Source organism: Phocoena phocoena, chromosome 1, assembly GCF_963924675.1.
Source record: "Phocoena phocoena chromosome 1, mPhoPho1.1, whole genome shotgun sequence".
Classification (NCBI taxonomy): Eukaryota; Metazoa; Chordata; class Mammalia; order Artiodactyla; family Phocoenidae; genus Phocoena; species Phocoena phocoena.
Genome location: NC_089219.1, coordinates 153,678,667 through 153,748,941, shown reverse-complemented (window position 1 = coordinate 153,748,941; position 70,275 = coordinate 153,678,667). Strand labels below are relative to the sequence as shown.

The 70,275-nt window shown below is 51.3% G+C and overlaps 2 protein-coding genes and 1 non-coding gene across 3 annotated transcripts; all 3 read left to right on the top strand.

Moving 5' to 3' along the window:
* The first annotated feature begins 35,611 nt into the window (after positions 1 to 35,611).
* Positions 35,612 to 39,299, top strand: PRELP (proline and arginine rich end leucine rich repeat protein). The gene is made up of 2 exons (XM_065892433.1): positions 35,612 to 36,586; positions 39,116 to 39,299. Exons 1-2 carry the CDS (start codon positions 35,617 to 35,619, stop codon positions 39,289 to 39,291), a joined length of 1,146 nt encoding a protein of 381 aa, XP_065748505.1. The 5' UTR covers positions 35,612 to 35,616; the 3' UTR covers positions 39,292 to 39,299.
* Positions 39,300 to 45,477: 6,178 nt separating this feature from the next.
* LOC136140390 (U6 spliceosomal RNA) lies at positions 45,478 to 45,584 on the top strand. The gene has a single exon (XR_010657604.1). It is a non-coding gene; the product is annotated as a U6 spliceosomal RNA (small nuclear RNA).
* Positions 45,585 to 47,079: 1,495 nt separating this feature from the next.
* On the top strand, positions 47,080 to 52,591 carry OPTC (opticin). The gene is made up of 6 exons (XM_065893898.1): positions 47,080 to 47,313; positions 48,057 to 48,192; positions 49,722 to 49,880; positions 50,582 to 50,784; positions 51,835 to 51,930; positions 52,421 to 52,591. Exons 1-6 carry the CDS (start codon positions 47,080 to 47,082, stop codon positions 52,589 to 52,591), a joined length of 999 nt encoding a protein of 332 aa, XP_065749970.1.
* Positions 52,592 to 70,275: the final 17,684 nt, after the last annotated feature.

Below are 70,275 nucleotides of genomic sequence, written 5' to 3'. Positions count from 1 at the left end.
GATCTCTCTTTCACAAGGGAATAATCTGAATGCTATACAAGGTCAAATGGCAATTAAGTAGCAGAATCAGGATTTGAACTTGAGTCTGGCACAAATGCCCATGATCTTTCCACCAGGGTACTTCTTGGGAAAAGGCAGTAGGAGGAGGCTTAGTGGGAGTCGAGGAAGAGAGCCTTCTATAGTGGAAAGAATGCTGAACCTCAAAGACCAAGGTCAAATATCTGGATCTGACGTGCAAGAGATGTCTTATGACCTTGGACAAATAATTTCCATCTCCTAGTCTCAGTTTCGCATCTTATAAAGTGAGAGCTTGGGCTAGGTGCTCTCTAAAGCCTTTACTGTCTCTAAGCACATAATGTTTAGTTGGGAACCTGCTTCCATTTACCGCAGTAGCCTTCTTTTTCCTACTTCTGGTATTATGTTCTATTCTGGGCATGTGAACTAGGGGTGGGTACCCCTTCCTGCAGCCCATTCAAGATTGAGGGCAGAGACTAGAAATTATGATGACACTTTCTAACGTGGTGTGATCAACTAATTAACCAAATAAATAAACAAATAGGTATTAAACCTACCATGTGCTTGCCATGGTGCTTAGTTGGTGATACAAAGGAGAATGAGACTTGACCTCCAGGTCCAAGGAGCTTACGGGCTAATGGGAAACCCACATCCACAAAGGATAGTTGCCAAATGTGATCAGAAATCGCTGACGCTTTATGGAAAAGCTTGGTAAGCCATGCCCATTTCAGCCCAGGCTCCTCCACTCAGAGACGTATGTGAGCCAAGGTCAAGGGTGTTTGGGACCACACCTTCTTTATTTTGTCAGCTGTACCTTTGGCCTCTTGGATGCTGGCCACCTCTGACATTGGCACCCACGTTGAAATTGTAGTCAATTGTCTCTGACTGTGGTTGGCAGTCTCTGGGGGAACCTGGGACAACTTGTTCATGGCCAGTGGACGGTGATAAGGGGCAAGCATGGAGTGGTGTGGCCACACTCAGGAGGGCTTGAGACAGGCTGGGACCCAGGAAGGACCCTTTGCTGCAGTGCTTGTACCTGGACACACGTCTCCTCGAGCAACAGAACACAAAGAAACCATAAGGGACTAAAAATAAACGTGTGCATGCACAACTGGGGCAAATTCTGGACAACAAGATATAAAGAGACCAAAAAGCCCAACTGCCACTTCCAAGGAGCAGGGAGCAAAATCAAGGGGTTGGGAGAAAAGCCCGGTATTGCGCGTGACCCCTGCACACACCACCGCCTAAGGGGTGGGCAAACCGCTTAAGCCACCCCTCAGGCCTGACTCCTGGACACACCCCTACCCTCACCGCTTATTAGGAAACAGCTTGCCCCGCCCCCACCCCAGCCAGCGAGCGGGCAATCAAGGGAACCTGCTGTTTGTTCTTGTTACCCCTGCTGCAGGAGGGGCCCCAATAGAGCCTTGCCTGAATTTCTTATCTGGCCTCTGATCAATTTCTATTGATTAAGGAGGCCAAGAACCCTGGTCGGCAAAAGGCTGAACAACCTGACTGTGGAAGGGAAGACCTTGGGAGGACGAGACCACTGATGCAGAGGTAGAGGTGGAGGGCCTTCCTGCCAGAGGGGATGAGAATGTTTACAGGCCTGGAGGAGAGAAAGCAAGAGTCTTGTTCCAAGGATTGCAAATAAATACTGGAGTTGGCTGGAGGTTAGAGATAGTACTGAAGCGGAAGGCAAAACCAGCGGCACAGGGGCTCAGAGGTGATGCTGGGGATCTGCGCTTTATCCTGAGAGTAACAGGGGAGCTGTCCCTCCTGCTCTTGTCCACAACAGCCCTTCTGTGGCCATTTCCCTTTCCTGCCTTTCTTTACAAGGCTCCCAGGTGCCTAGGATAAACTCCCTTTAAGCTTGGCCTGGTTAAATCTTGCCCATCAGGCCCTGTTCAGATTCCCTTTCCTCCAGGAAGCCTTCTTGGACTACCTCATTTCATTTATTCATTCATTCAACAAAGGTGCATTAAGGTCCTCCAGTGGGCCAGGCACTGTGCTAGGCACTGGCCATGAGCAAGCAGATATGGTTCCCATCCTTGCACAGTCTGTGGAGCACAATATTTTGGAAACCTCAGTGATATCTCCTCTAGGTGCCCTGCCAATGAGGCTGTCAAGGACCCTTCCATGAGAAATCCCCTCCCTCCTAGACAGACAGCAACTCGGGGCAGAGACCAGGCCTCCTCATCTCTGTATTCTGGAGGTGGTTGGCACAGTGCCGGGCACTTGAGACGCTCAGCCCGCGTTGTAGAAATATCTGGCTTTCCAACAGCTTTAAGCAAAGTGGAAAGTTCCCCTGGCTGACACCCACCCTTTCCCTATCCTCCCCAATTCCAGCACAGCTCCTCTGCAGAGAAAAGAGATGGAAGCTCCAGCTGAACCTTTAGCCCCAGGATGCAGAAAGAGAACAGAGAAAGGAGGAAACGCCTGGCCTGGATGCCAGCCCGGATGCCTTGGGCCAAGCTGGGGGTTCTTGGTCCTCTGTGCTCTGGAATGTGGCAAGGGCTTGCCAGGGTGGCTTGGAGCAGCTCCTCCCCTGAACAGAGCCACGCTGGCAGCTCCTCCTGGGCCCTCCTCACAGTGCACTGGTGCCCCATGCTGGACAGAAAGCAGGCCCTGATCTCGTTCCCTCCTGAGGGTTTGTGTATCACTGATGCAGAGGCCTCAGAAGGCCTTGCATGGGGCTGAGCCTTGGGCATGGCCCCTGAGCTTTCTCCACTCTGACCTCTGACCACTCACCTGGACTCGCTGGGGTTTTTCCTGACAGTGTGGCAAACTCATTGTCAGGATAGGCTGACCCCCACCCCAGTATTGTCTTCCTTTGAATCAGGCACAGACCCACCACCTGCTGGAGGGCATATCCCAATGCAATCTTAAATTAAACAGGCTCCTCGGAGGTCAGTCCAAATGCCCACAGCAGGGCTGGGGCACCCTGTGTAAGCCTCCCACCTTCAAGGGTGGGGGAGATGAGAGTGATCATGCCGACAAGAAACCAAGGCCAGCCTGCAGCTTGCCACCTCCATCTGGGCAGAGGATGGAGGGCAGAGTCGGGGGGATGGCGACTGAGGTGAGGCGGAAGGCTGGAGGAGGATGGGGTTCTCCTGGGGCTGAGACAGAGCCCTGGAATGCTGTGGAATGTAGGAGCATCCGTTTTTTAATTTTAATTTAATTTCCCCCCTAATAACAGGCTGTGTGCAGCTGCTGGAAAGAGAAGGGCGTTAACCTTCCAGAGCCATGGAGTGGACAGTCCTATCTCTGCGACTCTGTGCTGGCCCCTCACCTCCCAGGGCATGAGCCTCCCGGAGGGACACCGCCACAGGCCTACCAAAGAGACCAAGCAGGGCTAGCGAGAGAAATGCTGCAGGGAAACAGGGTCAGGGAGCAGTGACCAAGACTGGAAGACGTCAAGAGGAAGCAAGGTCAGAGATAAGGAAGAAAGTGCAGGAGGGCAGCTTGAAGAGATAAAGTACAAGGAACGGTCAGATCAGTCGGTGAACAGGACTGAGTTTATCCACCAGAGAAAGGAAGAGCTGAGTGTTCTGAGACCCGTGTGCTAGGGGTTGTGTCAGGGCCTTTTAGACACATATCATTTAACCCTCATTTCAGCCAGGACCTGACCTCTTTTACAGCAGACTGAAACTTTTGTAAGGAATTTCAGTAACTTGCTTGTGGCTCCATGGCTGAAGTGGTGGAGTGGGGATTGAATGCAGGTCTATCAGATTGCAGATGGCTTCCCCATCACTCTATCTTCACTGTGAGAGGAGGCGTGGCTGGATCAGAGCAGACAAAAGGAACTCCAGAACTCTGGAAAATTAGGACTGACATCGAGGTCTTCTACAACAACTCCGCCTCCAGGGGAAATTAGATTTCAGTGAGAACAGTGTCATGTCTTAATTAGGTAGCCAATTAATTTTGAAGGGAGGTCACAGAATCAACCAACCTTCCTTCCTTCCCTTCCTGCCTCTAACATTATTTATAGAGCAGTTACAACCTGTCGGGCATGGTGTTAAGTCTGAGGAACAAACAGGACTAAGAACCAGCCCTTCCCTTGGGGAACTCACAATCCTTTGAGAAATTCCAGGAAATTGAGGCAGCTCTTTACACACACACCCTTACTCTCAGGACAATTTTTCCCCGTCTTTACTTCTGAGCTCCTAACTGGGGGCCCAGCAAAGCTCCTCCTTCTCCCCCCAGCCCAGCTCCCTCTGTTTTGAGAGACAGACAGTCAAGCTCTGGCCAAGCCTCTCCTGACAGGTCTCTAAAAGCCCCGAGAGTCTTTGAGCTCCTTTCACATATCTGGACACAGCTGGGCCTGGGGCAGCCTAAATTCCCCAGGCCATAAGTCACACAGACTTCTAAGCCTGGAACAGATGAACATTTCTTTGGCTTTGAGCCTCTTCCCCTCACAGTCACTGACCCAACCGTCTCCTACACATAGAAACACTCACCACACCCCATTCCTGCTCTGCTGTGAAATCACAGCGCAGCTCCCAGAGAGTTGTCACCCACATGGTCCATGCTCAAAGCGGTTGCCATCAATAAACTCAGCCTGACAACCAAAAAGTGTTTCAAAATAACTCAAGTTATTTGTAGTATTCTCAAAACAATACTTCTCAAAATCCTGTTTCCCCTCTCCCATTTATTTCTCTATATACCAAATCTGATCCTGTAGCTCTCCTTTCCAAAATTCCTACCTCCCAAACTCCTTTTCCAGCTCTTCGTCTTATCTCCACTCTCCTCTTGATTCTGTAACACAAAAGCCCCAAACACAGAGACCACCCCTGGAGAGAGGGGAGGGGAAGAAGATGACTGGGTAAAGCCCTCTCTCCTGGGCAGGGGAAAGGGTGAAGGTTGGAAATATTCATGCGGTCATCACTTTTTCCCCATCACAGTAGCTGTCACTACAGATAGCCCTTACAGATCACACCGAGCCACAGCTGGGCAGGACAATTGCTGGACAAAGGGACCATACCAACCTGACTATTCTGGTCAGCCCCGATCTAAATATTCTGTTCCAATTCTAAGCTACAATGGGTTACCGTTAGTCAATTGTCCCAATTCTGAGTTGGAAAAATATGGTCACCATATCTCTGACCCACATTTTCTCTTGGCGACCCTAATATATCCTGACTGTATTAAATACTTTGTATGTTGCTATAGACTGAAATTTTGTGCCCCCTGCCCCAAGTCATATGTTGAAATCGTAATTGCCAATGTGATGGTATTTAGAGGTGGGGCATTTGGGAGGTGATTAGGTCACAAAGGTAGAGCCTTCATGAATAGATTAGTGTCTCTATAAAAGAGACCCCAGAGGGCTCCCTTGCCCCTTCTGCCATGTGAGGACACAGTGAGAAGACAGCTGTGTGTGAGTCAGGAAGTGGGCTTTTATCAGATACCAGATCTGCTGGTAACTTGACGTTGGACTTCCCAGCCTCCAGAAAGATGAGAGATAAATTCTTATTTATGAGCCACCCAGTCTATAGTGCTCTGTTATAGCAGTCCAAATGGACTAAGACATATACATTGTTGATTCCATTAGTGTCTGCTTGGTCACCTGGAGACTGTAGGTTCCTTAAGGTCTCAGACCATGTTTATTCTCATTCTGTCCTAAGCCTCATGAACATGTCTGTAGTGGTTAGCTAATGCTGCATAACAAATCATCTCAAATATTAGTGACTTAAAACAACAACGATCGTTTATTACCTTTCATTGTTTCTACAGATCAGGAATCTGAGAGTGGCTTGGCTGGGTAGTTCTGACTCAGCTCTCATGAGGTTGTGGTCACAATGTCAGCCAAGGCTGCAGTTCCTAAAGGTGTGATTGGGTCTGGAGGATCCCCTTCCAAGGTTGCCTATTCACATGGCTGGCCAATTGGTGCTGGCTGTTGGGGGAAGGCCTTAGTTCCTCTTCAAGGGGACATCTTCATGTAGCCTGGGCTTCCTTACAACATGGCTACTGGGTTCCAAAGGCAAACATCTTGAGGCAGAGTGAACCAGGCAGAAGCTGAAGCTTTTTGTGACCTAATCTTTAGAAGTCACACGGCATCACTTCTGCTGTGTTCTGTGGTTCAGGGCAATCCCAAGACCCTGCTGATTCAAGTGGGGAGGGAACATAAAACCTGCCTCTCACTGGGTTCTAGTCAGCTGGTAAGGAGAGCTCATGGGATGGGATAAATAAACAGATGTAGCCACGTTGGGATAATAGAGTGCGACCACGTCTCTGGCCCTTGTGAGCCCAAAACAAATGCTCATGTGTGGACTTTGTATTCAGTGGCACTTGGAACTGAAACAACCATGTCACTGGGGAGGGAAATTAATTCAGAGTCCAAATTGTTCACTGCTCTCTGTGTCCACATCCTTTGCCGTGAAATCTTTGGTGTCCTCCCTACCCTGACCCTGGCCCCAACCACATGGCTTGCCTTGACTAACAGGTTGTCAGCAGACGTGAATCCAACAGAGGCTTTATAAGGCACTTGCATGTTTCTCCTGGGGCTCTTGCACTTCTGCCCTTGCCGTGAACATAAGTCTGAGCTAGCCCACGGAGGATACGAGACATGCAGAAAGGAACCGATTTGTCTCAGCTGTCCCAGCCGAGGAGGGCTGACCTACGAACATGTTAGCAGGGCCAGGGAAGATGAGAACCACTCAGAACCCCACAAGCTTGTGAGTTAAATGAACACGTCTAGTTTGAAGGCCTGAGTTTTGGGGTTGGTCAGCTATGCTGCATTTTTGAGGCAATAAGTAACTGACATAGCCCTCTCCTACTATCACAGAAAGCACCTCATGAGCTGGGAGCCTGTGTTCTAGGTCAGGCTCAGTATCTGTTGTAGACAGAATTAATGGCCCCCCGATGTCCACATCCTAATTCTCAGAGCCTGTGAATATGTTACCTTACATGGAAAACGGGACCTTGCAGATGGAATTAAGTTAAGGATCTTGAGATGGAGAGATCATCTTTCGTTATCTGGGTGGGCCCAACTTAATCACAAAGGTGCTTATGAAAGGGAGGCAAGATGGTCAAAGTCAGAGAGAAGGTGTGATGACAGCAGAGGTTGAGTGTGTGTTCCCGCTGTGGAGGTCGGAGCCACAGCCAAGGAACGCAGGCAGCCTCTAGAAACTGCAAAAGGCAAGGAAAAAATTCTCCCCTAGAGCCCCCAGAAGAAACACCATTCTGTTGAAACCTTGATTTTCACCTATAAGACACATTTCAGCCTTCCGGCCTCCAGAAATATAAGAGAATAAGTTAGTTGTTTTAAGCCACTATGCTTATGGTAATTTGTTACAGCAGCACTAGGAAACTAATGTAGTGTCTAACAGCTATATGCCCTAGAAGCAGTCAGGTGCCACACTATGACCTCACCTGCTCTTCTGGCAAATGAGGACGCGTGGTAGATTAAAGATGGCCACAGACCTTGACTACTCCTCCTTTTGAGAACTGGGTTGGCCTTAGTGGCTTGCTTGACCAATAGAATGTGGCAGAAGTGACGTTCTGGAACTTTCAAGGCTTGTAACAAGAAAACTTACCTCCTCTCAGGTCTCTCAAAACACGCTCTAGGAGCCTAGCGGCCAGCCCCTGTCTTAAGGCAGGCCTGTCTCCTAGGCAGCTGGCTACCTGGCTCAATTTTTAACAAAATGTCTACGGACGCCCTCTCCTCCAGTCCCTTCAGACCCTGCAGGGGGGTCCCAGATCAAATCTTTGGACAAGTGCCCACTGATTAACTGGACAGAGAGTCCAGCTTCCCACCCGAGTAACAGCTTGGCTCTCCTACTGTCTATATCATTCTTTCCATTGGCTTCTGGAGACAGGGCGGCACTGACTGCTTCCCTTGGAGCTGTCATCCCAGGCTCTGCCCCAGCCTGCCATTTTCCTGGCAGCCAGTGGGTTAGGCCTAGAGTTTGCTGGGGTTGGACAGGGTGGGGAGTATTGTTCAACAGAAGGTCTGGGAATTAGAGGGCCTAGAATTGGAGCTGGACTGGGACAAGGGAGAAGGGAACAAGCTCCTGCCTTTACTCAGAGGAAGCGTTGGTGCATTCCAAACCTTCCAACTCATTTACTCCAACTTCCCTTTTCTACAAGCTCTTTACAGCCAGGACCTCCATGTCTATATTTGCCAAATGTAGGAACAGCTTCACCATTTTCAACAATGAAATTTTCAACCTTTCCCAAAAGATGCTATCTATAATTTAAAAATAGGTTTTCCACCTCCCCTCTTTTCATGCACTAGTCTAGCTATTTCCCAGCTATTTCCCATATATATATGTTATGCGTCACTCTGCATTCCTCTAGGAAACGGCAGAGTCTAGGAGTTAAGGCTGTGGGCTCTGGAGTCAGATAGACCTGGGTTTAAATCCCAGCTTGCCTCTTAACAGCTATGCAGGTGAGTTACTTATCCTCTGTAAGCCTTGGCTTCCTTTTCTGAAGAATGGAGTGAATTATTTTCCTTACCTCATAGGGCTATTTGAGGAATTAAATAAGACAGACCACATCAAGGACATATAATAAGTGCTGTAGCAATTGTTATTTAGACTCTCATTGCTTGGTTAGCTCTGAATAAGTTATTACACAACTGACTTCTTCCCTGGTTCTTTATCTAGAAGACAAGAATCTGGGGAGATGGGGAGATAGGCACGAAGGACCTCGACCCAAGGCATTTCTGTTCTCCATTTCCACTGTGGGTAAGGTCAGAGGGGTGGGCTAATGAGTTCAGAAATATGCCTGAATTTGACAAGAGACCCTGGGGCTTGGGGTAGGCTGTCATCCTCTCTGTTCTGTTCATTTCTCTGCTTTAGTGACAAGCCTTCCAGCCTCAGTCTCATACTCCACAGGGTAGGAGAAAATTTCCCAAGGGAAGGCTTAGAGAGAGCTGGCTTTGGAGGACTGAGCACCATTTAGAGAACCGGGAGAATAAAACTATATGCCCATGTCCGTATCTGTGAGTGTATTTGAAAGTGGAAGACACTTGAAAAAATGCAGAACTGAATGATGGTATTAACTGAGTCACCCCCTGCTTGCAGGCACTCTGACCTGACTCCCGACAAATAGGTAAATCCCCAGTTTCCCTTGGGACATGAGCCAGATGATGTGGAAATGCTCCCCGATGTTTAATGTAAATCCCTCCTCCTGCAGCCAGCCTAAGCCCTATTCTTCCTTCCAAGAGGTCAAGACAGGGAGCAGGCAGTCAGAGGGCCCCCTCTTCCTCAGCAAGAACATTTTCCAAGTCCATGGCTGCAGCTCATCCCAGTGGGAAGCCGCTGAAGGCAGGAGGTTCCATGGCTCCACCTCACGAAGTGTTGGGGGAGGGGTGGGTACAGGACTCGCCAGGCCGCCCTTCAGAGGAGCGGGTGAGGCAGCTGTCCCAGACATCAAGGCTGCTAGGGCGTTAAACGCATAAAGGTCAACGGAGCCTGTGTCTGGAGCCTCCTCTGGGCTCCCCTGAGCAGCAGACACCAAGACACACTGTGTTCATGACCCATTTCACCACCCAAGGTGGCGACAGCTATGGAATTGCAAAGCACTTTCCATCCTCAGCCCTGTTCTGGTAACTTCACTCTTCGTGGCTAATACTTCTAGTTCCTCCATATTTGCCTGAGACGAATGAATGACTAAATTCAGGAGTTTTGCTTGGTTTTGTTTGTTTGGTATTTTTTTTTTTGGTGAAATGTTTGGAAAATGACTGCTAACACTACAATGATCCTCTTTCTCCCGTTTATTTATTTATTTTCTAAGGGAGTGGGGTTGGAATAATTTTTTCTTCTTCTTCTAAAAGGTACTAGAGATTTAGATTTGTAGTACAGTGACCACCTGTCTTATATTTTCTCAGAAAGCCCCAGTTTTTAAAATGTAATTTGTGTCATCTTTACATAAATATGATTTAAATTTTATGAATCATTATTCACAAACTCATGTGTGTGAGAAGCGTGACTCATTTCCTTCCATTTCTGTTTTGACTTTTTATTCAGTTGGGTTGGCAGAATCTTCAAGAACCACCTCCCTTCCCCAGGGTGGCGTCTAATGTGCCTGGATCTGATTCTCAACATGGCCTGTTTGCAGAAGAAACCTCCTCTGAGACCTCAGCCACCCTACCTGGTCTTGGTGGATAGGACCCTCAGATAGTGAGTAGATGTCCTTTGTTCTGCCCCATGGTCCCTTCAGGCTGATGGCTCTCTCCGTTGTTCTCTGCCACTCTCCAGTGATTCTGGAGCTCCAACCATGTGCTGGAAGAAACAGGAGCTTCTATAAGGCCTTTACCTCCCTAGGCGGTCCAGGCAGCATTTCTCTACACGCTTGTTGCTGCCTGGAGCTGTCCCACTCGATGAGGCCCATACCCCCTGTTCTTGGATTCCTCTTATCTCCCTGGTATTTTCCCCTCTCTGGGGTCATTGAGTGAAGAAATGTGTGCAGGGTCAGCTTTTCCAAAACTCATCAATGTCTGTGCTCTCTTGTCCCCCTCCCCCAACCCCATACTTCTGAATTTTAGGAGCTGTCCCGCTGAGCAGGGTGAGGAGAGTCTTATATTTCTTACATAAAAATATATAATATTATTAATATATTTCTCTCCCAAGTCTTGTATCTAATCTATATTCTAGTCAAGGGGACAAAACTGGGCAGAGGGTGATTTTTGCTCTGCTGGTACAACACTGCCCGAGGTAATTAAAAGCCCTAGCTTTGGAGAGGAAGGGCAAAGAGGAGATGGAAACAAGGGGGATCAGGGGGAGACATGTTAATAGTTCTGAAAGTTTTCCTGCTCAGCATAAAGACTCACAGCTCTTTAATATGTTGACCATATGTCCAGTATTTCCTATGACAGTCCCCAGTTTGAGTAATTTTATTCTTTAAAAGGAGACTCATTGTTAAATCTGTAGCTAAGTTTGTTTTAAATTGCATCCTTTGGGAGGGCTTTCCATATAGATACATTAAAGATGGGAGAGGGTGGGAGGACCCTGAGGTCTGCCTCACTTTCTTCTGCAGGTGGAATGCATCATGGCCAAGGGGAGGTGTCGAGAGTCCCCTTGTGCCGTCTGGATTGGAATAAGACACTGCTCAGAAACCCTTCCAAAGAACTGGGGAGTGTCCCTGAGCACCTCCCACTCCCAAAGGACAGTGCATGTGTTCCCTGGTTCCCCAAGCCTAGCAGGGCAGCCCGCCCGTCATCCAGAGAACTGTGGGATCCTATCTGCTTCAAGGACTCTTTCCAAAATGATCTCCCAAGAAGCTCATGCCTGAACTTGGAGTAGTGACAACTACATCTCTCACACCCCACTCATCTTGTTCTCTTCTTGTCCCTTCCCCCCAAGTATAGCATCCTGTACTAGCATTTCCTAGTATGTAAATAGCTTATAATCAGGGCTTGGTTTACCTAATATGTTCTTAGAGTAATAAAGGTAAGTGTCATGTGTATAAGAGTCACACCCAAGCCCCCCCTGCTTTTCTCTCCCCCCACACCGCCCCAGGGTCATCCCAGCCACTCCCATGACTTCAGCTACCACCTATCTGCAGATGACCCAGTCTCTGTGTCCAGCCTACACTTCTCACTAAACCCCACACCTAACCACCCATCTGCCTAAGTACCCCACCTTCCACTTGGAGGTCAAATTTGAAACAACTCAAATTCAAGTTCTCCAAAAGTGGACTCCTTAATTTCTTCCATAAACCTGAGGCTCCTTTGTGTTCCATATTCTGATGCGTCACATTTGACAGTGGTTTTCGGTCCGTGTATGTCAGTGGACGGATGGGTGGGGGGGAAAGGGCGTGTCTATGAACCTCTTGAAATTTTAGGCAAGATTTTGTGTGTACGTGTGTTTTCTTCCTGCAGAAAGAGATGGCAGGTTTTTCAGAACCTGACTGTGATCCCTGAACTAGAGAGTCAAGCCCCTGTCTGTTTCTCTGGCTTCATCTCTTGGCAGTCCCACTTTGAGCCCCAAGCCCCACATCTCCTGAACCTACGCTCGCGGGCAGTGACTGACTCTTGGAGTTCCTGGAAAATGCCATCAGTTTAACGTATGCTGGTTCTTCTACTGAAGTGTGTTCCCATCCTCTTTGTCTGCAACCTTCAGGCAGCACCTCCTCTGGGAAGCCTCCCTTGCCTGACCCAGGCAGAGCTGATCAGCCCTTCCCTAGTGCCCCGCCTCCATATGGCATCCATCATACTGTAGGACAGCCTCTCGCGCCCTGCGTGTGCCTCAGGATCTCCTGCGCATCTTTTAATAAAATGCGGATGCTCCAGCCTTGCTTCCTCCCCAGTGAATCAAAACTGTGAAGGAGAGAGGCCCCCCAGGGGACTCTGAGGCACACGCTGCATGCTAAACCACAGTTGTAGGGCCTTTTTCTGGGTCCATATGACTTGGATGCACCGGACTATGAACTCCTTGAGAGCAGGGATCTTGTCTCAGCCACTTCCCCAATCCCCGTGGCACTTAGAACAGTGACAGAACACAGTAGAATGAGCCAATCTCAACACTGGCCTACCGGGTGCCAGGTACCATTCTAGGGATCTCCATGTACTGCCATTCAGCACCTACAATTTTCCCATGAGTTACATCAGTGATCCCCTTTAGAGATGAAGAAATATTTGTGAATGAGTGAACAAGTGAATCATACTTTCTAGAAAGCTGATTGGTTTAGAGAAATCTGAATATGATTTATTTCATAAACATGACTTTTTACAGGGGCAAGAAACGTCTCACTCTGTTCTGATCATGTCCAGGGAGGGGAGAAAGAGAGAATCCGGGAAGGGATGTGATGATTTTCTGGAAAAGAGAACTACTCAGGTGGTGGTAGAACCAGACCAGGGCTGCCAAAAACTCACCCAAGAAGCCCCAACACAGCCCAGGCTGAGTCTGCCTCTTCCCAAACATGAGGGGCTTGGCACAGGGCAGACTAAGACGGCCACCAGGGGAGGGAGGGCAGCATTCCTGTCTCCTGCCTCCTCCTTTTCATGGCCGTTAGCCCCAAGGCCCAGTCTCTAGCTGCCATTTGCTCCCTTGGGAGTATAGTTTAAATCATGAAGTTTAAATCAGAGGCAGGCCTCTGTGTCCATTCACAGCCACCTGCAAGCTGAACAAGGCCTTTGAGATCACAGAATTCTGCTCCTTACCACAGAAGTGATGGGAGGACCACTCCCAGCCAGAAAGGGCAAGTAGGATTCAGAAAACAACGCAGAAGGGTGGCTGGCAGGACCTCAGTCACACCACAACCATGGCACTGGGGTGACCCAACCCTGTTCTCATCCCGTTTTTCAAGGTCCTGCTCTTCAGGGACCACCTTAACCCTAACCCTCCAGAAGCCTTCCCAGAAATTGCACACTGTGTCCTCTCTCAGGCATCCGCTCCCAACTCAACCCCAGAGCTTTCCCTCATAACACTTCTCTCTTCCCAGGCTGCTAGTCCCAGTTTCCCCAGGGAGCCATGAGCCCCTCAGACATCACAGACCTCCCATAGGAGCTAGCACCCCACTGGGAGCTCAAGAGTAAACAGCTTGACTATTCTGCTTACCAACAAGTCTTAAAAAATTAAAACCCTCCCAGTAAAATAACATCCAGTTATTTGAGTGAACAATTTGCCCTTACATTTTAACGTAGATTTTAGAGTTGTCCCAGCACAGTTTTTTAGAGATGTAACACAACAAGAGTTTAAAATGGTCTTGAATTCCAGACCTAGACCCCTTGGGTTCAAATTCCAGCTTTGCAACTTATTAGCTGTAAATTCACAGGCAATGTCCTTAACCTTGCTGTACCTCAGTTTCCTCATCCCTAAAATGGGTATAAAAATAGCACCTAGTCATAGGGCTGGTGTGAGGAGTGGATGAGTTAGTGTAAAGCACTTAGGACAGTGTCTGCCACACAAGCGGGAGCTCATAATGTGATCCTCTCATTAATTAAATCGATGTGATTCTCCCATGACCTCCTGTGATTCTCACAACACTAGAAAGTAGGTAAAGATCTCTCCTCTTCACAGAAGAGGAGACCAGTCTCAGAGAAGTTATGTTACTTGCCTCCGACAACACAGCTAATACATGAGCACCTGGTTACTCAAAGCCAGGATTCTGAGCTCCACAGACATGGCATAAAAAAGCCCTCAACTCTGGCGTCCCTACCGTCCCTCCAACTTCCCCTCCCCTGGCATTCCTGTGGCCTTCCCACACATTCTTGAAGCTTCCCAATAGCAGTTGGCTTTTCCACCCCAAACCCACTGTGGGCTGGGGGAATGGTGTCCCCCTCGCCCACCACACTCCTCCCTTTCTGATCATGGGCAGAGAGACATTCACGAACCACTCTGGACTCAGCTGACAGTGCTGGTGGGTGCTGTGAGCAGGCAGGAACCACGGTCCTCATTTGGCTCTCCCAGGACCCAACCTACACAGGATCCTATAGATTATCTCCTGGTGTCATCCTGCCAGGCTTTGCTGACGCAGCTGCCCAGGGCCCAGTGCAGTGGAGCCTGTCAGAGGGGGACGTCCTAGAACACAGGACTCTGCCCCTGAGGCAGCTTGGTAGAGCTGCTGTGCCAGGAGGGTGGCTGGGTAGGTGTCCTTGGACAGGCTGAGGACAGAGAGGAGGTTGAGGACCTTGCTCTGCACGGGAGCCAGATGCTATCTGAAAAGGCAGAATGATGTCACATAGAAGCTTTGGGTGGGATCCTCAGACAGGAGAGACCTGGACAGAGACCCATCAGCTGTAGCATGAGTGCTGATCCCTTCAGGGCGTCCTGGGCTTTGCAGCTCACCCAGTCTCTTCAACACAGATGTTGCCTCACTAAGTCTCGTAACTGTCCTTTCAGGTAGATATTGTTATTATCTCCATTTACAAGTGAAGAACTGAAACTCAGAGTCCCTGTCTCCAATCTAGGGGTCTTGCTACTAACCTCACCGTTGAACAGACACAAACCTAATCCAGGAGACCAGGCAGGTTCCAGACGCATATGTGAGCAGGTGACGCTGGTGGGGAGTGGCGTAGAGACTGCAGAGCAGGCTCTGCTCCGTGCCTGCTGATCGTTGCCAGGTGGGAATGCAGCCTCAGGATTACAGGATCTTTGGTTTTTTCCGGAGAAGCTGGAAATCTGGATGTTTAAAATGTGAAATTTCCCATTTTTTTATGTTGGCAGCTAATCTTATTTAGTTTAAAATGTCTAGCAGGCTTCTCTGCTGGCGCAGTGGTTAAGAATCCACCTACCAATGCAGGGGACATGGGTTCGAGCCCTGGTCCGGGAAGATCCCACATGCCGTGGAGCAGCTAAGCCCGTGCACAACAACTACTGAGCCTGCGCTCTAGAGCCCGCAAGCCACAACTACTGAGCCCACGTGCCTAGAGCCCGTGCTCCGCAACAAGAGAAGCCACCACAATGAGAAGCCCACAACAAAGAGCAGCCCCCACTCGCCACAACTAGAGAAAGCCTGCGAGCAGCAACAAAGACCCAACGTAGCCAAAAACAAATAAATTATTTTTTAAAAAGTCTAGTGGGCTAAACAAAACACATTCTTGGGCTGGATTCGACTCAGGCTGCCAATTTGCAGGCTTGGGCCAGCACACTGCCTTTAAGATGCCAGTAAGGCTGGGATAAGCCCTATCCTCCTCAATCGAATTAAAATGTTCAAATGCCCCAGTAGGTCATACCCATGTAAGTCAACACAAACCAGTGAGTGAGGAATTATTTACTGAATGCCTGTATGTCAGACTTAGTTTTAGGGATACAGGATGTATCTCAACAAAAACAGAAAAAAACACCAAACTCATGGAGTTATATTCTAATTGGGAGACATATGATAAAGATAAATTTGTAAAATTTATAATGTGTTAATAACAACTGCTAAGGGGAAGAAGAAAGCAGAAAAGGGACTTACGAAGTTTTGTGCAGGTATTTCAATTTCAGACAGGGTGGCCAGAGACAGCCACTGAGAAGATGAAATGTGATAAAGACTTGAAGTTGAGGGGTGAGGGAGTTATGTAGATATCTGCAGGGAGAACAGGCAGAAAGAGGGAATAACACGTACAAAGGCCCTGAGGCCCAAGGAGAGTACCAGAGTGGCTGAGAAACAGGAAGGGGGCAAGAGTGGCTGGGAGAGGTGTGGATAGTAGTATTAGAGGTGAGAGAGGTAACAGGTAAGAGGAGTGAGGAGGAGAAAGCCAAAGTACCTAGGCCTTTGGGTCTCACTTGGAGTGAGACTGGAAACCATTGGAGTGACAGGGTCATTCTTGCTGCAGTGTTGAGGATCAGTTGAAGAGAAGCAAGGAATGAAGCAGAAAGAGCTTTTAAAACACCAGTGTGATAATCTGGGTAAGGAGATCGTGGTGGCTGGGGCCACAGTGCTGGCTGTCAGGGTAGTGAGAAGCGATCAGATTCTGGACATATTTTGTGGGCAAGCCCAGTGGTGTGCTAGTAAAGGCTGAACAACCAGCTCTTGCAGGGTGGTAGCTGATTTCCACTCCTAACAGGTACAGAGAGATGTGTGAGAGCACCAGGCCTGGAGCCCTCCAAGGGGCAGGAAGGGTTCCAACCCCACTCTTGCTGGATTCAGCAGGGGCCCGGAGGCAGAGTTACGCTTCCAGGTCCGTTCTTCCCCACCAGCTTGGTTACCCAACTCCTTTTGTGGGATCTTGTGTACCCCTGCCTATGGGGCAATGAAGAAGTGTAAGACGCAGATCTATGGCTGGTAGCTGTGTGGCTTTTGACAGGTTATTTAATCTGAGTCTCCGTTTTTTTTGTATTTAAAGTGGGGATAAAAATGACAATGAGGCAATACATGAAGGTTCTTAACATATTGCCCGGCACATAGTAGCCATTTAATGTGTGAAAAATATTATTATTAATATGATAAGACAAAAACAAGGGGAAAAAGTGAAAGATTAATTTAGGATATAATTAAGGATATTTTTAGGTGGTATAGACCAGATCAGCCTTCATTCTTGGAAGCAAGTAGGGCCAAGAAAAGGGGGAATAAAAAATTGGAGTTAATGCATCATTCATGCATTACATAAATATGTATAAGGGGCCTACTCTGTATCTTTTTCTCCCCTTCATAGTACAACCACCATTTATGATATACTTAGATTTATTTATGTGTTTGTTTATTTTTTTTCCAGCTCTATTGAGGTATGATTGACAAATAAAAGTTATATGTATTTGGGTTACACAATGTGATTTTTTTGAGGTTATTTTCTGTGTCTCCTGCTAGACTGAGCTCTCCAGGAGGGCAGGGACCATGTCTGTTTTGTTCACAGCTGTGTTCTCAGAGACTAATATAGTGCCAACCGCATAGTTGGAACTCAATAAGCATTTGTGGGATGAATGCCAGGCCTGGGCAGGGTGCTGGGATACGCTGTAAGACTTCATAGAGCATTTCATCTCAAGGGGAAGCTGGAATAACTTAAATAATTCTCTGAAGGCAGTTCTGAGACCCTTTGTGAGAGCTGAAGGTATCAGGCAAGGGGCCTGAGATGAGGAGAGAGGGACAAGGCAGTGGAGGAAGATGACAGGCACACGAGCACTGATAGGGAGGCAGCAGGGGCACCAGAGATGGGCTGGGGCGGGGGGAGCAGGAGAAGGGGCCCATCGCTGGGCTTAGAAGCCAGGACTGGGGCCGAGAGGGTGAGGGTGAAGCTTGCAAGAGGGAGGCTGAAAAGGGAGTGACCTGGAGCCACCTCCGCCCCAACCCACCAGGGACTTGGGTTGAAGGAAGGAGCCCAGCTCTGGGTCACAGGGACCGGGTGGAGTGGAGGCAGCCTGGAGCTGCACTGAAGGGTTGGGAGAGTCCTGGCGGAGCTGCAGGGCTCGGAGGCGCCTGGGGCTCAGTGAGGGCCTGGTGGACAGGAGAGTGCTGCGGGAGCGGAGCAGCACAACAGGGCCAGGATGATTTAATCCCACGGCAATGTGACGGCTAATGAATTTCGTAGCCCCTCCCTGAGCTCAGCCACAAGCGGAGCCCAAGGCTGGGGGAGAGAGGAAGAAGCTGGGAGCAGGATGGGAGAATGAAGTGAGCAGCCTGAGGAGGAAAAGGAGGGATGGGTGAAGGGGAGAGAGGACCAGAGGAGAAAGGAGGGGGAGAGAAGGGTGGGAGGGAGGAGTAGGGTCTCCTGACCACAAGAATCAGTGTGACAGCCTCACGGACCAAATGGCCCATATCACACCCTTGTACCTCCACGGGTGGTGACCATCAAAAATCAGGTTCATAAATGCCAGTCTGATGGGGTGACACAGCCTCTTTCTGGGGGAACATGTAGTCTAAGGGCAGAGCCACGTTATAAGAAGAGCATAGGGCTTCCCTGGTGGCGCAGTGGTTGAGGGTCCGCCTAACGATGCAGGGGACGCGGGTTCGCGCCCCGGTCCGGGAGGATCCCACGTGCTGCGGGGCGGCTGGGCCCGTGAGCCACGGCCACTGGGCCTGCGTGTCCGGAGCCTGTGCTCCGCAACGGGAGAGGCCGCAGCGGTGAGAGGCCCGGGTACCGCCAAAAAAAAAAAAAAGAAGAGCATAGCTGGCTCCCCTCTGAGCCTGTCCTTGCCTTCCTCCTTCTGCCCCCTCCTCACCTCACCTCCCCACCTCCCCTCTTTCTTCCGCTCCGCAGAACAAACGGGAAGGAGGGTGGCTGCCTGCCCAGAGAGCTACTGCATTCAGAATGAGCAGACAGATGAGTAATGTTCATGATATAATAGCCCTTATGACGACGACGCGGTTTACCCAGCACATGTCTCCAGAACCCAAGGCTCTCTTTCAAATCCACGTTCCGCTTAAGGCGGAAGGGGGCTTCTCTGTCCTCCAAGAAGGATCTGAATATAAAAAAGGGGGCTTCCCTGGTGGCGCAGTGGTTGAGAGTCCGCCTGCCGATGCAGGGGACATGGGTTCGTGCCCCAGTCCGGGAAGATCCCACATGCGGCGGAGCGGCTGGGCCCGTGAGCCATGGCCGCTGAGCCTGCGCGTCTGGAGCCTGTGCTCCGCAGCGGGAGAGGCCACAGTAGTGAGAGGCCCGTGTACCGCAAAAAAAAAAAAAAGGGAACCTGAATTCCAGCATGAGAGAGGCAAGGTAGACTGAAGGAAGAACTTCCTCACAAGGTCATTTAAGCTTAAAGTGCTAGGCTAATGAAGGCTCGGTGTATGAAGCCAAGGTGGGGTGGAAAGCCTTCATTTCTGGGGGTATCTAGTGAAAGCAGAGCCACCACTATCCCAGACTGCCTCCTCCCAGCTCACCACAACACTTTGCTAACTCCAGAGCCTCTCATTGAGCCCTGGCCAATGGAGCAGACAGTGGGGGCTGCCAGCCACCTTCCAAAACATGTTTTGCCTTTTTGCCTTCATTCTGTGGCTTGGCTCAACTGGGCCTGAAAATTCCCCACACCTGGGGTAGGCCAAGATGGGATGCTCCACCATTAACATCACTGTTTCCAGCTTGAACGCCCTGCTCTGTCCTCAGAACAGCCTTATGGGGTGGGACAGCAGGTCTTCAGTCCCCAAAAGCAGCGAGGGGCAGCTTCCAGGGCCACAAGGGGGGAGGGGCATCAAGAGGCCATGGTTCAGAGTCTCTGGGGTCTTGCTGCACAGCCCCTAGTGCCACCCCCAGAGTGCCTCCCAAGAAAGAGCATCTACAGTGGGCTTCTAAGACCTGGCTGGAGTGGCCCCATCAGCTCACTGCCAAGAGGTGACTGGATCGAAGGGGCATCATTTGTGCCCAGTAAATTTCTTCCCAGCTTGCAGGCCTCGGCCCAGAGCTCCCTTGGCTAAATCCTCTGTCTATGGCCGCCAAGGCCAGTGTAAACACTACAAAGGAAACACAGTGTCTCTTGGCAAGGACACTTCATAACAAAGCTCGGGATTCTTCCATGATGCTGTTTCATGAGCTACGGCCATGAAAAGTATTTCTCAAAAAATAAAATAAAATAAAAAATAAAGAGTATTTATCCTTTACTGTGAATCTTTGGGTTCAGACAGTCGTTATGGGTCTTGTTGCCCCGATTGTCCTGTCTGTGTGTGTATTGCCCATTTTAGACTGAGAGTCAATGGAACACTTCAAATAAGCCCTAAGTTCCCCTGCTACCCTCCCTGGGCACGGACTGGGGAGGGAGAACAAGGATGAAGCCAATCATGGCTCCTCTTTCCCACACCATCAGCTGGGAGAATCCCTCCTCACACTGCTCTTGGGAAATGCCAATGCCAGGCTGATGGGGAGAAGCAGCCTCTGTCAGGGGCAGAACCACACCATGTGAAGAAAAGAGAAAGGAGATCCAGGAACAAACCACAGGCACGCAAGTGTGAACAGAAGGCAGGGTGAATGTAGGAACAGAGGGGTTCCAGGAATCTGCTCGGGTGGGCCGCCCTCCCTTCCGGAAGGGTGCTTTGACACAATTTCCAGGGCAGGATGGTGGCTCCACTCTGGAGAACCAAGCTGGGGCCCACAGACAGCTACCAAAGGGCGTTCTCTCTCTCCCTCTGCTTCAGCCTACAGAGGGAGAGCCCCTGGAGGCAACAGAAGTCTCAGGCAGTGGGTGGGAGTGCACATGTACAGCGCTGTGACATCCTACAGTAGCACTTCTGAACGCTGCAGGCTGAGAAAGGAGAAAACTGGAGCTGAGAACATTGGCTTCCATCTTTGCCTCTGTCTGGATCCTTTCCCTCTGGTGGGGCCGGAATCAGGAGGGAGCTACGGGTGGGCAGCCACGTGGCTCAGCCCCTGAGCCCTGTGATCTGGCTCCGAGTGAGGCCAGGGGTGTGCACAGGAGGTAGGCGGAGGAGGGCCAGGAGGCAAGAGGGAGATGGGGCACCGTTCCCTGAGCTGCAGGCCAACCAGTCATTTTTCCAGACTGGGCAAGCAGAGCAGAACACAAGAAAAATAAAAGAAAGGAGGCTGATGTTTATGGGGATAATGAGAGGAGTGGGCAAGCATTGTGTCAGCTCCTGGAAAAGAGATGACAGCTCTGTTATCTCAGTAAAAGCCACAGACCAGGTTTCGGGAGACCAGGGTTCCAGTGCAGCCTGACACCAGGAGTAGTGTGGGTAGGAGTCGGGTCATATCATGTTTTATTAACTAACACCGCCCCCCACACTCCCACACACACATAACTCACTGTGGATTACCATTCGTTCAGCAAGCATTATCAGTATAGTGTAGCATGGACCCTGGAGCCAGGCTGCCTGGATCTGACACTTAGAGACTGTATAACACTCTGTAAAATGGGGATAATAATAATAGTACCTAGTCCTGTGGTTGTTATGAGGATTAAATGAGCTAATGCACTGTAAAGTAGATGCATGGTACATAGTAGGCTCTTGGAAATGTTAGCTATTCTGACCATTATTATTCCTCTGCCAGGTCCTTTGCCAGGAGCTGGGTTTCTGCCTTGGAGACCCTCCGATCATACAAAGGAGGTACAAGCAGTAACTGCACCATGCGGTAAGTGCAGTAAGAGAGCTGTGGCCCAGGGGAGCACGGACAAGAGCAAGCTCACTCTGCCTGTGGAAATCAGGGAGAGCTTCATACAGGAGATAATATTTGATTTGGGTCCTGCAGGGTGAATAGGAGTTCCCCAAATGACGAATAAGGAAAGAAGGACATCTGAACCTAGATTGGGCAAAAGCTTAGAGACATGAAAACCTGGGATACATGACCCCGTGAATCTGGCTCTCAAGTTCTGTAGGAATTATAGAAGGAAATGAGAATGGCAGGAAAACCAGGTCAGACTGCAGGGCCTCGTGTCATGCTAAGGCATTTGAATTTTGTTCTGTAAAAAACTGAGACTAACTATGGAATTTTAAGCAAGGGGATCGCATGATCAAGTTTGTGTTTTGGGAAATAACACACTTGTGGGTCATGAAAAATAGATTAGAAAGTGAGAAGCCTGCAGAAAAACACACACAGGAGAATTTTGCAATGGCTCGGGCAAACACAAAGGAGGAGAAAGTATTCTAGTGCTCCTGGACTGGCTGGCAGATTACACTGAGGCCAGGGTGCAGGGTACTGACACCTACTGTGTGTCAGAACTGTGCCAGGTCCCAGGGCTCCAAGTAAGAATCAGATTTGACACAGGCCACTGGGGAGTTTGTAGAGCAGGCAGAGAGGAGAACAGAGGAGGGCAGGGAAGAGGCACAGGTCCTGGGCTGGACACACACTAGGGGGATGCTGGAACACATGGACAGAGTGCGTATGGCTACCCATGGGGTTGGAGAGGAAAGTGCTGTCAGGAGATCATCCTAGAGGATGCAACAGCTGGAGGACGGAAGGGTCAGAGAGCAAAGATGTGGAGATGTGAAATAGCCTGGAGGATTCTGGTTGCTGTGAGACAGTCACATGGTTAGGGTCTAGAGTTTGAGAAACGAGGCTGGAGAAGTAAGGAGGAGTCAGAGCTCAGCCAAAGGTGTGGATCCCAATCTCTCACGGTGGCAGCCTTTAAAAATACAGATCTAGGACTTCCCTGGTGGCGCAGTGGTTGAGAGTCCACCTGCCGATACAGGGGATATAGGTTCGTGCCCCGGTCCGGGAAGATCCCACATGCCGCGGAGCGGCTGGGCCCGTGAGCCATGGCCGCTGAGCCTGCGCGTCTGGAGCCTGTGTTCCACAACGGGAAAGGCCACAACAGTGAGAGGCCCGTGTACTGCAAAAAAGAAAAAAAATACAGATCTATTTGAATCAGCATCTCTAAGGCGGGGTGTGGGGGGGGGGGGCTCAGACATTTTTAAGAGCTCTCTGGTGAATCTGACCTGCACCATAGGCTAAGAACCACGGTTATGGGAACAGGAAGTCACTGAAAGGTGACCTGGTCAGATCCATGCCTTAGGAAGATCCAGGTGGAAGGTGGAGGCCAGAGGGAGGGTGAGGCAGGGACACTCGTTCGGGAGCCCCAGTAGTGGTGTAGTGCCATGGAAGGTGAGGGGGGAGGCTGCCAAAGCCACTAAGGAAATACAACTGACAGAACTTAGGGAGTCCATACGGTTGGGGGGAGGGGAGAAAGAGAGGAGTTGAGAGTAAATCTGTATTTTAGGAATGAGAAACTGAGGCCTGGATCAGTGGTTCTCAACAGTTTTGAGTGTGAGGATTTCTCTTCAACATAAAAAAAAATGTGATGATAGTTAAACTTGCATTAATAGAAAATACCTAAGGACACCAGCTACATAGATTTCTAAAATGATCTCTAGATCATTCTAAAGAACTTGCATTTTATTCATCACAACAGCATAGATATCTACATGAACAAGAACATCGGAAGCAGAACAACCTGGATTCCAGTCTTATGTCTACCATTACTGGACATGTGACCTTGGGCACCGGAACTATCTGTGCCTCCGCCCCTCACCCGTCAGATGGGTGTTTCAGCAGTACCGCATCATGGAGGTGTACTAGGATTGAAGAGTTGTTCGTGTAGAGGGCTGAGAAGAAGGCTTGAGGTATGGTCGACTTCAATGAGCTTAACTATTACTATAACTTTTATTCAGGTTAAAGATGATGCTTGGTGCACATGCGGATGTGAGGACGCCCAAGGTCATGTGTGGTGGCCCCAGGTCGGCCTGAGCTGCTCCTGCCCTCCTGAACTTTGCAACATGGGGCATAATTAACTACATATGTCCACGTGTCATCACCACATGGCGGCAGTGTGACTGTGCCTATGTAAGGCAGTGTCATTACCCAATATTCCATTGCATGGAGCAGGGTGCCATCGGTGATTTATCAGAATTATATCTGGAACTTGGATATTAGATCTAGGTGTTGTGACTTGCAAAAGGCAATTTTTACAACATAAATATTAAGTTAGACTGGAGTTCCAGGATGATGTAATTGGAGGGTGGAAGAGGCATCCCAGAACCTTGGAGGACCTCACCTTGGAAGGCAAAATGCCATTACCACTCCCCTGAGCCTGGCTTCTCGAGGACCTGAGGAGCTCTGGAAGCAATGCTGACCAAGCAGCCCCCTGACCAGCGTTGTCTGGTCGTGCCAGCTGATGGTGTAGCAGGACCGCACAGCTGGCTCACAAACTGACAACCTCTGGACAGGATCATGAACAATGAGCAGAAAGGGATTTCAGGGTCCCCCAGTACAACTGCACTCCCTGTGTGGCTGCAGACATGGTTCATTTCTCTCCTCCCTGTCTTTGTCCCTCCCTTTGGTTGACAACCAGAGCCCTTGGGGTTTCCGAGTATACATGCAATGTCTTGGCCAGAAGTAAAGAGGATAAGGAAGCTTCCTCCCCGAGAAGAAATGGTCCCTGGTTGGGGCCAGGCCAGGGTAGAATGTGGGGTCTTGGGGGGGGGGGGCGCTGAGCCCCTGGCAGAGTGCCAGGAGCCAGCATGTCTGCAGTAAGGAAATGACAGATTTGCAGAAGGTTTCTGTCCTCAGTACACAGCCTTAGAAAGCGTCAGAGGGCTGCCAGGCCAGAGGGGCCTCCCAGGATGAAGGACGTGTCCTATAGCACGGGAGGTAAAATGTTAACTGCCTCAGCAGCTGGACAACCCCAAGGGGAGGGACACCTAGGACTGAGGTGGAGTTTTCCACTGTCCCAGTGACAAGAGTGCTCAGATTCAGAAACTAAGTTAAATTATAGAAGAAAGTTTAAATTGTAAAATAATTTAACTACTTAGTCAGTAGACTGCAATTGATACCTGCCACACACACATGAGAAAACTGAGGCTCAGAGAGGGCAAATGAGTAGCCCAAGGCCACCTAGTTAGCATGGAAAGGAGGCAGAGCCAGAACTGGACCCAAGTTTGTGGGACTCCAAGCCCATCACGGCTTACCTTAAAAATGGGTCAGGAGGTGGCAACAAGCCCAAATGGCCATCAGGAGGGGCTGCTCAGACAAATACGGGGCAGAGAGGGAGAGAGAGCCTTATGCACCAATATGGAGTGATCATCAAGATATCCTACTGAGTAAAAATAAAAGTGCATAGTTGCTTGAACCTATCGCTGGTATGTGCATTAAGTTAAATCTGGCAGCACGCAAGAAACTGGTATGCTGGTTGTGCCCTGAAGGAAACTGGGTTACGGGGAAACAGGCAGGGGGAGAAGACTTTTCCCCGGTGCAATCTTTCGTACCTTTTGGATTTTGAATCAAGAGAAGGCACTAGCTTTTCATATTTTTACAGTAATAACATTTTTTAAAAAGAGATCGAGGGGCTTCCCTGGTGGCGCAGTGGTTAAGAATCTGTCTGCCAATGCAGGGGACACGGGTTCGAGCCATGGTCTGGGAAGATCCCACATATGCCACGGAGCAACTAGGCCTGTGAACCACAACTACTGAACCTGCGTGTCTGGAGCCTGTGCTCCGCAACAAGAGAGGCCGCGACAGTGAGAGGCCCCCGCACCGTGATTAAGAGTGTCCCCCGCTCGCCACAACTAGAGAAAGCCCACGCACAGAAACGAAGACCCAACACAGCCATAAATTAATTAATTAATTAAAAAAAAAAAAAAGGGCTTCCCTGGTGGCGCAGTGGTTGAGAGTCCGCCTGCCAATGCAGAGGACGCGGTTTCGCGCCCCGGTCCGGGAAGATCCCACATGCCGTGGAGCAGCTGGGCCCGTGAGCCATGGCCGCTGAGCCTGCACGTCCGGAGCCTGTGCTCCGCAACGGGAGAGGCCACAACGGTGAGAGACCCACGTACGGCAAAAAAAAAAAAAAAAAAGAGATCGACAGAGAATTTCCTTGTTCAACCCTCTTAAATGTGATGAAACAGACTCCTACTGAGCACCCAGGCTGTGCCAAGCCTCAGGTGGGTGCTGCGGGTTATGCCATGATGGGCAGGATGCTGCCTCTACCCACCAGGAGCCACTCACCCCAGGCGACCCAGACCCCCAGGCTGGCTGAGGGGTACGCCACCACAAGACTCCCACAGCTCCTCCCTATTGCATATTTGCCCGGACCCCCAGCCACCCGAGGCTGTGAGCCTCAGTTTGTGAGGGGTGAGGGTCTGACCCAGATCCAGCCCCTGTGGGCCTGATGACCACAGGGCAGTTGAGCCCGAACTGCTCAGGGCCACGCCTCTCCTTCCTGGCAGAGTCTCCAGACAGGGCAGTGGGGAGGTGGGGAGCCTGAGCTGCCTCCCTGTGGAAAGGATCATAGACAATCGTGCCCTTTCTTCTCTTGCTTTAAGCACTTACTGTGCAGATCAAATAAGCAGTGAGCCCCCAAGATGGGATTTCAGCCTGGGTGGGAAGTGTGAGCAGGTCCTGACTCTCTGGAAAGGCAGCTGTATTCCACCACATTGGAGAGCCACCTCCCCACTGCCTCACCTTCCCTGCACTTTTCTGTCCCCACATTCCGCCTCCTAGCTCCCCATCCTAGGAGTCGGCAACTGCAGCAGCAACCCAGGTATCTTAACTTCCCACCACTTTTTCCAGCCTTCACCTCGTATTGTCCTTGACACACCAAAAAGAGATAGATACCTCCCTTAGGGTGAAGCTTCGCCAATTGGTGTCCCCGAGACTCCAAGAAGGGAAGCTCTTTCTGGAGGAGCCACCTCTTTCTGGAGGAGGCTAAGGGTCTGGCTATGTGAAGCCAGTGAATCGCAAAATGCTCTCCCAGCCAATGCTGCCAATGAAGCAGCTCTCCAGGGACCTGATGATAGAAAAAGTAAACATCATCAAGTTTTCTAAGTAATCAGCTGAAGTGGCAGGCAGTTTCGACGGGCTGTTACTTAACACTTAGCTACAAGTGTGTTGCAGTTTTTTAACTGACGAGAATTGTTAGAGGTGATGGTCTTACTTGAGTGGGTCTTCTGGGGTGACATGGACAGGGGACGTTTGGGTTTCCTCATGTACTTTGTGTGATGACCATACAGCCTTCAACTCTCTCCTGAGTGTGATATACATGGAGAAGCTGAAAAAAGACACTGACGTTGTTCACACGGACAGTGACTTTAGGTCTTACATAAAATCTTTATTCTGCCTTACCTTTGCAGTGTGATCCCAGGCCAGACTTTTCCCTCTCTGGTCCTCAGAGCATCCTGGCAGCCAAACCAAGGCTGTCTCTTGTGCTAACTCACACGCAGCAAGACTCCATTCCCTTAGCAACCTCCTAGACAAGATGACCCAGGGAAGGATTGTCACTGCTCAGAGGACACATCCCACACCCCTCACATTTGGGAATGTAACAGCAGGGGAGTGAGGGGCATTAGAAGAAAGGCAATTGTTAGAAGGAGGAATGAGAGAGTCTGACGCTTTTCATTCCTTTTCCTCTGTTAATTTGGCCTGTTTTCCAAACATGGGTCAAACAATCTCCCTCCCAGAAGCAGCAGCAGCAGAAGGAAATGTTATTAAAAACGGGTCCGTTAGTGGGCATGGTGTGTGGATGAAGTCTTTGGGAGTCTTGGCTGCTAAATAAAGACTTTATTGTTGTCATTCCTCCTTTCCCAAGCTCCCTCCCTCTCTTCTCTCCTCCCTCCCTTCTCCCCTCCCTCCCTCCCTTCTCCCCTCCCTTCCTCACTCCTCCCCTCCCTCCTTACAATTTGCCCGGCCCTCCCCCCACCTAACCTCCCCACCCCAATAGGATCCGGTGGAAGAAAAGCCAGGCAAACACAAGCAGGCACACACCACTAGGAGATCAGAACTTCTAGCTGGCTCTCTGCTGCCACAGCTCCACCAAAGGGCGGGGGGAAACGGAGGGAGCCTTGCCGACTAAACCCAGAGCTGAGAGGAGAGGAAGGTGGTGCAGGTAAGTCCAGTCTGGAGATGGGCAGGAAGGCTCCTGCCGCCAGCCAGTTTCTTCCTGCTCTATCCAAGCTAGTTTATTGATCTAGTCTGTATCCTCTCCTTCCTTCCTCCCTCCCTCCCTCCCTCCCTCCCTCCCTCCCTCCCTCCCTTCCTTCCTTCCATCCTTCTTTCCTTCCTTCCACCAAATTTTTCTCCTTTCGAAGGAGCTCAAATTAGTCTTCCTCATTTCTTCTCCACGCTCTTCCTTCTCTGCATCATTCTGTACCCATGTATTTGCTTGTTGCGAAAGCTAAACTTTCTTGGTACAGATGTTTGTTGTAGCGCAGAGTGACGCTGCACACGGTATTTCTACAGATCAAGTTCCCATAGAAACCCTACTCTAGAACCCATCTCTCTGCACCTTTCACGTTTTGTCACACACTGTCACAGGCACACACATGGGTCCCACAGAGGCTGCGCTCTCGCTCCACATGCACACCCACGAATACGCACACAATATGAAGGCATCCTGTCCGTTCACCTCCGCTCTTCTGCATTTGACATGCAGGGCTAGAGCACGTAGTGATGAGACACTGGCAGGGACACACACAGGCACGCTCACACACACTGCATCTTGTCTCTTGCCCTCTCACACGCCTCCCCAGCTGTAAGAGAAAAGAGAAAGTGCGTCTCCCCACTGAGATGGCAGAGCCAAAAGAAATCATGTGTCCTGAGTCCAGGCGGAGTAGGAAGGGCATGAACAACTGCAGGAGCTGGAAGGATTTCTTCGTTCTTCAGAACTTAATTGAGTGGGAGAGAGAAAAGCAGGTTTCCAACCTGCACAGTGTCTTCCTAGCAGCTCTGACCTTGGAGGTACTAATTCCCAGCTCTGGGGGCAATTCATTTCTTTTTTCTGCAGGCAGCTAGAAAAGATTTCTCTTTAAATCCACTTCAAAATTATCCCACATTGGTAAGGGGTCCCTGTGGGAGAGCAAAAAAGACAGTAGTTCCTTAATCAGTCAGGGAGGGGAAAACTGAAGTGGCCAACTGAATGGGGCTTGTTTCCAAATAGGGTGGTCCCTCTCCATCTCCCCAGCTCATTCCTCTTTGACAACACAGAGTGCTACCCGAAGGCAGGCAGGGCATGGGCAAGAGCAGGGTCTCCAAATATGGTTGCTCTTCCAAACGCCCTGAGTGCAGGGGAGGGGGAGAGGGGTGCTTACTAAAAATATAGATGCCTGGACCCCTTGCTCCAGACCCACTGGATCAAGACCCAGGAATCTATTGTTGTCTTAGGACTTGAGGGTCAGCTAGGGTTTGAGAACCTGAACCAGGGGCCTGAAGGAGACCTGTGTGGAATTGAAGAGCCCGGGCTGTTAGCCGCACAGAAGGGCTGTGTAGCTTCCTGGACAAGGACTGTCTAATGGAGGAGCTCCCGAGGGTCCCAAGTGGGCCACCCTCTTTTGTGGAGTAGAAACAAGCACCTGAGGGAACAGGGAAGACCTCCTGTGAGCTCTCACCCTCCCTTCTCCTTGTAAGCACTGACAGGTATGTCGTGGGGGTACATTCCAGAAAGAAATTTCCCCCAAGGTAGCTCCAAGGAGTTTATGTTTCCTCCTACCTGCTAATCTGCCTTCCCTGGGCCCCCAGGGGCATGCGTGGGGCTCCCCTCCATCCCTTCTAGATGCCCCCCATCCCCTGCCCAACAGCTGTCTGTTCTGACGGGCTCACACAGAGGATGGGCTGAACACTCCCCCTTCGCCTTCCTGGGAGAGGGGGCAGCAGCCCTATTTATTGGGCCTGTGGGAGAAGCTGGAAGGGGCAGAAAGGCCAGGTGCAACAGGTTGGGATGGGAAGTCATGGGTCACAGTGGGACTCCACAGCCTGCTGAGGAGAGCAGAGTGCACCGTCCCTGGTCAGCATCCCCTCACCTGCTTCAGGAATGTTAGGGGTGGGGGTTACTGAATTGGAGGGACAGAGTAAACGTTCCCCGAATGGCCAGAGGCATCTGTGTTCTCTCTAATTTGTTGGTTCTGAGACCCAAGTGTGGTCTCACAGGCCCCAAAGAGGAGGAAATTTCTCTGTGTAAGAAGGTTGGGAGAAATCCATGTGCCCACCTGCAAAGATCAGCCTTTCGGTGGAGGGCAGGCCTGTCCTCTGGCCAAGCTGGAGGGAAAGAGACCCCATTATTTTGAAATAATGTCAATAATAGCTTAACATTCACTGAGCCTCACTTTTCACACATTTCCTCACTTAACCTTCAAAATAATCTGATATGAAGGTGTTAGTATGCCCATTTTACAGATGAGGAAACTGAAGCTTAGTAGAGGTAAGAGATTTCTCAAGAGTACCCAGCTAAACAGCTGATGAGTTGCAGGGTTGAGACCCACATCTACAAGCACCCAGTGCATCAGACAGATTCTTGTATGCTTTTTTTCAGGGCTTGGAGATGTTAGGGGATGGAGGCAGAGAGAAGGATACGGTGAGGTGACAGGCTGTCAGAGGACTAGAGCCATTCTCACGCTTGTTTCTTCCCCAGGCCCTTGGAATGGAAAACTTGCTCTTCTGGACTAGTGGCCTGAGGCCAAAAAAACACTGTGTTTACACTTTGCCTGGTGGTAGACACTGGGGAGACAGATCGTCTCTCCAAAATAGTGTTATATTGATTTTTAGCACTTTCTGATCTGTAGCACATTTTAAAGTTGCTTATCACACTTCTGAAAACAACTGGAGGAGGAAGACAGGGATAGGGAAAACTTCGTTATCTCCATTTTACAGATAAGGAAACTGAGGTGAGAACAGGGTCACGTCACTAGGTCGAGGTAGACGGGCTGTGACCCCACGTCCCCTGTCTAATAGGCACCATGATGCACCCCCTGCCTCTGCCCCAATCAGGCTCACGCTTACTCTGATTTCACTCCCCAGGAAAGGGACAGTGCATCAGTGATGTGCTGAATTTATCACGCCTCCATGTCAACCCTTTCCTTACTTCAGGACCCCACAAGCCCTACTTGGAGGCCTTGGAAGAGTCTCAGGCAGGCTGGCTGGGCCTGCCTCACTCCTCTGCTAACAGCCGATCAGAGACCATCAGATTCACCTAGCTTCCAACTCTCTTCTGGGCTTCAGAAAGAGATAAAGGGAACAGGATGGCTTTCAGAAGTCTCAGTTTAGGACAGAAGGAAGGGAATAAAGAAAGAGGGTCATCCCAATGTCCATGGGTGTGTCCAGGGGCAACCCCATCCTCCGTGGTAGGGTCACTGGCTGTGTTAAGCCATGGAGGCTCAGGGGTTACAAGCTAGATGGGAAATCTGACAAAAAAGAAGAACACCAGGAAGTAGCGTGGAGTCATCCTTCTTTAACCCGGGGAGACACACCCAACCTCACTCCCAGCCCAGCCCCAATCCTAGACTCTCTCCATACAAAGCCAATTACCCGTAAACCTGCCCTAATGACTTGGCAAACCCACGTGGACCTCAACCCTGCCCCCAGTCCTGAGGCTAAACATTGCAAGGATCCTGGGAGTTTGAACCTTAAATGAATGAATTTATGAGCTAAGCAGGGACAGGGCTATCTCACTTTAAAAATCAGAGTCTCTCGGACTTCCCTGGTGGTCCAGAGGTTGAGACTCTGTGCTCCCAGTGCAGAGGGCATGGGCTCAATCCCTGGTTGGGGAACTAAGATCCCACATGCCACACAGCGCGGCCTAAAAAAAATAAACAAATAGGTCAGAGTCTCTCTAGAGAATATGCCCTTTTATAAACAAATAAATGAATAAACGAAACCACTGCCATCTGTAGAGATTTTATGCTCTACAACATGACTTAATGTGTGTGATCCTCACACAGTTGAGGAGCCTGGGGCCTGAGGAAGAGGGTCAGAGCCAGGATTCAAGCCCAAATCTCTAATACTTGGAACTGAAATTTGAATTTAAAACTCTCTTAGAAAATGTTCTTAGGGCTTCCCTGGTGGCACAGTGGTTAAGAATCCACCTGCCAGTGCAGGGGACATGGGTTCGAGCCCTGGTCCGGGAAGATCCCACATGCCACAGAGCAACTAAGCCCGTGAGCCACAACTACTGAGCCTGCGCTCTAGAGCCTGCAAGCCACAACTACTGAGCCCACGTGCCTAGAGCCCGTGCTCCGCAACAAGAGAAGCCACCACAATGAGAAGCCTGTGCACCGCAACGAAGAGCAGCCCCCACTCACTGCAACTAGAGAAAGCCTGCGTGCAGCAATGAAGACCCAACACAGCCAAAAGATAAATAAATAAATTTATTAAAAAGAAAAAAAGAAAATGTTCTTAAATGAGGGAGTGAATTTTGGGTCAGTCAAAGCAATTGCTTTCCCCCCACAAACGAGCAGCTTTTTGAGAACCGATGCTGGTGAACAGGCTGCAGGAGGAGGTGAGTGGTTCTAGGTGGTCCACATGCGTTCATTGAGCAAGCAGTGAGCACAGCCTGGCAGAAAGCTGGGAGGCGTGCTTGCAAAGGCATACGAAATTTAAAACTCACACACACTTACGACCCAGCCTAAGGCACTGTTATGACTGGACAGAAGGTTCTGGAAGACAGGAACATAAGAAGGTGTGACTCTGGGCTTTGTGAGGAAGACTGTGGCTCCCCTTGGAGTCCAAGGACCTCCAGTCTGTCACAAATTCTGGTTTGGAGACTTAGACTCTGGGGGCTGCCCAGACTCCAGCAGGACGGCGCACTGCCTGATGAGAAAAGCCTTAGAAATGAGCACTATTTCCTAAAGAAGGAAGTGTGTGCGTGTGCTAACACACACACAAACACACACACAGAATGGTTCAGCCACAGGCTAAGAGAAGGGGAATTGAACAGATCCAGTTTCTCCACGGAACAGGCCCAGGAGCTTCTCCGTGGGAACCTCCTCTCATCTCTGAGAGGAGCTTGGCCAGCCCCAGAGGTCTAGAGTGTAGAAGGGTCAGAGGACCCATGGGAAGATAAGAGAAGTTCCCAAAAGGTCTGGCATAGGCGGTGGGGATGAGGAAGTCCTGTGTTCACGTGGATGGAAGGAGTCGGGGGCAGGCCTGCCAGGTGGAGCTGTGACTAACCTGTGATTCTGTCACCCCCGACAATGAGGCCAAGTGCTTGCTGCCCAGGCCCTGAACCACCAAGAAACACCCCTGAGCGAGGGCCAGATGCCTGAGTCAGAGTCACAGTGCCTCACAGAGCAGGCTTCCACTCTGGACGAGCTTTTCTTGCTTCCCTCAGGGCCCAGCACCAGGTAGATGCTCTTGGTGACAAAGGCAATGAAGGGATAGAGGGCCCAGCCAGCCTGGGAAGACTCCCCAGGGCAGGGCTTCTCACACCACGAGAGATCTCTTGCTTATTGTCAGGCTTCTGGGTGATCAGGAAATTAAAAACTCCAAAGCAAAAAAATTCAAGGTCACAAAAATTGGGGTTCTTAAAAATGCTTGATTTTAGTACACTGATGTTTTAACCACCTGTTTAAAATCTATGTGTGATATGGTTGTGCTATTTTCAAGAAAATTACAGGACTTGTAACATATTAATTCATGGTTCACCAGTTACAAGTGGTGTGGGGTCCGGCAACAAGGCTCAAGTTTGGTTTTACAATGAATGTCTTTCCTTCTCAGTCCTTTTGGTGTATCCCCAAGACTGTTACATCCTCAACTGGAGATAAAGACAAGAATCTAACTGCAAGGTCCTTTGTGATGGGAGGCCCAGGGGACATGGTACTCCAGGACCCCTTGGAGAGGTCTGCCTGGGAAGAGACCACCTTAGAGGGAGGTGAAGAAGCAACAGAAGCTGCAGGGCAGTCTCTTCCCTCCTCCGTCCTCATCTGTCTTCCGCCTTCTTCCTCTCCTTCCTTCCCATACTCAGTATCCTCTATGAGGCCTCGCTCTTGCACACAGATGACGGGAGGGCGTGCGTTTGCTTATGTGTGTGGTACGGGGAGAGGAGTGGTGTGTGTGTGAGAGTGTGCAGGCTGGGTGTCCAGGGGGTATGTGTGAAAGGTGTGGGGAGACGCCCTCTGCCCCTCCAGGGTGGGCTCTGCCCTCTTTCCTGTTTCTTGTCGCATTCAGCTCCTCCCGAGCATCGGACTCAGGACTAAGTAGCTGGTGAGGGGCTTCTATCGTCTTCCTTTGAGCAAAGCCAGCAGGAAGCCGGCACTGGGTCACACAAGGAAAGATGTGGGCTCCAAGGAAAGAGAGGGGAAGCCTGGAACAGAGGCTTCACAGGGTCCAGATGCAGCTGGGGATACACTCCAGCCCACTCTCTTGCAGGGCACCCCAAGAAACCTGCATCTCCAACGTGTCCCAGACCCCAGGAAGGAGAGGGACAGACCACCACAACTGTGAAGCAGCAACAAGGAGGGCCATTGGAAGCAATGTGGAAACAGAGACCCCAGAGGGAGACCAGAGGGGCTGTCACAGGGATGATGGCCCTGGGAGGGGAAAGTACAGGTAACCCAGCCAGGCCAGGGGAGCAAGTCTATGGGAGAAGCCAATTTCCATCTGCAGACTTGGGTCTACTGCAATTTCCCCAGCTTAATTCAACTCAAACTACATGGCCCTGTCTGAGGTGTCATCAGGACCAAGGGGAAAGGCAACCCGAAGACATCCTTTAGCAACCTAGTCCACTATGTCTCTGAGGCAGGAAGTTCTTCTTTATATCCCACCTCAATCCCACCGACTCCAATGGATATGGAAAGCAGCAATACCAGGTCAGGAGAAATGACCCCCACAGCCTTTTTTTAAATCGAAGTCTAGTTGCTGTACAATATTATACAAGTTACAGGTATACAATACGGTGATTCACAATTTTTAAAGGTTATACTCCATTTACAGTTATTATAAAATATTGGCTATATTCTGTGTGTTGTACAATATATCCTAGTTTATTTTATACATAATAGTTTATACCTCTTAATCCCCTACCTCTGTATTGCCCCTTCCTGCTTCTCTCTCCCCACTAGTAACCACTGGTTTGTTCTATATACCTATGAGTCTGCTTCCTTTTTGTTATATTCACTAGTTTGTTGTATTCCCCATAGCTTTCAGTTCCTTCCTTGTTTATTTCCCCAGGATCCTCCACATCTGGGGAGAAATTCTTGGTGTGTATCCTGCTGGCAAAGACCAGCATTCTCTGAGCTGAGCGCTGGGGGTGAGGGGTGATCGAGGGCAGACACAAGGGTACCTGCAGCCCTTCCTTCCCAAGAGCGCTGTGAGCCCATGGAGACCTGGGGTTTTGTCCTGGGTCTGCTGTTACATAGCTTCCTGGCCTTCACAAGCTACTTCTTTCCTCCAGTACTCAATTTTTATAACTAGTCAAGTCTGGACTTGATTGGTGGATTTCAAAACATTTTTAGCAATGCAACTTTTTTTTCAAATGAATGCCTTGGCTAAACCTCAATATACATAACAGATTAAAAAACACAGAGCTGCTCAGGTTGGCACAGGGGTGGGTTGGGGGTACCCCAGGGCCACCCCCTTGGTCTCCCTCTCTCAGGAGGACTCCACAGAAATGGGGGCACAGCTTGAAAACCACCGAGTTATGGGATCCGTAAGGAGCCTGCAGATGTAACACCCCAGGACTCTAGGGCTCACATATTCTAACATCCCTCCTGTAAGGGGAGTATAAGCAGAGGGATGATTTTCTCATGATGCAAATGGGGACACCGAGGGCTAGAGAGGTTAAGGGTCTTCTCCAGGAAGCCCCAGGACTCCTGATTCACAGCCCAGTGTGCTTTCTGCCAGGATGGCTCACACTCTCCAGAGCAGGCTTAACACATTCAGTGGCTAGGCCTCTGGGAGAGGGATCCAGACCCTCCAGCCCTTGTTACTTTCTCACCTGCTGGATACAGGCAAACGAGGAGATGCTTCCACTTGTCCCTCCCACAGCTGCCCCTGGAGCCCATCCTGACCAACTCTAGCTGCAAAGACATGTCCTCTCATTACTGAGGTCCAGCAAGCTGATGACTTCCTGTATTCCTCCCCACAGGGGCGTCACCTGGATCATGAGGTCATCCCTCTGCTGGCTCCTCCCACTTCTCCTCATCTTGGCCTCAGAGGTCCAAGGCCAGCCAACAAGACGACCAAGACCCAGACCAAGGCTCCAGCCCAGACCCAGACTCAGGCCCACACCCAGCTTTCCTCAGCCCCATGAGCCATTGGAGCCTACAGACCTGCCTCCTCCCCTCCCACCAGGCCCTCCATCTATCTTTCCTGACTGTCCCCGGGAGTGCTATTGCCCCCCTGATTTCCCGTCTGCCCTCTACTGTGACAGCCGCAATCTTCGAAAGGTCCCTCTCATCCCATCCCGCATCCATTACCTCTATCTCCAGAACAACTTCATAACTGAGCTCCCAGTGGAGTCCTTCAAGAACGCCACGGGCCTGAGGTGGATCAACCTGGACAACAACCGAATTCGCAAGGTGGACCAGAAAGTGCTAGAGAAACTACCCAGCCTGGTGTTCCTCTACATGGAAAAGAACCACCTTGAAGAGGTGCCCTCGGCTCTGCCCCAGAACTTAGAGCAGCTGAGGCTAAGCCAGAACCATATCTCCAGGATCCCACCCGGTGTCTTCAGCAAGCTGGAGAAACTGCTGCTCCTGGATCTCCAACACAACAGGCTAAGCGACGGCGTCTTCAAGCCCGACACCTTCCAGGGCCTTAAAAACCTCATGCAGCTCAACCTGGCTCACAACACCTTGAGAAAGATGCCACCCAAGATCCCTGTGGCCATTCACCAGCTCTACCTAGACAGCAACAAAATCGAGACCATCCCCAGCGGATACTTCAAGGGCTTCCCCAACCTGGCCTTCATTCGCCTCAACTACAACAAGCTCTCAGACAGGGGCCTCCCCAGGAACTCCTTTAACATCTCCAACCTCCTCGTGCTCCACCTGTCGCACAACAAGATCAGCATTGTGCCTGCCATCAGCAACAAGCTGGAACACCTGTACCTCAACAACAACAGCATCGAGAGTGAGTGGGGGCGGGGCTGGGGTGCAGCCACTGGGAGGGAAGCTGGAGTCTCTGCTGCCTCAACACTTTCTCATGAGCCTCATGGTGGGGGGGTGCGAAAAGCACCCCAATGGGGCCCTGGTCTTCAACCTTGGTCTTTCCACTTACTATCTATGTGACCTTAAAAGGATATCTGACCTCTCTGGGAAGCCTCCTCATTTGTAAAATGAGAATGGCACAAAGTTGACGTGAAGATTTAATAGTTTAATATGGATAAAGTGCCCAGAACACCATGCTTGGAGGGTAATAGCTTTTCTCCCTCCACCCCTTCCCATCAGCCCCAGCTCCTTTGCCCTCCAGATCTATAGGTAAGGTAGACGTGGAACATAGTCCCGGACATCCTCCTAAAAGCAGAATGGTGACATTGAAATGTTGACTCGGAGATGTCCTGGGCCTGTCCACTGCCGAAACTGGTAGCTGTGAGGAAAGAGGCTTCTTCCCAAGCCTAAGCCTAGGTTTTAAAGAGTCTGCAAAAAGCATACCCAGAGAGGCAGCTATATACTCAGAGTATATAGAACTGGTAAAAACGTGCAGCCAGAAGGACATGTCCGTATGCAGGTGCTTTCTGAATCTATCTGGAAGGCTGGAAGATTTACGCATATAAGATAGAACACTTAAGGCAGAATTTGCCTAAGCTACATTGACAGGGTCCCGGGCTTGGGATAAAAAAATTGCAGGCCAGAAAAGAGGCTCGAAGTCACAGTTTTACTTCAATCAAAAATGTCAGGTCTGAGTGGAGCATCAGCAGAACAGTTTGAAAACAAAAGAGAAAATATGATCTGGTCCGTGGACAAAATCAGGCTACGTTCACACAAGGAATGCAGCAGCTGTGCAGATAAAGGACACCACGAGGAAAGAGAAGCAGTCCTAAAATAATATTAGGAATCCTTAGTTTTCAAGCCAGAGGATGAGAGGGGGATTTTTGAATTTCTATAATAGTGAAACAAGCAGGTGGGAGAACAGGCTTATTCACTCATCTGAGATAATTACACAAAAGTAGCGGAAGGCTTCTTAATATCTTGTAAGAAACAAATTCAGGAAAAGGGAAAACTACTGTCTCATTTTACCCTGCAGGTAGCAAACTAATGGAACACATTACCCCCAGGAGGCTGTATAGGCCACAGATCTAGACAGAAATGATACCTTGATTAATCCATGGCTGACAAGTTTCTACCACACTGTGGAAGAACAGGCTGCAGGGGTGGGGGGCGGGGCAGTGTATTATCCAGCCTTCTGAGGTTGAAGACAGAAAGGTCACACCCACCCGCACCATTTCACAGATCTGAGAATTGAGCATCAGGGTGGTAAAGTCCAAAGTCACAAAGGTCATAGGAAGAAAATCCATCAATGTCAGGGCTCTTTCTGCTACTCCGGTGTTGAAGAGAGAAGAAAGGGGAGAGAGGGAAGACGAGGAAGAGGAAGAAGGAGACGAAGAGCAACCACAACAACAACCCACAGAAGATAAAAGCAGCAAGGCTTCGGGAGAATCAAAAGCTCCATTGAGAAGATGCCATACCTCCTGTCATCTAATAAGAGGGGAAGGAGAAAATGGAAACTCATTTTCCGTTTGAAAGCCTACCACAATTTGGCCATAACTTACCTTTCCAGCTTACCTTCCCCAGAATCGGTAATCAACTTCAGAATCAACAGATTCGTCGTGTCCTAGGGCTCCGTGCCCTTCCCAGGCCCCCTTTCCTCTTCCTGTCATCCCTATTTCAGTTAATGTAACCACCTCTGCTCACCCTCACGCCTCACATCCTGTTCTCAGGAAAACCTCCAGAGTAACCCATCCACCGGCTGGCTTCAGATCTTGCTTCCCCCTATTGTTTCTCCACACTGTAGCCAGATTCATCTTTCTATAGTACAGACCTGATCATAGGACCCTTCCAGGTTTAGCACTCCAGGATACTACGGTTCATATATCCCACCATCCATCTCATAACAACAGTCCTGCTCAGTGCCATTCCTCAGACTGGAAATCAAAGACCCCATCCTTAGTGAAATATTTGAAGGCCTGCCGTAACTGGTGGCCACAACTTACCTCTCCAGCTTAGTCTTCCTAGTACATCACATTGTACTGTGTACTGGTCCCAAACTCTGCCATGAGCTTCTTGGCCTCCACAGTATCCTTCAAATAGGTCACAGCATCAGAACACCATCCCCAGGTCTCTACCTGCTGTAGTCCTATCTTTGAAGGTTCAGCTGAAAGTTTACTTCCTCTATGACTCTTCTGAGTAAATTTTCAATAACAATTGTTGATCAATTCCAACTTAATTTGTTTCACAAATGGGTAAATGGAGCCTGGAGGTTATGGTCGACTCATTCACGGGTCACGCGTTCCCAAGAACTGGTCAGCCAGTTCCAGAGAGGAAAACTCTAGAGTCCTTGCCCCTGTCTACCCTCTTCTTCCTCTTTGTCTTTTACTCCAGCCCTGTCAGGCCTGATCCCCTGCCCATCTCTCCTGCTGACTTCTCCCCTTTTTCTCCATAGAAATCAATGGGACCCAGATTTGCCCCAACGATGTAGTTGCCTTCCACGACTTCTCCTCGGATCTGGAGAACGTACCACACCTCCGCTACCTGCGGCTGGATGGAAACTACCTGAAGCCACCCATCCCGCTGGACCTCATGATGTGCTTCCGCCTGCTGCAATCTGTGGTCATCTAGGCCTTACTCTGCCCCTGGAGCTCCTCTGGCCACACTTGAATGCAGTGGCCCAGGTGCCTGTGCCCACCATTTGTTTTCTCTGTCTCCTTTTCTTGCTCTCAGCTTTGCCATTTTTAACCCACCCTCCTGATGCAAGGACAAGCCACATACTCTGCTGCCCCTGCAGCTTCTAGAGCAAGACTTCCAAAGGCTTGATTTGGTCCACGCAGCTCAAAGACACCCACTGCACATCCAAACTTCTGGCCCCAGAAGCACAGAGGTGTGTCTAAAGACTTCATATTCTCTTCTCTCTCCTCCTCCTCTCATCACTCCTGGGTAAGTCTGGGCTATGAACTGACATCTGGATCTTGTCCTGACCAAAGCAAGCAGAAGATGGTCAGGGGAAGCCTAGAGGTGAGGTTTGGGAAGTCCTGCTGGAAACTCCTGCATGGTGGGCAGCTCTGGCCCAAAGAGGCTGAGAAACCCGTGTCTCCCTGGCCGAGGATCCCATCTTCCAAAACTGCTGCTCCACCACCCCATTCACTGGTACCAGACAGTGCACCAGCTCTGTGCCAGCCTGTGTTCTCCGGAAAGGAAGTGCAAGGGAACGGCTGAGGGAGGGCAGAGGGTCAGAGATTCACACAAGGGCCTGCATCAGGCTGTCTCTGCATAGGGATGAGATGGGGCCCTCCTTCTCAGCACACAGCCTCCTGGCTGGTCCTCTCTGTTCCAAGAGTAAGAGCAGGGAGGAACATTCCAGGAGAAGAATGGCTCAAAAAACTAGGGATCAGCTGGTGGGAGTCATAGACCCAGGCCGGGCCCCGTGTGGGTGCAGATGGATCCTGCTGCCCCCTTGGCCACTCTGGATAAGAGGCCTGATGCCCTGGGGGAACACAGCATCCACAGTGGAGTGTACAGAGCCACCAACCCCGCCCCGCCATCTGTTCTCTATCAGTGAGGATGGCCCAATTCTTTCCACTCCCGGGAAGCAGTTCCTGAGAAACTGCTCAAGAAGGGGTGGAGCACCTGGAAATCTCCCAGAAGCCTCTTCCACTTATGCAGATTGGCCTCCCCTTCTAAGACAGACACAGCAGTGACACCTGGTGGCTGGTGCTGGCCACATCTGGCTCCCGTGTTCCTGCTCATCTCTCTGGTGTGATTTTCCAAGATCAAGGAGTTGGCCTCGGGTTCCAACTTGGAGAGCCATGGGCGATGTGTATGGTCTCTCTCTCCTCTGGGGTCTAAAGGGCACAAAGGTACAGAGGCCCCAAGGTGGGGGATCTGATTCCCATCATGAGTGAACACAAGTGGGAACCTTCAGGAAACCAGTTGAGGATACAGTTTGTTCCAATCTGCTCTCTTACCTTATGGGTCCCCTCTGCTCTCAGCTTTCATGTGGTACACCAAGGAGGTGGATAAGATCCCCCTCCAAGGACCCTCTGGCGCTCATGTTCCTGTATGCAGCTCCATCCTTTAGACCGTGTTCTAATGCAGGACGAGTCCGAAATATTATCCCTTTCCCTTGCAATAATTTATTCCCTGTATGGACTCTCCTTCCCCCAGAGTTCCCACCCCACCCTGTCTAGCCCAGGTGAGCAGTGTGTCAGGCCTCTAAGGGAAGCCTGGGTTCCACAGGGCTGACTCAACTTCATCTTCCCCTTAACTCCCTCTAGGGGATGCTGCCCCTCTACGGCCTCTGAGTGTATGTTGGTGGGGGTGGGGGCATATGTCCTAGAAATGATTAGGATACGGTGCCCACTCCCAAGTTAGGTTGAAAAAAGTTCCAGAGATGTTTAAGAAATTGGATTAAGCTAGGTCCCTAACTTCAAGAAATTCCCATTATACTCTTATTTTTCCCTTTTGCTAATTTACAGAATATGGGCCCATTTCATTACAGCCTCCGTCCCCCATGCTCGCATACAACTGCTTCATTCTTCGAGGCTGCAGCTGGTTTCTCCAAGGCTCCTGCTTAGAGTCAAGATATTATTGTGTCTGTAAGCAACCTGTTGCTATGGCCTGGATAAGCCCCTTCTGCACCTTATCCCCACCTTGCGCCCTCAGCCCCTCTGATGAGGCCCTCAGGGGAGCACAGCTCCTGGGACTCCCCGGGGAGGAGGGGTCATTCCCCAGCTCCTGCCAACCTGAAGTGCTTTGATTCAGCAGCAACAAAATCACCATCATCCTGTTGCCGCATCTGGCATATTTCTGCTTCCTCCATTGCTCCCTGTATCTGTAAACCAGAAGAAATTAAATTGGCTTTACAGCACCACCCTCCCACATACAATGTGCTGTTTTCCCTTGGGCTTAAGGAAGCCCCCTCCTGCATATACAAGTTAACTCTCTCAGTGCTGCTGACATATGCACATACAGGTGTGTAGGAAGGTGTGTATGTATGTGTACTCTGTACATATATCTGTTCTTTCTTGAAGACCGTATTAACTTTGTGCAACAACTTTGACATTCCAGCATGCTTCACAGCAGAGAAAATAAAGTTATATGAAAAATACCCTGCTGGAACTTGACAATGTAAACAGATGAGAATAGTACGTTAAAGTCACTTTGCCACCCCTCTCCCCCGGCCTCCCACCTTCCTTGCTCTGAGAAGACTGGTGGAGAAAGGATCCTATCCTTAAGAAGCTCTAGGAAAATGATTTCAAAAGTTTTTTTGGTGAATTTCCCCCAAACTCACAATTGTTACAGAAATAATCCCTAAAGTCAGACAGGTAATCTGACAGCTACATTTGAAGCCCAAATCTCCAAGTTCTTTTTAACCCACACATACCAAATTGTTGAGGTCTCCCAAATGCTCAGTACTGAAAGACACAAAACAGACACCATTCCTGACCAGGAAAAGCTAACAGACTAGTTGAGGACAGGTAGTGTAAGATACACAAAACAATGGCAGAGGTGTATCAAGGGCAGTGAGCAAAGGGCCAGCCACATCATCTGGAATGGTCTACATGCTATGCAGATGTTCACAGAAGGGCTAAAACAGGGTACCCTGGAATCTCTCTTCAGGTGGAAGGTTTGTTCCAGAGTCAACCCTGTGGTCCTCCCGGACTACACCATCTTCTTTTGAATGAAAACTGCCGGATGCTGTCCCACCCCTCCCACCCTGCCCCCTAATTTCCTGCTTCAGTTCAATTCAGCACGTTTTCAGCATATATCAACCACGTGCAAGGTTCCCAGCTAAGAATTCAAGGATAAGTAATATATACCCCACGCCACTGAGGAATTCATAAAGGGAAAAATCCATGAATTAGTAATTGCATGTCTTAAGTGTTTGCAATAATGTTGGGTACAGAAAGCATAGTGGAGAGGGCCTCTGCTTCTGCCTGGGAGAAACCAGAATGGCTCCTATCATTTAAGCTGGATCTTAAGGTTTGAATCAGATTTTGCCAGGTGGGAGAAGGAGGAAAAAGCACATAAACAGGAAAGAAGGGAAGCAGCATGAGAGAAAGATTGGAAGACATGGAGTCTACCCTGTATGGGGGGGGGGGGGGGTGTGTGTGTGTGTGCCTGAGAGAGGAAGAGAAATGAGTTCCAGCCGTGCAGTTATGTAGCTACAAGCCCTCAGCAGGGAATATACCCTTGCTGTCCAAAAAGCAGGAGGGTTCCTGAAACTTCCACCCCTGCCTCTCTCTCTGCCCACGAACAGGGAAGCAACAGGGTCAGCTGGCCGGACTTCTGTCCCCAGGGCCTGCCACCTCCGTTCCATCATCATGCCCTCCTGCTTTTCCTAATGAGATTCGGATTAGACCAGCTCCGGCACCTCCCGCCACCTTTTCCGGGCTCTCTGGGGGCTGAGCTGCCTGGAACAACAGCATGATCGTTAGACGGTTCCCACGAAGGTCACACACACACGCACACACACACACGCACACACACACACACACACACATCCCACGGACCCTCCCTGAAATCCATGGTAACCAGAATGTGTGCCGGTGTGTTTGTGAAACCGAGAGCAGAAGCTGGGAAAGGGTCTAAGACGTGCAGCCTAAATCAGAAGCTGCTCCACTGGGGGCCGGGGGCCGGGGGCGGGGGGGGGGCGGTCCGGGGTGGGGGAGCCGGCGCATGCGTGGCGTGACCGCAAATCTGGCCAAGCTGGCCGAGTGCGTGGGAGAATACCGATTGCAGGGGGCAGAGCGATAGAGCCCAGAGAGCAGAGGGCTGGCGGGTGTGCGTCACCGAGAAAGCGGGGAAGGAGAGTGGGAGCAGACTGCAGGGGGGAATGAATGAACAGTCACATCTGCATTCTTCTCAGGGAATAAATGGTGGGAGGTGGGGACGGGTGACACCCAGGCTGACTGGGGGGCGGGGCGGGGGCTCGGGTTTCTGGCTGCAGAGCCTAGGCTGTAGAGAGAGAGTAGAGGACAGCCCGCCACATATGCATTCTGCTTCCTGGGCACCTTCCTGGCTCCAGGGGCTCTCTCCCTCCACCAGCAGAGCCCTGCGTGTCTCTCCACACGCGGGGGGCTGTCTGGGGCACAGGAACAAGTGTTGCTCTGGTGACAAGGTTCTTGAGCTGGGAAAGCCCCCTCCACACCAGCTGGTGCCCAGGAGCACTGCAGGCTGAGCACTGCCCCTGAGGCCAGGCTGTTAGCTCTGACCCTTCACCTGTTTTGCCAGGGCAGAGATGAGTTCTGCCAAGGCCATCTCTTCTGAGGGCACGGAGATACATGGCCTCAGGACCTCAGGGGTGAGGCAAAGAAGGGGAGGGTCATATGAATAAAGGAGAGCTCTCTGGCCTGAGAATCAGGAAATCTAGGACCTAACCCTGGCTCTGTGTGACCTTGGGCAAGTCACCTCACTTTGCTGGGCCTCGGTTTCCCCACATGCTCTATGAAAGGTTTGGATTAAATGATCCTAAGGAGAACTATGCAGCTGGGATTCGGTATCTGGTTAGTAGGAGGAAGTATGGAGGAGCCTCACCTATGAACCTGGGCAAACATGTATGCAGGCTGGCAGACTCCTGGGGACAATGTCTTAGCCCCTTACCCGTGCCTTCAGCAAGGACTTGCCCTGCAGCAACCTAAGGCACCAGGGAAAGGAGAGTCTCTCCTGACACATGCATCTTTGGTAGGGGACCATGGAGTGGGGGTGGGGAGTCTCCTCGGCCCCCTGAGGACCCCACACGATGCCTCCTGGTGTTTATGATCAGGAAGGTTTTTTCTAGGGCTCAATCTTATAGATTTGGGAGAATTTCCTATATCTTCCTCCCCATCATCGTCAGAGAGCTTGAAGTTGGCTATCAAATCCTGCTCCATCCCCCATTCACCTTCTCTTTGAATCTCTTTCCCTGTGGTGATCTTTATTCAGTTATGGTCCTGTATTAGAGGTCCAGGTGGTGGGTAGTGGTGCTGGTCGGAGTACCTCAGCTGAGCCTCTTTTAATCTTTGGATTGCATCTATGAAACCAAAGCCTTATCACTCTCTGGCTGGAGAAAAAAGCTGGAAAGCCAAGCCCCATCCCTCCACATACCCCCACTGCTGCCTTCTCTTCTTGGAGAGTACAGAATCTGAGGGGTTGGTCTCCCCTCAGGAGGTGAGAACCACCTGCCCCCTCAAAGAGGGTGGGCCAGAAAAAGAGAGATGTAGCAGACAGAGAGAGGAAAAGATGAGGGGAGGTGGGGAGGGGTACGTATAGGGGGCTGAGAGTAGAAGAGGTGGAGGGAGGGAGAAAAAAAATCTTTCAAACCAAGCAAAGGAGTGGGATGAGGGACCCGCTGAGGAAGGAGGAGAAGAAACAGCTGGACGTCAGGAAAAAGAGAAGTCTGATTGGCTACACGCCTGCCTTGGCTGGCTCCCCTGCCCTCCCCAGGCGACAGTCTACCCAGACCCCTCCGTGGGTCATGACTTCTCCATCAGAGTCCCCACCTCTCTGGAAGCTGTGAGCCTCCGTTTGGAACCAAAAGAGTCTCCAGGGGTAAGGTTCAAGGCTTTGAGGGGTTAGGCCCATTGGTATGCAAATGAGGGAGAGTGCTTGTGGGGAGGAGAGCACAGGGGTGCAGTGAGGTGGGGTGTCTGGGTTGAGACAGGGGATTGAGGTTGGAGGGAGGCAGTAAACTGTCTTAGGGCTTTTGCTTTAAGATTTTTTTGATTATATAATTTGGTTTGGAGTAACGTATGGGAGGTAAGATGAAGAGACACCTCTTGCTAGGATGGGGGCTTACCCCACTGCCCAGCAAAAACTAAGAAAGGGAGCGTGCTCGCTTTGGCAGCACACATACTAAAATTGGAACGCTACAGAGAAGATTAGCATGGCCCGTGCACAAGGGTGACACGCAAATCCGTGAAGCTTTCCATATTTTTTTTTTTTTTTTTTTTTGCTGCATTGAGTCTTTCCTGCTGCGCGCAGGCTTTCTCTAGTTGCAGCGAGCAGGGGCTGCTCTTCGTTGCGGTGCGCAGGCTTCTCATTGTGGTGGCTTCTCTTGTTGCGGAGCACGGGCTCTAGGTATGCAGGGTTCAGTAGTTGCAGCATGCTGGCTCAGCAGTTGTGGCACACGGGCCTAGTTGCTCCGCGGCATGTGGGATCTTCCGGGACCAGGGCTCGAACCCGTGTCCCCTGCTTTGGCAGGCGGATTTTTATTTATTTATTTTTTTTGCGGTACGCGGGCCTCTCACTGTTGTGGCCTCTACCGCTGCGGAGCAACAGGCTCCGGACACGCAGGCTCAGCAGCCATGGCTCACGGGCCCAGCCACTCCGCGGCATGTGGGATCCTCCCGGACCGAGGCACGAACCCGCGTCCCCTGCATCGGCAGGCGGACTCTCAACCACTGTGCCACCAGAGGAGCCCTATATTTTTTATAATTGAGTCACTTTGCTGTACAGCAGAGATTGGCACAACATTGTAAATCAACAATACTTCAGTTTTTAAAAATGAAGAAAAAAAGAGGGAGAGTCTACTAGAGACTTGTGTAGCCAGCTTTGGGGAGAGCTGCCTTATCAGAAGTACACTGGGTACCTCACATCCACACTGCACACATTCCTTGACCCATCTGTGCATATGTGGATGAACATTTGAATTCACCTGTACACAGAAACCTAAGGAACTTTCTGAGTGTGTACAACCAAACACAGAGAGCTCTTTTGTTTCTGTAATCATTTGTTTCTAAAAAGCTGCATTTATAAATAGATTTTAAAACTAACATGCTTTTTTACACTGTAATCAATTTTTAAGCCTATGTTCTCTAAATGGACTAGTCATTCTTGGAACTAGGCATGTCTTATTTATTTCTGTGCCCCCAGAGACAAATCCAGTGCCTGGGACTATTAAGATATCTCATAAATGTTTGTCAAGCAAAGGCATGAATGAATGAATGATCTTTTTAAAAACCACAGGATTGCTTAATGGTGAAGTTTCTCTGAATCTAGTTTAGTGGCTAATGGTTGTACTCGGAGTGGGTGGCTGTATAAGAGAGAACATCTGTGTAAATTCACAAGTGTGTGCCTAGTTAGTAGGGAGGTATGTAGACAAGGGGACATGCATGAGTGTGTGTGTGTTAATGAGCCTTTGCCAGGGGCCTGCACTTTCCTGCGTGAGTGAATATCAGTGTGTGGATGAGCATGTAGACACTGAAGTGGCGAGCAGTGCGGGGGGCTGGCAGGAGATATCCCCCTAGATGTAGCCCCAGCCTTGAAGGAGCCTGCACATGCAGTGAAGGCACTAAGTCTGTGACAAATGGCTTAAGAGTCTGCAAGTGTGGGGGTGGGAAGTGGAGTGAGTTTGTGAGCTGTTCCCCCAGGACTGGATACCTAAGTGATTCGGCCCCATTCTCATCCCATCCCCCACCTGCCAGGACTTCCATGAAGCTCCTGGCCTTACTCAGCCTGCTGGCCCTGATGCTGGCCCAGGAAGTAAGGACAGCATCTCTCCCAGAGACGGAGAGGGAGCCGGAAGGAGACCAGCCACACGGAGAAGGCGATTCTTATGCAGTTCTGCAACTGGGGGACTATGTCCTGAGCCTGGACAACTACGATCAAGTCATTGACCTGAGCAACTATGATGAACTCACAGACTACAGGGAGCAGCTCCCCAAGGTGAGGGGCATGCAGCAGACCCATTGCATTCCCTGCAAGAAACTGGGAGCCTGAGGCCTGGTCCCTCTCTACCTGTTCCATAATGCAGGTATCTCAAGCCTCCACCTTTCTCTAGGAGGTGGAAATTCTTGTCCCTCCACAGGAACTTGTCGTTTAGATAATACTAAGAAAGAGGACACAAAACTTCAAGTTCTTTGTCTGTTTGTAGCAAATTTAGTGGGACTTCCCTCAGAAGTCATACATCCCTCCTTCTCTCTGCCTTCAAGACCATAAGGTGTATCTCACTGGGACAAGAGCAATGTCCTCACATTCTCCCTTGGAAAAAGGAATGCTACAACCTGTCTTTTCTTAGACTATCTTCAGTTCTGAAGTTCATTTTTCAGCCCTTTCTGGCCTTTGCAGGGACTGATCTGAAGTCTGCACTCATCTCCTGTCTGACCTTGGTCTGTGCGGGCAAGGGAAAAGCCCAGCCTGGGGGGTCTGGAGATGGGGTTCTGGCTCTGTCACCAGATGGCCCCTTGAGCTCAGTCCCTCCCCATCTGGACCTCAGTTTCCTCAGCCACGTCATGATGAGGGACCAGATGCTCAGAAGGCCCTTGCCTTGCTCACTCTTCCTGCCATCCCTCCCTCGTTTTCCACAGTGACTCTTTGCAAGCTTGAAATTGGTCGCTGAAGTTCCCAGAATCCAAAGTGAAGCCCCTCTCAGCCCCTCAAAGCTGGCTTACTGTATACTGTGTCTCCAGGTTAAAGGGACCAGCCTGGCTTCTCCAACCAGGACAAGTTTCACTCAGAGCACAAGGGCTCCAAGGACACCCCCTTCAAACCCCACAATGGCCAGGCCTACGACGCAGGGCCTGCTGGTTTCCCTGACCAGCCATGGTAAGTTCACAGGCACAGGTCTCAATAGCCACAGGTCATGGGCCGGCAGCCATGACCCAGCACCAGGGGTGCCAAAGAGGAATGCAGTCAGAGCTATAGGGAGTGGAGGATCAGGGAGAGAAGGGGAAACAGCTGCAGGGGAGGAAAAAAAAAAAACAAAGGGAGAGGCTGGCTGTTCCTAATGCTTCTTCCTGAGTGCACAAACTGGATAGGAAGCAAAGAAATGCAAGAACTCCGCTGTGTCTAGAAAAGCCACCTACCTTAATTAATAGCGTCGCTGGGGGAGCAGGTTGAGTGGTAATTAGATTAGAGACAATTAAAGGCCTGTAGAGAAGAATAAATAACTTCGTGGCCGTCATTTGGCATGGGGGCAAATGAAGCAGTCATACTGCTTTTCAGCTTGAATTCCCTGGTTAGCAGCTTTTCCCTCTCCCTGAGGCCCTCCTGGAGACTCTGGGATGCGGGCATATCCGCCGGTAGGGGGTTGGCGCTCTGCTGGGGATCAGAACTGAGCCAGAGGAGGAGGCAGTTAATTCCTGACTTGCCCTTGCGCTCGGTTCCTGTTCTCTTCTTGAGATGTTTGCCTTGGGTGGGTATAGGGTAATGGGGCACCTGTAGAGAAAACACTTCTGTCAGGAATCCATGACCTCCCAGGCTTAAAGAGACCACAAAGGGCCTCAGCTGGACCTGCCATTCAAGGCCTGGGGATAAGTACACTGTCTGGTCACGACTGGTGAAGAAGAGCTATCTCTTAATCTTGGGTCTGTGTCACTACCAACAGAGTTCCCCCTTGAGTTGGACGAGCAGTGATCTCCAGTAATCTCTGTCCTTTCTAATAACAAGGGATGGAAACCTCCTGCAGTAGTCAGTAAAACCTTCCCAACTTTGTAAAGCCAGTCTGAGCTCAATGGCCTGGCCTAAGTCTCATGACCACCGGTCATGGACTGAGAACAGGGGAGGGATGTTTTCCAATAGAAAACTGAGATGCTGATAACGATGAGAGGGGGAAATGAATCCTGGGCAGGCAGTGTACACTCCACCTTGGCTCTATTATGCTTTTTGGAGCCACACAGAACATGTCTAACTCCTCGCCCACCGGGCAGACGGCAGAACCGGCAGCCATTGGCCACTCCACTGAATCTGGCTTTATTTCATCTCCATTGCACCTTTTAGGACCAGAGAGAAGCCCTATGGAAAAGAGACTGATAGATGTCCTAGAAACGCCCACATAGGCCCAGAAAAACCTACACAGGACCAGGGTCTGATAAAGGCACTAATGGGCTTGGATTGTAATGGGTAATAACTGAGGGTGGATCTGCTTCTCTTAGGTCAAGGGCTGAGTGCCAGGCTGGCAGCGGCCAACAGCACTCCTGGGTACATTGTGACAGTCGGTCTGGGCAGCAACCCAAGAAGACACAGACAGCCACGGCTCAGACACTCCCTGGGGCCGGGGCTATTGGTCCCAAGGGCTGAAGGGAGTCTGACTGAGGAGGGGGGTCTCCCTTTGTTCTGTCTTCCACCTGGGCCAGGCCTGCCAACCTGTCTGATCTGCGTGTGCCTTGGTTCCTCTGTGTACTGTGATGATGCTGACCTAGAGAACATCCCTCCTCTTCCCCAGACAACCGCTTACCTGTACGCCCGCTTCAACCGCATCAGCCATATTCGGGCTGGAGACTTCAAAGGGCTGAGTATGTAATGTCCTGGTAACAGAAAAGAGTGGGTGGGCAGAGGGAACCCCCGGGGTTCTTTCCCTTGCCACCCAGCCACATTGAACTGTCACCAGACCAAGTGCCTTTCCCTGTTGGCTTTCAGTCTCTCCAGCTATCAAACAGAAATAGCCCCAGTCTCTTTAATTCCTTTGCTTGAAGATTTTTAGATGGCAGAAGTGACCTGTTCTTGTATGTTCTCCCCGAAGCTATGGGAAGCAGGGGAGGAGAAGGTATGATCAAGCCTACGTTTTTAGGCTGTCCCAGCAACTGTAGCTCTCTGCCGTCCTGGCCTCTGGACGAGGCCATGTTAACTCTTGTCTCTAATCTAGATTCTTCCACTAATTACTGACAGCCTTCCTGGGCCTCATTGTTCTTTTGTGTAAACTAACAGGTAGAAGTGGGATGGATCCAGGGATTCCTGAGCCTGTTGGGTCTTACCCTCAAAAAGCTTCTTCCAAGCCAATCCACATAGGACAGAACTCCAGGGAAAGGTATTACAGAATCTGAGGGCTTTTCCAGGTTTATAAAGTTATTCCTTCTGGTTTGGACCTGGTGCCGGTGGAGAGCTGGCTAGCATCCCCTATCCTGAGAGGCAGGGAGCAGGGCACAGGCAGCTCCAGCAGGAGCAAGGGAAGATGGTATGTCCCTCATCTCTCTGTGTTCTGCCCTGCACCTCTTAGCAAAACTGAAGAGGATTGACCTCTCTAGCAATTTCATCTCCTCCATCGATGACGATGCCCTCCTCCTGCTGCCTGCTCTGCAGGATCTGATCCTCCCTGAGAACAAGCTGGCAGTGCTACCTGTGCTGCCCACTGGCATTGAGGTCCTGGACATCCGCCTGAACCAGCTCCAGAGTTCAGGGATACAGCCTGAAGCCTTCAGGGTGAGCCAGGGCCTTAAGTCCCCCATCTACCACCTGCCACCCATGCCTACAACCACACACACACACACACACACACACACACACACACACACACACCCATGGCCCTCATGGGATATCTCTGCTCCAACCCTGTTCTGGGGCGTGAAAATCAAACCCAATTTTCCTCATCTAAACCATCAGCAGCTCCCCCTCTCCCTCTGTGGGGCACCTGGTCTCTTGGCTTCTTTCTGTGCAACTGCCCAGTCACCTCCCTGTGCACCAACATCCTCGCACACTCAGTTTCTGCTCCCCTAAAACTTTGACTTACATGTGACTGGACTTGCAGTGGTACTGGCTCCAGTTCTCACTCTACATATTCTTTTATTTCCAAAACCCATCACTAACTGACCAATCACTGTCTTTCTAGGAGCAAACTCTCAAGAGAGAAAATCTGGTCACTGGCTGGCCAGTTTTGATGGGAAGGGCTCAACACATGGCACAAATATGACCCCCTGGGCTGCCCACTCAGCAGGGCCAGGAAGAGTCCTGGGGACAGTTCCAATGAGGAAGTGAAGAGGGGTGTGGATGAGATTGACACCCCAGCTCTGTCACTCTCACATATGCAATTTGTTTCCATTGTGCCTGTGGCTCTCATTACGCTAGTCCGAGTATTTCCCGACCATGCTCTCCATAGCTGCTCCAGATTTAGCATCTGGAGACTTTTCATTTGGGAAAGTCCCTTCTGATAGCAGAGATGCTGAGGCTGGGCCGAAATGTCCTGCGTCCTGCCTCCCACCCATCCCTGCCCCTTGCCTGCTCTTCCCAGAGTTGCCACTGACACTGCCGAGTGCCTTCACACTCCCCCAGCTGCTGGCGCCTCAGCGGCAGCAGCTTTTCCTTCTGCATCCAGTGGGAGGAAATGAGCCTCCCCCACAGCACCCAGCGCGGAACCTGGCACCTGGCTGAGGCCCAGGAGACCCTGAGTGAGCGAACGGGGTCACATCAGCCACCCATCACTGCCAGGGCCCCACAGCACCCACCAGCCTCACGCACCCTTTGCCTCCTCCCCAGGCGCTGGAGAAGCTGCAGTTCCTCTACCTGGCCGATAACCTTCTGGACTCCATCCCCAGGTCCCTGCCCCTGAGCCTGCGCTCACTACACCTGCAGGTGAGCGGCCTCCCCAAGAGCAAGGGCATTGAACAGCACAGAAAGTGGAGGTCAGATTGCAGGGAGCCCGCCCCTTAGGCAGCGGTGGGTCTACGTCACTGAGACCTCATGGGAGACAAGGATTGGTAGGTGTTGTTCAGACCACTGTCCACAGACGCAGTTTGATTTCTTCCACTTCCTGCTCTTTGAAACACTTCCCCATGTCCTTATCCCATCTCACCCAATTGCTCGTTCCTTCTCCCCCTTCCCTTACCCTCTGTCTCCCGTCTTCCCTTCTTCCCTCTCAATCTCCCCTCTCTCTCCATCCGTCCTCAATGGGTCTCCTCTCCTCTTTCCTTGTATGGGGCGTTGGCTTTCTGTGCCTTGGTTTCTCCAGTTGTAAAGGGGAGGCGAGCTGGTAGGGAGAACACACTGAGCCTGCCTTCAGTGCGGCCTGAGGGCAGAATCTCCGGGCGGAGCAGGCTTGCAGCTGTCAGTGTGTTCTTTCCAGAATAACATGATAGAGACCATGCAGAGGGACACCTTCTGTGACGCTGAGAGGCCCAAGCACACGCGGAGGCAGCTGGAAGACATCCGCCTGGACGGCAATCCCATCAACCTGAACCTCTTCCCCAGTGCCTACTTCTGCCTGCCTCGGCTCCCCACAGGCCGCTTCACCTAGCTCACCCCTTCCACTGCTCCCAAGTAAGAGCCTTGGAGGACCACCAAGGGCACGGGCCTCCTGGGCCACAGGGCCTGATCCCTGTCAGCGGTCTTTCATCCAGGCACTAATCATCCTCAAGATGCAATTGCAAAACTCCACACACACCTCTCCCCCAGCACACACATGGCACGGAAAAGTCCTCCAGGAGCCAGATTTGTATTTCTCCATCCTCTTTCCTGAACACCTTATGGCTCCTGGCTCAGAGAATAGCGACGTCTGCAGCAAAACTCTTTCCCATATCCCCCATCCCTCCTACCCATACAGAATGCCAAGAAAATCATGTAAGAGGAAGAGGAGGAACAGAAAGAGAAGGAGGAAGTGGGGGGAAGCAGTGGCGTGCTGGAGCCAGCTCTTACTACTAGGCTCGCAATAACTGATCGTTAAAATTTTCCAGAATTTTGCAAACCAGTTGTTAAATACAGCCATTATTAAAAACTAAATTATATAAACTCACAATTAAATGTATTATGTTGAAAACAAATGTAATAAATACTCAAACTCATCACTTCCCAATTACTTTACTATGTTTTACTATCAACCATGTTCTTGAACTTACTTACGTCCACGGTACCTGTGTGGTGGAACTACTATATAATGACAGGCTACTGCTGCCCATCTCTTCCCAGCTCTGCTTTCAGTGACATCACACTGGTAGCTTGAAATTGGCCATGATGGGAGTATTTACACCACGCACATCGGTAAACACTACACATTAGGATTTTTTTGAGAAAGAGAGAGAGCCTGTTGTTAAGCAATTTCTAGCACACCACTGAGGAAAAAGAAGAGCTATTTAAACTACCCCTCCCCGTACTTCCAGGCCACCCCACTGGGGGTAGGGTGGGGTTTCTGTGGGGCTTTAAAATTTTCTTACTTTTCCTGTGCCAGGGCTTCCTGTTAGATTTGGAGGGAGCCATTCATAAGGATGGAGAACTGACATGAATCTTCATCCGGATGCCTGCTTGTAGCGCTTCCCTGTTCCCGGTTCAGTGACCAGCTTCTGAGCACGGGTGGCTCAGCCAGCTGGTTCCTAGCCATGCTCTCTTGATGTTTAACCACCAGAGGGCAGCCTTGTGCAAAGATAAATAAATAAATATAGCAATTACTCACCTTCTTGCAACCTTCTTGGATCCTGGGCTGGGCCTGCTGTACCGGGCGAATGGGAAGAAGGGCAACTATGATCTAGCCAACTTGCCCCTTGAATTATAATGGGAAGAGAGATGTCATCTTTCTCCTTCGTATAAGGACATGTTGGGCAAGGGGGTGGGGGGTGGTGTTATAGATCGGTGCTTGGCATCAGGTGTTGACTGGGGCATAGAAGAAGGGTGAGGCCAGCAATTCATGTATTCATTCAGCAAGGGTTTTATTGAGCACCTACGTGCTATGTGCAGATGGTATGCAATAGACATACTCCTTTTCTTCATGGAGCTTAAAGTCGAGTGTGGAAGACATGTGTGAAACAAATAATCACACAAGTAACCACACCATTCAACTCATGATAAATACTGTAAAAGGAATATTCAAAACGCTATGAGGACTTACAGGAGGGGGACACAGTTTAAGGGTCCAGGAGACCTTGAAGAATCAATGTCTAAGCTGAAAGCTGAAGGAATAGGAGTTAGCTAAGGCAACAACTCAAGGCCCCAGGTGGTCCCCAAGTCTGGAGGAACAGGTGTGCCTTGGGGCCCACCTGGAAGGGAACCCATTCATCCGCCTCCCCCACCTCTGTCTAGACGTCTCCAAGTACTGTGGGTGCTCAGGACAGTCCTGTAAGCAGACCAGTCAGGGATCATTACTCACATTCTTCAGATGAAGAATTTGAGAACTAAAGAAGACTCCACACACAGGCTGCAAACTAGGAGTGGGAAGTCTCAAAGGCAGTGAGAGCGGCCTGGTACAGTTGCTGCTGTGTTCACCCTCCCTCTCCCCAAGGACCCAAGGATTCCAGGACCCAGCAGGCTCCCTGTCTCTCTCCGTCTGTCTCTCTCTGTCTCTGTCTCTGTCTCTCTCTTGCTCTCTCTCTCTATCTCTCTCACATGCACGCTCTCTCTCATCCTCCAGTCCCATCCTCTTCCATATCCCACCGTATTTGATTATGACCAGGCCTAGGCATGCAACAGTTGGAAACCTCAGGATCCGCAAGTGCAAGAAACCCTGATTTGAAACAATCCAATGAAAAAAACAGAAGAAAATTTCCAGAACTGGGGCTCCCGTGTGCTAGAAGTCACATCATACCCATATGCCCCAAAGTTAATATGTGCTAAATACAGAAAGTCATCTGACCCCTGTTCTATTGTGGGAGAAGGGGACTCATAATTTCTGGACTCCTGGAATTTGCCAGACACTGTATTAGAAGTTTTTATACACATCAACTCACTTAATCCCAGCCACCACTCTAGATAGTAGAGATGTTTATCTCCACATTGTGGATGAGGAAACAAGTTTGTGAAAGTGTGGTACCCAAATTCACACAGCTAATAAGTGGCAGAGCCAGGATTCAAACCCAGGTCCCTCTAAGCATAGGTTACGGGGTCCTGCTCTCACAGCACACTTCAATGTAGGCACTACTTTCAAGGCCAGCCAAAGTAGGCAGGCTCCTTTCCTGAGGCCACGGCTGCTGTGCTGGGTAGGATTTCCCCAAGGGCCTGCTGCCTTTGCAGCTGTCTCCTAACTAATGCCCCATTTTTGGCTAGGGAAACCCAAGGAATAGAAAGAACGCCCTTGTTGGCCGCCTCCCTGAAGAAATTATAAATAGTGCATCTGTCCCTTGGCCCCTCCCATGATCCAGGGAGTGGGGAGGGAAGAGAAATCCAAGTGGCTCCCAGCAGCTCTTATATCTTGACTGAAGGAGCTGGGGCTCTTCTCAGGGACCTGAAGAAGTTAGGGTCGGACACTTGGCAGGGGAAAGAGAGAGCACCTCTTTATCCAGACTGAGGGTCTCCTGTCTGGCAGAATGGCAAAGACGGGTGTGAACCAGCCCTGAGGAAAAAAGGGAGAGCAGAGAGGAGTGGGCTGTGGGGGTCCAGTCAGGTGGGGAAGGGGCCTCACTGCTAATGCAGTGGGCAGTGCTAGGTGGGATTTAAATCCACTTCTTCAAAGAGCCAGTCTTTTCTAGCCTCACTCATCCAGATCCTTAATGACACTCAGAACCTGTGCTCCACCTTGGCAACCTTGGTGAGGACCCTTGCTCTTGGGTGGCTCCCTGGTGGTCCTCCTGCCAGCCCTGAGCAAAGGGGAGCACCTCCCCCACACCCCGTTGCACCCCATGGCCTCAGGATGGTTCTAGCTCCAGGCAGGCGCCCTGACCAGTTCTGTGACTGTTGTGGGAGGAGGCAAAGGGGCCAGGGTAAGTTTGCAGTGACTGCCCGTCCACCTGCCCATCCGCAACTCCACAGCCAGGCCCAGGGCAGGAAGAGGCTGGTAGGGAATGGAGGGAGGGAGGGGCTGCTGGAGGGGCTGGAGCTAAATCCATTCAGGAGCCAGGGAGTGTTTCCTCACCCTGACCTTTCCTTGCTCCTTCCTTTCCCCTTGAATTTCCTCCCTGAATAATAATCTCTTATGCTTATGCTGTAAATTTTCACTTTACAGATAGATCTCTTTGATATATGGGATTGAATTTATGGTCCCAATAACTCTGCAGACGGTATTATTATCTCTACTTTACAGATAGAAAATGGGAGGCTAAGTGATTTGTTCAAGGGAAAGTTGACTTAACGTATAGAAGCACAAGGGAGATGGGGGGAGACAGCCATCATTTCTTGGGAATTCCTGCAAGAGAAATGGAAATCCCATCACCAGCTGCTGGAGCAATGGATTAGTATCCCCCTCCCCACTCCCCAAGAGCTCTTTGAAAAGCAAGGAACAGAGAGAGCCTCTCTCAGACTGGCAAAATGCGTGCTGCCCACAGGGCTGTGGGCCTGCATCCTGATGGTGCACAGGAGGTAGTGAGGAGAAGGCAGCTTCTGTGAATCTCAGCTCAGGAAAACCCCAGGACTCAAGGACACACTGCTCCCCATCTCTGCCCCCACCCCAGCAGGCGCATGGACATCCCAGCACCCACACGCCCCCATCTGTGTCCTTCTTGCTTCCGGCCAGAAGGAGGGAGGCAGACAGACAGGAGGTGCAGAGAGGCTCTGCCCTGCCCCCTCCACTGTCTGGATCTCTCAGCTTTCTCCTTCCTCCTGCCTGCCCCTCCCCTCTCCCCCACACTAGACACCAACTCAATTTGGCCTCTCCTCTCTTTCAAGGTCATCTCTCTCAGCTGGGCCAGCTTCACATCCCCCAGCAGCCAACATCTCCCCATCTCACAGACCTCCCTCCTGTGGTTGCTGGCAGCTTAAAGGAGGGTCTCCATAAGGAGGGGGGATGCTGGTTTCTTTCCCCACGGCTCCCATGTCTCCCTTCTCCTCCAAGAGTGATAAAGCAGCCAGGGGACCACCTCCTTCCTGTCTCACTGCACAGCCCCCCAAACTCAGACCTCCTTCTGATCTTCAGACCAGCCTGTTCATCCCTCCCAGGCGTGGAAAAAACCTGTGGCCGGGACAGGCGTGTGCACACTGTCCAGTACGTGCACGCAGAACGCGCTACACCTGCTCTCTTCTTTCCTCCCCTCTGCAGTCTGGCTCCCTTCCCACACCCACTGCTGTGCCCCAGGCACCGGAGCAAACAGTTCTCAGCCTTTTCCTGGCACTGCCGGTCCCAGCCCCGTTGCCCTGAATCCTCGTCTCTGGGGTGTATCTAACACACAGTTCACGCAAAGGAGGAAACGCAAAGTGTTCTCTGCTGCCGCCACCTGCAAAGGAACCATAGTTCAGGGAGCGAGCAGCTGGAATGAGAGTCCAGAGCCCTGCGTCTGACCACCCGAGGCCCTGGCTTGCTGTGCAACATGCGGCAAAAGTCACGCCAGCACCACAGTCCACCTGCCTTCCACTTGGGGCCCCTCAGCCTACTTCTGTGGCTCAAAGCATAAAGAAGCCTGGTGGGCTTTTCTAGTCTAAGAACAAAGACCAAACCCTCCCCCACTATTCCCAGTAGCACAGGCCAACATTGACAGAGACACCTAGGTAAAGGAGAACAAAGGAAAACAAAGGGGAGTAAGGACAGAAAATACACACCACACAAAATGTGTCTAGTCCCCAACTCAAGGTTTCTGATCCCAGATCGACTGCACTTTGACCCAAAAACTGGCTTAGCTGCAGGCCTTCCTGAGCTCCCCTCTGGTCCTGCAGAATAGGAAACAGTCCAAGCTCTCCTCCCACTTAGGCCAAGGAACCTGGGACAGGGACATCCATCCTGACCCCTCTTGACATTAGAGGCAACAGCTCTTGAATCACACGTTGTCCATGATCAGTGTTCACCCACCTAAGGATGACCAGTCACCAAAGGGTAACCGAAACGCAGTCTCAGGAGAGGTGTTTCCCTCCCCCAGAGGGGACCCTGCATCCGAGGACAGGCTCCTGGAGCCCAGTGCCTGCAAGAAGAGCAGCACGACTCTTGGGGATCTAAGAAATCCCCATGGAGCCACGTCCTGGGAGACAGGCATGATGGCAGATTTGAACCCTGGGGACAAGTGATAGCAGGTGAGACTGTGACCTTGGGGAAAGTGCTGGGGGATGGGGGAGGTGGGGATTGGCATGGGCGGAGGAAAGGTGGGACCTTAGCCATGCATGAAAAATGCCAGGCTAGAGAGATGCCCACAGGCCCCATGCCCAGAACGCTCTGCAAAGTAGGAAGATGTTAAGCAGTGACACAGACGTTTCAATAACGCCCCTGCAGAGGAGAAAAAAACAAAAATGGAGGCTTTAGGGATTCAGGTCTTCCAGATCATCTGTATAGTTGGGTTCAGGTCACCTTGCCCAGGCAGGTGCTGGTACCCCTCTGAACAAGTCAATCTGAAAATAGGCTCCATTTTAAAGTCAGCAGATCAGAACATTATCCCTACAGAGATTATGGGAGGTAACGAAAGATGGGGAGAAATTCAGTGTTCCAAAGGCCTTGCGATGGCTCACAGACCTTCAGTCCAAGCTCCTGTGTCCAGGCAGGTCTTTATCTAGTGCAGGTAAAACTTCCCCTGGTTTTAAGTAAGAGCCAGAGGTCCAAGCTGCAGAAAGCTACCCAACCACCATTTGCAGGACACCGTTGCCTGGCCTTGGCGAGCCCTTTGCATTGCACGCGTGGTTACATTTAATCCCCATAGTAGCTTGATGAAGTGAGCACTGCCCCAATTTTATAGAAGAACCCCGAGAGGTTAAATTCCTTGTCCAAGGTCAAGGAGTTCCTTGTCCGAGTTATGCAGCAAGTAAGAGGCAAGTTTGAATGGAAATTCAAAGTTGGCCTGACTGCAAAACCCTCTATCCCTCCTGGATCGGTGCTGGGTGTCTGACATTCCTGGTAAATCATGGGTCACCTCACGCTTCCCATAGGAGCCTTGTGTATGGAACACACCCAGCAAACACCACGCGGCCAGCTCCATGGCGTCGTGGTCCAAACGCAGGCTGGAAGAGAGCTGACAGACATAAGGCAGAACGTAAAGAAGATAGAATTTATTAGAGGGAAGGTCACTGCCAGAACAGCAGGCCGGCTTCCTAGTAGTCTGGGAGAGTCGAGCCCCAAGCATGTGCTATCGATCAGTTTTTATAGCCAGAAAACAAAGGAATGGTCCGAGGTGAAAATTTCGTTTACTGATCTGTCCAGGCACATATACCTTCCTTCTATAGGGTGGGAGTGGGACAGGGCAGATGCCTTTCCTTATTTGGGACAGGTCCCGTTGCCCAGGTGGGCGTTGCCCAGGGGGGCTCAGGAATTTCATAACCATCGCAACATGGTGGGGAGGGCAATTAAGAGTCCGGTAGAGGGTGTGACGCTGACACTTTTTCAGGCAGGGTCGTCCTCTGTCCTTGGAGCACCATTGTCCTTGGAGCACCACACATGGCATGGGGAGGGAGGCAGACTTCTGCAGAAATCTGACCTTAAATAGCCCCTTTTCTGCCCCCTCCCTACCCCAGTGGTGGCACCCGCACACCTGGATTTCTCCTTCAAGCCTTTCCAGTCTAGATCTCCCTTCCCACACCCCCTCCCTTCCTACCCATTGCCTCTGAGCCCAACTTCTTGGCCCCTGATATTCTATTCACCGATTTCTTCCCGCTTCTTTCACCCTGAATACAATAGGCTCCTTCCTGTGTGTGTTGGTAAACAGAATCACGACATTCCGAGGGCGGTGTGTTCCAGACCAGGTTTCAGCTCCTCAAGGAGCCCCTCATGCCACAGTCTCTTCCTGATGGGGACAGAACATCCTAGAGAGGTGGCCTGGCCTGGCCCATGCCCTGCCTCTCTGCCCCTGCCACTCTTGCACATTGCAGCTTAGGGGACAAGTGGTACAGCGCCAAACGTACTGCCTCTATTTTTCCTCAGAGCCCGGGAATTGCTCTCTCAGCTCCTGCCTAGAATACTGGAAGAGGGATGGGAAGGGGAAAGCGTTCGTTTGTTTGTAGCCATCACCAAGCAGGTTCCTACCACCCCACACCCAGGCTGAGATCTGGTGGGTGGGGGAATGGTGTTTTCCAAGTAGCCTCCATGACAGCCGGCAAGGAAGCAGCAATGAACGTGGCAGAGACAACACCGGAGAAGGGAGATGCAACCACCCGCAGACAGCAGGCGGCCACAACTCCTCCAGCACAGAGGATGATGGGGATCCCCTAATTCTTGACTCACGTGGATCCTGAGCCTCAGTCTTCTGAGCAGGCTGGAGGAGGAGCATGAATCTGCAAGGGCTCATCAACCGAGAGATTCACACAGAACTAGGCCCTCCCTCAACCTTAACCATCTCCAGGGTCCTTCATTGATCCTTTGAACAAGTCTTTATTAAGTACCAACCATCAGGGACATTATAATAAATAGACAGACGAGGTCCCTGTTCTCAGTGGAGGAGGCAGGCAGTAACGGAACAAGCAAACAACCAGATCAACAGTATAACTCAGACACATGCAGCAAAATGAGGGTGATGTGACAGAGACTGGTGATAGCACCCGCAACGTTAGAAAGGGGAATTAAGGAAAGCCTCTTGGAGGTAGTGATGGTTGAGCTTGGACTTTCATGACAGGAAGGCAGCAGCCTTTCCAAATACGAGGCGAATGCTCTCTGGGCAGAAGGGACAGAAGAAGCAAAGGCCCTGTGCAGAAACAAGCAGATTCAAAGAGGAGAGAGGAGACCCATGCAAGCAGCCAGAGCTGCTTCCCCCTACCAGGGTGTGAGGTAGGGGGAAGCAGCCGGCCCTGAACATCAAGGTCTTGCAGGATTTTACTGGAAATGCGATGGGTCCTTTTCCGAGGAACTCAAACACCCTTACCTGCTTGCCTCTCTGTTAGTGATGCTAAAAACACAAGGAAGGAGAGGAAGGAAGCGTGATTCACTGGCGATGACATTGACCAGAGCCAGTATAACCTTTTAGGGAGGAAGGATCTGTTGCTTGGCTACCAGGCCTGGGGAGGGTCATGGGTGGAAACGGGCAACAGAAGTGGAGCAAAAAGAGAGACACCAGGGGAGGGTGTCTAGGGGAGGGCTGAGAGCAGGAAATCTCACCGGGCTGGAGCTTAAAGAGCGAAGGAGGCCTGAGCGGCTCCCAGGAGCCGTGGTGCTTTGAATAGAGGGGAACAGAGTATTTTAAGGAAGTTTGTTTGGCTTTCACACAGTGTAATTTCCCCTTGGTTATCCTCTCAAGAAGACCTCGTGTTAAGAGCTTCACTATGTCCCAAAGCTTTTAGAGTCTGATGTCAGCTCCTTTTAGACAAGTCTAGAGGCTTGAAGTGGGCCTCAGGAGAGCCCCAGTGCTCAGTGCACTGTTGAGATTGGAACACAGGTGAAAAGGGCTCCTGCTGGACACTGCTGTGTAGGCTCAGTCCAGTCACTTCTCTGTTCCCTTCCTCTGGCCATGAGAGGACTGACTTAGAGGATCTCTAAGGTGCAAGCGGTCTGGGGCTCCAAGATGCCACATGTCCTTTCGTTTCCTTAACAGAGACTTGAGAAGATGAGGCTTAGATCCTCCTGACCTCCGGAGAAGGTTGTCTCACCCCTGCAGCAGGCTGTCCTGCTGCCCTTAGTGCCGAGAGGGGACGGTTTTAGGGGCACACCTGCTCCCTGACCGTTACACACTGCTCAGGCCCAGCCTTCTCCAAGGAACTGACCTCCCTCAGGGACAAGGGACTCCTGGAAGCTTTCATCAGCGTCTGTCTTTCGATGCCAGGACTGGGTTGGGTGCAGCCCCGAGCAAGGTAGACCATGTAAACGACTCCTCAAGGAGGGTGGCTATGACCTCAGTGGTGAGATACCCCCTGGGGAGCAGAAGAGCCTCTTCACATTCTGGAGAGGGTCTGGGGTGACCTGTGACCCTGGCAGAGCCAAGAGTTCAGGCCCTCTCTCCTCCATACCCTGCTGCTTCAGGGTCAAGCAGAGTCTCCAGACCCTGGTCAGCCCTCTCCTTCCTGGTTCCTTCCTGGCTCCTTCCTTCTAGCTTGGCTGTAGGAACCCAGGCATAGCTGCTTTAGCAGGCTGCCTGCTTCCTTCAGCACAGCAAGTCCTTCCTGCAGAACCTGCAGCGCTTTCTACCACCTTAGTAACCAGCACACGTACCCAGCGCTCTTCCCCTCCTCCCCTCCCCTCCTCCCCTCCCCTCCTCCCCTGCCTCCTGCCTCTTTCCTCCTTTCTCTCTCTCTCTCTCTCTCTCTCTCTCTCTCTCTCTCTCTCTGTGTCTCTCCCCCACCCCCTTCCTTTACCTTCTCCTGCTTCCTCCCCACCCCTCAGAGCCATTGCCACCTCCTGGGAAACTGAGAGGGTTTATCATCAAATCAGGCTTTGTCATAAGGAAAACAGGTTTATTTTCCTCACTTTGCGAAGGTGCTGACAGAAGCAGCTAGGTAAAGGGTGTTTTGTATATTCAAAGCCTCCATCTGTCCGTCCCCCACACTCCCTCACCCCCACCCCCATGGCTGAATCTGGCACTGTTTTCTCATTTTCCTCAAAGGCTGCTCCTCTGACCTGCCTCTTGGGTCCCCCATTCTCTTAACCCTCACCTGTGAACCTTTGCCCACAGGACCCATCCACTCCTAACCACTCCTTCATTCAGGTCATTTCACTCATTCAGCAGTTTAGAGTCACTGCTTTTATGTGCTAGGGACTCCAGGTGCTGTGGATGTGAGATACGGGGGTGGGGGGGTGGGTGCATGGATACATGAATAAACCACTAAAGTACAAAGCAGTAACCGTGGCAGCAGTGGTGGCACACGGCACCGAGGTGGGGCAGAGACCATGGAAGGTGGAAGGTGTACTGAAGGAGAAGATAGTGATGCCAGAGCAGGAAGCCTGAGGCCAAGTGGGATCATGGGATCAAGGGCTGGTGGGGGGATGGGGGGTGATGCGCTACAGGCCTGTACCCAGGGCACGCGCTGGTGCTGAGCAGGGTGATTCTGGAGCAGACGTTGTAAGCAGAGGAAGCAGGGGCGGGAGAGGCTTATGAAAGGAGCCCCTGCTGGGTGGCACATGGGGGATCAGAAGGGTCAGGCTGGTATCTCAGAAGTTCTGTGAAAGGCAGTTTTGAGGGGGACAAGCCTGGAGTCTGGGGGAGGGAGACTGGTTAGGAGGCCAATGCCATGAGAATCAGAAGTGAGTTCTGGGACTTCCCTGGTGACGTAGTGGATAAGACTCTGGGCTCCCAGTGCAGGGGCCCGGGCTCGATCCCTGGGCATGGGAACTTGATCCCACATGCATGCCGCAACCAAGAGTTCACATGCCACAACTAAGGAGGCTAGGTGCCACAACTGAGGAGGCTACATGCCACAACTAAGGAGGCCACCTGCCGCAACTAAGACCCAGCACAACCGAATAGAATAGGATAAAAAAATAAAATGAAGTGAGTTCTGAGTTGAGAACAGTGGTGGGACAGGAGAAGTCACAGGAGCCATTAAAGGAAGAGCCTGCAATAGTTTTGGGGAGTGGGACTCTCCAGCAGAGGGGCAGCTGAATCCAGGAGAGGGTATGCGATGGATTACTAAGCACATGAGCTGTGAGAAAGGCAGCCAGGGGGCAGAGAACACTGCCCAATGGGAGGAGCCCCAGGCCGGGTAGGTGTGCAGGCAAAAGAGAAGCCAGAGAGGTGAAAGCAGCAGGAGAGGCTGGCAACCCAGAAGGGAAGAAAAGGGGTAGAGGGTAAAGTGGGAGGTAGTCGGGTCAGGCTTCACTCAGAGCAGAGTGTCACTAACGGCTAACACCCTGTTCAGTGTGGAAGTGACGTTGGCCCCGGTGACCCCTGTGTGAGCAGTCTGGGCTCACTGCTGCCTCTCCCCTCACCTCTGGGGTCTTCCTGGAGACAACCACTCTTCACTCTGCCACCCCATTATCCATCACAGTGACTGCTGGTATTGAGCACCAACTGGCAGTCCACCCTTCCACGGGCTATGTAGCGTATGGGAGAAGCACAGCCCTCGTGCTCAGAGAGCTCCCAGGCTATTGCAGGAGCATGTGCACAAAATTCCCATCCATTAAAAAAGCAGCCAACAAGGGACTTCCCTGGTGGCGCAGCGGTTAAGAATCCGCCTGCCAATGCAGGGCACACGGGTTCGAGCCCTGGTCCTGGAAGATCTCACATGCCACGGAGCAACGAAGCCTGCGCGCCACAACTACTGAGCCTGCCCTCTAGAGCCCGCAGGCCACAACTACCGAGCCTGTGCACCACAACTACTGAAGCCCGCGTGCCTAGAGCCCATGCCTCGCAACAAGAGAAGCCACTGCAATGAGAAGCCCACGCACCGCAACGAAGAGTAGCCCCTGCTCGCCAAAACTAGAGAAAGTCTGCGTGCAGCAACGAAGACCCAAGGCAGCCAAAAGAAAAAGAAAAAAGCAACCGACAAGTAATATCGATCAGGAATGAACCTAAAGTCAATGAGTGCATGCTAAAGTGACGCCCAAGAGAAGAGGCTGACTCCAGAAGGAAGGCAGGGACACCCCAACTGGCTCTGCAGCACCAGGACCGACTGGGACGTGAAGTCTGTAATTCATAGCCGATCAGTCCTGGAGGGCCCAGTGCTCTGACCCCTTTGGAAACCTCTCTTCTCTGACAGCTGAGCCCTTCTCCTTGGAGGCCTAGGGCAGGAAGGTTTCTCTGTGAGATGTACTCTGGTGCCCCGCAGCCAGGATGATGGACGAGGAGGCAAGAGAGCTGCTCAGGGCGGCTGAGACCAGTGGGGCTGAGCAGGGAGAGAAATGTTATGGCAGAGCAACTGAGAAACAGGAGAAGCACTCGGGGGCTGCATGGGAGTGGCGGGGAGCTAGGTCCTTCTCTCAGCCATCTCCATTCACCTGTCTGCCTCTTGAACCAGGTCCTAAGTTCTATGACACAAATGACACAGAGGGACAGCTGAGAGGGGAAGGTGAAAGATCAATGTTCCAAAGGGTCATCTATTCCCTTCAAGGTCATGGGTTATGGAAAGCTCTTGGGTGTGCTCAGGAGTAGCTCACCTGGCAGCCGAGACCTGGTCCCTGTTCCAGTGCCCCAGTGCCCCAGAAATGGGCCCAGCCCCAGATTCTCCTGGCCGAGATTCAAGCTCCCATTCAACCTCACTCCCTCAGGCATAGGAGATGCTGGGGCCAGCAGCTAGCAGAGGGAAAGACACATCTCCTTGGAATCAATCCAATCAGGACTCCACCCCAGGGTCCAAGGTGCAATAGAATGGCAGCCAATCCCTCCGGAAACTGACTGGCAGCCTCCACCGCCCATAGATGTGACGAGTAAGGCCTCAGCCTACTCTTTCTCCAGCCTTTGCGTTCCATTTGTCCAGGCCTCTGGAATGTACTGCATCCCTCCCATGTACACACAGGACGATAGGGATGCCACTGTCCTCTCACTCCCCAGCAGCTGCTGGATAAGAAGGGAATCAAAGAAACAGAAACTCGTGGGAGCCACCCTTGCAAGCAGCTGAAGTGAAAGGAAGCTGGGCACAGGGGGAGGGGGCCTGGGGCTGGGCCAGCTGGCATTATCGGTCTCGCCTGCCCGACAGACAAAACGTGACTGCATTATTGGTTGGCTAATTGAACTCTCTTTTCTAGAGGTGAGCACAGAGCAGTAGGGTAACAGAGCCTCTCTAACCTGAGTGCTGCATGCTTTGTGCTTCCCTTACTCCTAGGTATAGGGTTATGCTGACAAGTCAAACATGAGCCTGTGCTGGAGAGTTTACTCCGGAGGCCATGGCTGAGCCAGTAATGCTAACAGTGTAAGACATGGAAGCTCAAGGGAGGAGGGTGCCGTGGGCTGAAGTCAGCTGGAAGCCTGAGTCGGGGAGGCAGTGTGTGAACTGCCATGGCCCCTCCTCACTCCCGCAGAGGCAGCTGTTTAGTACAACTTCTATGTGGCAGGGACAGGCCTTACACGCAGCACAGTACCTATTTATGGAAAGAATAAGAGGCTGCTGGCAGCGAAACTATGTTTCTGAAGGTAAGCCGCGTGAAGGGGCCCTCCTGGGTAGCTGGCCTTCGCCAGTCCCTCTTTTGCACGCCTTCCTTCATTGAGGGGGGGGGGCATCTTCTCCCTGACTCCTCTCCATCTCTACTTGGTTCCCTCCCCGTCTCCAGGTAGGCCCCTGTTCAAATCCCCTGTGTCCCTGAGGGGAGGAACGGGAGACTCCCCACCTCGCTCTCACACCCAAGACATCAGGTCGAAGATGCTGCCCTGGGTGCAGGCAAAATACAACTGCGTGCTTCCCAGCCCGACCCTTATCAGGCTCCTGGAGCATCAAGGAAGTGCCAGTTTCTCAGCAAGTTCCAGAGGCACCTTGCATTGAATAGCCTCCATTTGCCCCTCCGCCCCAGCTCCCACACCCTCCACCCTCCTCTACCCTGCTCTGAGCCCTGTATCTGGAAGGCTGATTTCTAAGCCTGCACCAGCCAGGCTCCCTAGACCTCCAGCCTCCAGTGGGATCAGCTGTTGGAGACCTGGCGCAGGAGGAGACTGTGCTGTCCTTGTCCCCTCATTTACTCCCCAGCCCTCAGCCCTCCTCTGTCCTGCAGCCTCCTCCTGCCGCTGCAGCTCTCTCCAGGTCCCAAGGAAGGCCCTCCCCCATTCCTTCAGAGTGTTTCACCTTCCCTTGCCGGGGTGTATATGCCACCTCTTTCCTGCTGGAGCCCCTCTAATGCATACTTTGCCCCTGCTCTCCTCACCAGTGGGAAATAGGGAGAAAAGATGCCTTAGAACGCTGCCCCAGAACAAGGCCCAGGTTGGTTCACTTAGAGATGAATCTCGGTTTGAAACTTAGTTCTACTGCAAGGTAAGTTATTTTTCTTGTGTTTCACTTTTTTCATCTGGGAAACGGGAATACCGCTCCCTCTCGGGGTTGTTATGAGGGTTAAGTTAAGCAATGTGCACACACGGCGCTCACCATTATTCGGCACACAGAGCTTGACAAACAGAAGTGACTGTTATTGTGCTTTAAGAGAAGTGTGACGAGCCCTAAATCCTCCCTCTTTGAACTGCCTTTGGGGCCCATCCAGCAGTCATGGTGACCAAGACATGGGGCTATTTTGGGGCCTCTGAGAGACTGCAGGACAATTCTTGTAGGGTGGGTCTCAGACTCCCCTTTCTTGAAAGGTTACCTTCCCAGGAGGCCTCCAACTTCTCTCTGATGCCACAGGAACAGCCTAGGAGCAGCATGTCAGGGGGGGGAGGGGTTATAGAGACCCTTTGTATTGGAATCCCAACTGGTAAAGGCAAGGACGGGGCAGCCTGCCTCTCTGACTCGTTCCAAGTTTCATGAGGCTCGTTATCATACTGAGATCGTAGCTCAAATGAGCTTCTCTCATTTCCATGCTATCAGCTTCTGTGACTCATTCTCCAAGTCCCAGGGTGCATAAGGAGCCACTGAGGCTATGTGGATCCAGATATATCACATCTTGGAAGTGAGAAGCCGGAAAGGAGGCCTGAAGCCTCAGGTGACATAGATGAGGCCAAGGTGACGGCAGCTCCAGCCAGCATCGGCCTCGCAGGTGCTGACTGACTCCCAGGCCTATGGCATCCCCACTCCAACCAGATGCTAGAAGGGCACAAATAAGCTTAAAAAAGGAAAGGGCAATGGGGAACTAAGACCGATGAACTCCCCCTGTGTGCTAGATGTTGGGTTAGGCACTGTATACCCACTATCCAATTTGACCCATACCTTCAATCAGCTGTATCTCCATTTTACAGATAAGAAAAATCTAAGGCTCAGAAGGGTGATGTGTTTGCTGCATGATAGACAGCTAATCAGCGGGGTTCCAGCCCTACTCCTCCGCTTGCCCAAGCTGCATCCTCCCAGGGAGGAATGTTTCCTCACCGAGAGCATGCTGGGCGGCTGGGCGGCTGCACCTGCGGGCTCAAGCAGGGAGTGATGGAGGTCAGTGGGCAAGAGCACGGTGAAGCTTGGTGAGCTGCTGGGGCTGGTGGTGGCTGGGCCTGAATGGCAGGGGCCCTGAGCACACAGGTTGGGGGCTGGGGACAATCTTGGGTAGGGAGCTGGGCCCAGAGCGCCATGTGGTTCTCTGAAAGATGGGGGTGGTAGGAGTGGCAGAGAAAAAAGCTCAACCAATTTTAAAAAAATAAAAGAGACTTCCCTGGTGGCGCAGCGGTTAAGAATCTGCCTGCCGATGCAGGGGACACGGGTTTGAGCCCTGCTCCAGGAAGATCCAACGTGCCATGGAGCAACTGAGCCCCTGCATCACAACTACTGAGCCTGCCCTCCAGGGCCCGTGTGCTGCAGCTACTGAGCCCGTGTGCTGCAACTACTGAGCCCACATGCTGCAACTACTGAACCCCGCACACCTAGAGCCCGTGCCCTGCAACAAGAGAAGCCACCACAATGAGAAGCCCGCGCACCACAATGAATAGTAGCCCCCAGTTCGCCGCAGCTAGGGAAAGCCAGCGCAGAGCAACGAAGACCCAATGCAGCCAAAAATAAATAAATAAATAGGGCTGGCTCCGATGCCAAAAGAGACCCAGGCTTGGGGTCTGGGGCTGGGAAGGCTGGCTGTGGCCGGGGCCACCCCTGCTGGAGAGGGAGCCGTAGTAACAGGGATGTGGGCCATCCTGCTGAAAGCACTGGAGCCCCCCCTGCGGCTCTCCCAGTGTGACCTCAGGGATGACAGCATAACCAGCCTTGAACTAGGCCCTGAGGCAACTCAGAGGACACAGGGAAAGGGGAAGGGAAAGGAAAGCTAGGGAAACAGAGAGGAGAGCTGGAACTCTCCTGCACCCTGAGAAGGAAAGGGACCCCCTCCTGGGTCAGGGTGGAGGGAGTGCCCCTTGAGGCATTTGTGTTGCCTCCCCCCATCCTGTCCTCTCTGAAAGTAGAGGAGCCTGGGTGTCAAATGACCGCTAGAGCACAACTCTGTGGAGGGACAAATCCCCACTATAGGATTTCTATGACATTTCTAGTACAGACACTCAGCAGCAGTGTGTCTAGGACACTGTCCTCCTGGCCCCTCTGCTACAAGCAGGCCGATGGGTGGGCCACCAGAAGAGCTCAGATTTCACCAGTGTCGACCACAAAGGCCCGCAATCATTTTTAACTGCTAACACCTAAGCTGCTTAATATTTTCAGTAGAACTGAAAAACGTTCACGTTAGACATCCATTGTTTGCGGGTGTAGGAAATCCATTTTCATAATGCTTAATCTTTTTTGATTTATTGAATTTTCACTTGACTTTTATTGGCCACTCTCCCCCGCTGCACTTGCTACAAGAGCTTCGCGGAGCAGGGTAATTGTTTGCACAAATTCAGCCGGGAGAGAGGATGGCATCCTGGGTAGTGAGACAGTGCCAGGTGCCAGCCTGCAGCAGGACCCTGGTACCATGAGGGCTCTCAGGGCAGTAATGGACAAAGGCTTCAGCCAACCAGAATGGCCTTCCCCTCAGCACACCAATGGGGGCGGGGAACTCGGGTGCACACCAGGAGCCAGAGCTGAAGCCCAGCGCAGGGGCCATGGGAGCTCTTCCTGGACAGGACAGGGTCGGGCTGTGCAGGACTGACATCATCAAAGATCTAGAAGATTCTGCCACCACCTCTCTCTGAAGCGGAGTTTTCCTCACCTACAAAGTACAAGACCTGAGTCTAATCCCAGCTCTGCCCCTTCCTAGCTGAGTGACCTTCGGCAAGTCACTCTGATTCTCCGAGCTTAGTTTTCTCTATAAAATGGTTTTAATAATGTGCCATTGGAAAGGCTGATGTGAGGTTTGAAGGGAATACCACGGGCAAAGCCTCTAATGCTATGCCTGACACATAGTGGGAGGACAGCAAACGTTCATTTACTCTCACCCTCACCCCAACCCTGGGAAATGGTCAGGGTGTCGTGGCCACACACCCCTCACCCCATCACTGCTTCTTACTGGCTCTGCAGACACCCAGACACTATTCAGTTCACCCCCCACACCATCTGGGAGGAGTGTGGGTGAGGAAGCTGCATGGCCATGGAGGGAGGCAGGGACGAGAGGATTAGGGGAGGGGGCTGGCAGCATATCCAGCAGAGCCAGGCACAGCCGGGCCCCAGCTGGAAAGAACTGCCTACCAGCATCTATGACTGGAAGCCCAGGGTGGCCCCATCCCTCGTTCCATCCCCCACTTCCCTGCCACCAGACTG

What these genes read in the sequence shown, in the direction of transcription:
- PRELP (XM_065892433.1), top strand. Translation starts at nt 35,617, where the DNA reads ATGAGGTCATCCCTCTGCTGGCTCCTCCCACTTCTCCTCATCTTGGCC. An exon ending in CAACAACAACAGCATCGAGA is followed by an intron (nt 36,587 to 39,115) that starts GTGAGTGGGGGC and finishes TTTTCTCCATAG; the next exon opens with AAATCAATGGGACCCAGATT.
- OPTC (XM_065893898.1), top strand. Translation starts at nt 47,080, where the DNA reads ATGAAGCTCCTGGCCTTACTCAGCCTGCTGGCCCTGATGCTGGCCCAG. An exon ending in TGGAGACTTCAAAGGGCTGA is followed by an intron (nt 49,881 to 50,581) that starts GTATGTAATGTC and finishes TGCACCTCTTAG; the next exon opens with CAAAACTGAAGAGGATTGAC. An exon ending in TGCGCTCACTACACCTGCAG is followed by an intron (nt 51,931 to 52,420) that starts GTGAGCGGCCTC and finishes TGTTCTTTCCAG; the next exon opens with AATAACATGATAGAGACCAT.